The sequence below is a fragment of the Terrapene carolina genome, unplaced genomic scaffold (genome assembly GCF_002925995.2).
Source record: "Terrapene carolina triunguis isolate 2854851 unplaced genomic scaffold, T_m_triunguis-2.0 Scaffold17, whole genome shotgun sequence".
In the NCBI taxonomy this organism is placed as follows: domain Eukaryota; kingdom Metazoa; phylum Chordata; order Testudines; family Emydidae; genus Terrapene; species Terrapene triunguis.
Window position 1 is genome coordinate 1,905,506 of NW_020664368.1, and position 72,089 is coordinate 1,977,594.

The 72,089-nt window shown below is 42.6% G+C and overlaps 1 long non-coding RNA gene across 1 annotated transcript; it reads right to left on the reverse strand.

Moving 5' to 3' along the window:
- Positions 1 to 26,330: 26,330 nt before the first annotated feature.
- LOC112111210 lies at positions 26,331 to 54,296 on the reverse strand. Its single transcript, XR_002908467.2, has 3 exons — positions 54,200 to 54,296; positions 40,059 to 40,202; positions 26,331 to 26,691 (listed from the first exon to the last, which is right to left on the reverse strand). It is a non-coding gene; the product is annotated as an uncharacterized LOC112111210 (long non-coding RNA).
- Between the last annotated feature and the right edge of the window lie 17,793 nt (positions 54,297 to 72,089).

Genomic DNA, 72,089 nt, shown 5'->3' on the forward strand with positions numbered 1-72,089 from the left:
AGTTTAGGGTGGGGTTCAGAGCAGGTTGCTGTTAGATCAGAATAGAGCTGTTACAGTAAACAGTGATGGAAATAAGATTTAAACTTTTCCCCACCATGGACTTATGGTCATCAACAAAAGTAAATCAGATACTTTAGTCTGTAAGTGGCAATCTTGATATGCATTCAACTTCCAGTCTAGCATAGAGTCCCATCTCATTACTCTCCCCCCTCCATCTAGCCTACAATCACCAGCTTTATTCCTGGGGGAAGGCTGATTTGCACCCTTCCCCCACACTGCAAAGTTATTTCACTCCTTGACCCTATAGCAGCTCTTTCAGGGAGAGAAGGAATGAGATACTAGCCCCATGCACTGTTACGGGCTTCTTGCCTCCTTCCCTTCTGGAGTGGGTGGCTTTAATCTGTCCTCATTGAAGCATTGTTGTGTTGGGCTGGGTGATAGACCTCTTTGGGCTCAACCTATTATTTTTCTAGTTTACATACCCAAGATGGAGTTTGAAGCTGCACTGTGGCCTAATACACCTGGGGTGGGTTGTACAGAAGGATTTCCTAATGCTTCATGTAATATCTATAGCCAACTACTCCCCCTTATTGAAATTTCTTTTGGCTGTCTTCTTCCCCACTTAACATGTAGTCAGATTAAGTGACCTCAGTGATGAATAATGAAAGCCTAAGGGCTTGTCTATCCTTGAAAGTTTTGCAGCTTCAGATGTACCCAGATGTATGTGAAGCAGCAGCTCCCTCATGTGGATACAGTTAAATAAGTATAAAAGTTCGTAGTTTAGTCCTCAGCCTGAACTACAATAATCTCATCTGCTATAAATTACCTTTATAACAGCGTGGATTTCTATAATTATAGTGGTAGTAAATCACACCCCAAAGTGCCAATTACTACAGTGTACCTTAAGTGTACATTCAGTCTAAACTTTGCTTACAAAAATGAGGAGTCCGGTGGCACCTTAAAGACTAAGATTTATTTGGGCATGAGCTTTTGTGGGTAAAAAACCTGCTTCAGCTGTATCTGAAGAAGTGGGTTTTTTACCCACAAAAGCTTATGCCCAAATAAATCTGTTAGTCTTTAAGGTGCCACCGGACTCCTCATTTTTGTGAATACAGACTAACACAGCTACCCCCTCTGCTTACAAACATTTTTGGTCCTGTTCTAAAATGTAGGAGAGCAAGTGTGATGCTTTGGTGGAGGATTCATTAGACAACGTGAGCCCTTGATTGAAGGGGTTTTTCTCCCAAGTCTTTGTCAAAAGTTTGAATAAAAGAGATTGGGCAGCTGAACTGAAATCCTATTTCCTTGCACTTGTTTGTGTGTGTTAAAAAAATGCATTATCAGCCATGCAGTCATAGCCACACCCTCCCCAACTTAAGTTTTATTCTTGGTTATAGGCCTAGGAATGGTTCCATCATCCAGCTTTGGTTACTAAAAAATTAATGCAAAAAATGGATGTCAGTTCCCACCAAGTGCTGATGCCTGGCTCAGTGGTACAGCTGATCACTTGCAGCAAGCAAACCCTGGCATGCTGCAGAAGGTGAATGCCCAGAAAATTCAAAGCAATTTGGACTGACTTATTAGAGGTCTTTGATTCAGGTAGACCCTGAATCTATGTCCCTTCCCCTCCCTTTATCTTAACCCTCTTTACATCATGATATATAATGAATGTGATATTTAGGGGGGAAATTACTCTTAAAAAGGGCTGTAGCAAGAGAAACTGCTGCGTATGTGGTGTCAGCATCATGTCTTTCTGGTATTCCTCAGTGCTATTATGGGGGGGAGGGCATGGATCAGTGTTCACATTGCACTCTGTCAATGCCTGGCCTGGGCCAGGGAAACTAATGACCCAACCACCAGACCGAATTCTGTGATGAATCCTAGTCACATGCCACCTGATACATGTTGTGCATAGACTAAGAGTTCTATTATTTTCTCCCTTTCAGTGAATAGCTTGCATTTCTCTAAGCAGCCTAACTGCTTTCCACCACAGCTGTCTCTCTTTGTCTTAACTCAATGCTAACTACCAATTGATAGTATTGTTGCACTCATCTCCCAGCCCTACAAATTATGCTCAGTGGTTTGCAGTTCCTTTAGCATGTAGTGCTTCAGTCAGTTAAAATCCAAGTGCCAATTACTCAGCTTACTAAAATCCAAATGCCACAGCACCTGCTAGCTTCATCCCATGCAATCCTATTTTGTAAAAGAAAGCAAGATTTGGCTTGTAATAAACTGCTGCAGGGCAGTTGTTCCATTATGTTCCACTGCAACTTGAGACCATTGCTCCTTGTTCTGTCATTTGGTACCACTGAGAACAGTGTAGATCCATCCATCCTCTTTCAGGTAGTTGAAAGCAGCTATCAAATCCCCCCCCTCATTCTTCTCTTCTGCAGACTAAATAATCCCAGTTCCCTCAGCCTCTCCTCATAAGGCATGTGCTCCAGCCACCTAATCATTTTTGTTGCCCTCCGCTGGACTCTTTCCAATTTTTCCACATCCTTCTTGTAGTGTGGGGCCCAAAACTGGATACAGTACTCCAGATGAGGCCTCACCAATGTCAAATAGAGGGGAATGATTACGTCCCTCGATCTGTTGGCAATGCTCCTACTTATACAGCCCAAAATGCCGTTAGCCTTCTTGGCAACAAGAGCACACTGTTGACTCATATCTAGCTTCTCGTCCACTGTAACCCCTAGGTCCTTTTCTACAGAACTGCTGCCTAGCCACTCGGTCCCTAGTCTGTAGCAGTGAATGGGATTCTTCCATCCTAAGTGCAGGATTCTGCACTTGTCCTTGTTGAACCTCATCAGATTTCTTTTGACCCAATCCTCTAATTTGTCTAGGTCCCTCTCTATACTATCCCTACCCTCCAGCGTATCTACCACTCCTCCCAGTTTAGTGTCATCTGCAAACTTGCTGAGAGTGCAGTCCACGCCATCCTCCAGATCAGTAATGAAGATATTGAACAAAACTGGCCCCAAGACCGACCTTTGGGGCACTCTGCTTGATACCGGCTGCCAACTAGATATGGAGCCATTGATCACTACCTGTTGAGCTCGATGATCTAGCCAGCTTTCTGCTTTTCGCTAGTCTGCTTTTGCCCCTTTGAAAAAAACAGTTGTTACATACGTTTCAGTTCGTTCCTGTTATCTGGACTCTGTAACATCTAACTAAACTGAAGTGTGTAACTGTAGCTATTCCCAGTGCTATGAATTTTAGGTCTTGTTACTTTATTCCTCCATACAAACTAGAAAAATCTAGGTGTTTAATACTTCTAAATAGTTACAAACCTTTTTTTTCTGTACTCACCCTGGTACTACAGGTGTGGAAGGTAGAGGCCTAGGACAATCAGTCTTGGAATATAGAAATGACCATCCCATCTATGCACTTGGCTAAAGCCAAAGGCTGCTGGATTAGCCAAGAGCACTAACAAGGACCTGCAAAGGAAGAAATAAAAAAGGTTGGGCTGAGGGGTTTGGATTCTTTAGGACACAGAAAGTAGTCCTGGAAGTTTAGACTGTGGCCAGCTGATGCCCCAGGAAGATTAGGGTGGGGCAAGTGCTGAGGAAGTGAGGAAAACGCAAGAAAAGTTTTTTTTTTTTTTTTATAAAGTTCAGGGAGGTGAGTCACCTTTCACAGAGCCTGTTCTACTCTAGCTCTGCTTTTATATTTATTTTTTGATCTATGGCTTCCTATAGCAGACCCTTTAAAAATATAAACCATGCCAGCGGCAATATAAACAAGGAGTCCAGTGTCATCTTAAAGACTAACAGATTTATTTGGGCATAAGCTTTCATGGGTAAAAACCCGCTTCTTCAGATGGTGCCACCGGACTCCTTGTTGTTTTTGTGGATACAGACTAACACGGCTACCCCGATACTTGACAGTTGCACTATAGTGACCCTTTGTTTTCCCATATTGCCACTGAGCACCTTTACAAAATGTAATTCAGCATCTCGGTGACCTAGTAACGCTATAGGCTCCACCTCTTCCACTACTGCTCATCACTTTGAGCAAACACAATAAACCTTCAGAACTCCATTGCGTTGTCACCATCCCTTAGTGCAGGGGTCCCCAACACAGTGCCCGTGGGTTCCATGGCGCCCGCCGGGGCGTCTAAGTGCACCCGCATACTAGCCGGCAGACGAGCATCCACCGAAATGCCGACAAGCAGCGTTATCCAGAGGCATCGCCACTGAAATGCCGATGATTTTCAGCGGCGACGCCTCTGGATGACGCTGCTTGTTGGTGGCATTTCGGCAGCGACAACTATTGACATTGCCGCTTGTCGGCAGCATTTCGGCGGATGCTCGTCTGCCTCCACGGTCCTCTGTGGCTCGTCGTCTGGCACCTGCCAGACAAAAAAGGTTGGGGACCACTGCCTTAGTGCTTTGGCGACATGGGAACACTTGGGAAAGTTAGGGCAAATCAGCTAAATGAAGTCAATGCATGTTCAAGCACATTAAACCCTTGTGTGGATGCTCTCATTCAGGAGTGAAGTGAGCTTAGCTGTAGAGTCACAAGGTGGGTGAGGTAATATCTTTTACTGGACCAATTTCTGTTGGAGAGAGAGACCAGCTTTTGAGCTCTTGTTCAGGTCTGGGAAACTGTCAGAGCTAAATCCAAGGTGGCAGATTATTTAGCATAAGTAGTTAGGACATATTTCATGAGCCCATTCAAAGTTAAGTGGCCTGTTAACACCTGTCCAGTCATTCGGGGGCGGGGGAACGGCGGGGGGGGGGGGGGGGTGGGGGGGGGGGGGGGGGGTTGTTGTTAGTGGGTTTGGGATTTTTGTAATAAACCATAAATCCAAGGTCTCTCTTCAGTCCCTGATTTTTAGTGTGTACCAAAGTTCTGAACTTAAGCTCCCAGGTCCATCAGTTGAACATGTGCATAGGTTTCCTTTGAGGCTGAGGTCTGGTAGGTCAGATATCAAGTGGTCGCTTTGTGAAAAGTGTTTGCCCACAGGTGATAGGATTTTTTTGGAAGGGGGTCTGTGATTTTTTCTGGGTGAATTCCCTTGAAAGTATAGTGAGTGTCTGGTTTCATGTGCATAGTTGTTACTAGGGCATTTAATGCAGTGGCTGAGGTACATCCCATCTTGTGATAGTTCTCTGCAACAATGCTCTGAGGGTACTTGACTCCTGAATGAGAGCATCCACACCTGGCTTTAACACACTTGAATGTGCATTGGACTTCAGTTGATTAGTCTTAACTGTCCTGGGGCCTGGGCTATACTGAAAAATTATATCAGCATAGCTGCAGCTGCATCAGTCAGGGAGTGTGAAACAGCCACACCCCTCATTAACATAACTGCATCTCCGCTGGGAGCTATGTCAAGGGGAGAGGACTTCTGTTGACATAGCTAAGGTTGTTTGGGGAGGGGGTGTTCCTATGCTAATGGGAAAAAACCCTCCTGTCAGTGTACACTGAGGCTATGTCTACATTACAGATTTTAAGAGGTCCTGTGAGATGTGCCTGGAATCTACAAACTAGGGTTCTTAATCCTACACTAGCCACCAAATAAATTAGCATCCATGATACCTTACAATAGGATATGTGCATTTAAGCCCTTCATTCTACCCATGATGTAAATGTCTCAATAGAAGAAGAAGAAAAAAATCCCTGCAGGTCTGGGTAAAAAATCTTGCTAAATTAGTCCTAATTATTTAATTTTCACTGGATTTTCAATTTGACAATCCCACTGACTGGCAGCTATCCTGATGCTTCTGTAGCTCCCATCACTGATAGTGGAGTCAGATGCCTCTATTTAGAGTGTTCCGTGAGTAAAAAACAAAAAGCTTAAGTGACACAAGAAACGCTCAGAAAAAAGTGATCGAAGCCCAAAAAATCTTGTGTGGGATTTGTCAAAAGCGCTCAGCATTGGCCTGACTACTCCTATTGAAGTACCATTGACTTTACTGGGCAGAGAGTGAGGTGGATGCTAAAGAGCTTTGCAAACTCCTACCCTATATGAACAGTGCGAGCACCAAGTTATTGTTGATAAAGCACTATAAACGTGACTAATGCCTTACATATAGAAGCCAGCCTGTGCCACGTACCATTCAAGCTAATGGCCCAATCCTGCTAATCCTTAAGCATGTGAATAATTTTACTCATGAGTAGTCTGAGCCTCTGATCATTGGCAACTTTCCCAGTGTTCCCCTTCTGGTGCTCTGACCAAGGCAAGGTTTAATTCAAGACTTCAATCTCTTTGGCCTTGTCTACACTACAAAAGCAGCCATGTTAAGAATCTCACTAGGATTACATGAGTAAAGTTACTCCTGTAATAAGTATTTGCTGGATGAGGCCCTAAATTAAGATGGTTCTTGAAGAGTAATGATCACAAACATGGGAAGTGAAAAAAGATGGGTAACAGCAATACAAGGGTAGTTCTTTGAAGTTTAGCGTATAGGCTGCCAAGAGCTGTGGTGTAAAATGGTAGGAGCTCTTCATCTAGCAAGTAACAAATTATCAGGTTCATAGATCTCCATTGTGCCAAGAGAAGTTGAGCCTAATTTCAACTGGTGTTATAAAGGGTGATTTTTTTTAAAATCATTACTTTAATATCCAGTATTAGTTGAGTATTGACTGGCAAGTATCTATAATGCTACTAGAACCCTGGCGTTTCATTGAACAGCAGACAGCACAGATTGGGTTGCAGCTTCTAACGCAGCGTTATTGCATCAGCACACTTGGAAATACCACTTCTGACATCAGTTCCAAGTGATCCTGAGTAAGCAGTTGCGCACACTGAGGAAAGAGATGAGTAACCTCTTCACGCCCTCCTCCTTGTACTCAAAGCCAATAACTGACTCAGCACATTGTGTGAGCACAGAGACTTGCAAACTAAGAGAAAAGAGAGACCTGACTCCAGTCAGAGGGCAACTATTTTTTTCTTTTCAAGTCTAAGTTCATCATCCCCCTGCCTGCCCTCACATCAAGACCCTGCAAATTCTCTGGCATTGTATCATGGACAGGTCCCATGGACCCAAAAGCTGAACATAACAAAGGAACATGGGTGGGGGTGGGGGTTACGTCCAGAAAGAATATTTAATGAATTAGGCTGCCAGCAAAGAACTTCTTTCATTTATGATTTAGCTCCCTGACACCTTTGTGATACAGTAACTATTCAAGAAGAACAGGAGTATTTGTGGCACCTTAGAGACTAACAAATTTATTAGAGCATAAGCTTTCGTGGGCTACAGTAACTATTCAAGAGTAGTCATAATTGACTGCTTCCACACCTCCTTAATTACTGGCAATTTACCAGAATGTTACTGTTTATATATTGTATTTCTAAGATTTTACAATACACTATAATAATAATATAAGATAAAGGGGAAGAATGCTATAAATAGGCTGAAACAGGGAGGGGAAATTACAAACGTTTATTTTTGAGCGTAGCATAAAACACTCTGGCATTCTATTCTCCCCGTAAGGGGGGTTATTAACATACCTGTTAAATTACTTACATATGGCAGAAGAAGGGAGTATTAAAAAAATTCACCATTTATTACTAGTCTTTAAAGATTTGTGTACAAAGACTTAGGGTCAGACTCTGAAGGGTATTTAGGTGCTTGACTCCCTTTGAAATCAATGGGATCCAGGTGCATAAATACCTTTTAAAATCTGGGCTTTATTTATCAGGAGAGTGACCCCAATTCAGTCGTCAGTGGCTGGCAGCTAACATATGTACACCAGTGATGCCTCCTGTGGCTGATTTATGCCAGTGTAAACATGTTAAACCAGTTTAAGTGCATCTATTAGGGATTTGCACCAATTTAACTAAACTGATTTTTAAACGGATGTAATTAAACTGGTAGGAAAGTACTTTGGAAGTAAAGGCAAGGCCTTGTCTATATTCTCCTCTATACTTGCATGTCTTCTGCCTAGTAGGTGATGAGACAAGAACAACTGTCCTCCAGTGTCTAATTTCCTGTGGAATTTGGCTTCTCCCCTCCCCAGTGCTATGCCTCAACAGACAACTATCACTCGAGAGACAAGGTGGGTGAGGTCAGATCTTTTATTGGATCAACTTCTGTTGGTGGTAAAAATACAAACTTTTGAGCTACACAGAGCTCTTCTTCAGGTGACTCCGTAGCGTGAAAGATTGTCTCTTGCCAACAGAAGTTGGTCCAGTAAAAGATATTACTCCCCCCCCCCCCATGTCTCTGAGACTTTGTCTACACTAGCACTTTCAATCGGTCAAACTTTTGTCGGTCAGGGGTATGAAAAAAAACCCACCCCGACCAACAAAAGCGCCCGTGTTGACAGCACTATGTCGGTGGGAGACACTCTTCTGCCAACATAGCTACCGCTGCTTGTTAGGGGTGTCTTAATTATACTGGCCAAAGAGCAGTCTCCTGATGGCAGAGAACGGCTACCCGGGAGACCTTGCAGTGGCACAGCTGCAGTGGTACAGCTATGCCGCTGTCAGGTCTGTAGTGTAGACATAGCCTAATATCCTGGGATCAGCATGGCTACAACAACACTGCAAACAACTATCATTGGAGTCATTTTGTTCCACTCATTCCTTATTTACATAAATCTATTCTGCCCCCACCCAATAGTCTGGAAATAGTATCAACCAATATGGGAAACATGCAGGAATTCTTTATTTCAGCAGTTCCCATTCTGGTCCATAGGCCATTGAGGGCAGGAATGTCAGATACTGCTGGTTCTTCCTCCATTTCCAGCAGCTTCTAGGGCCGGCTAGGTTCTTCGTTGCAAGATATGGCTTGGAGAAGCATCTGGAAACATGGAGGGGATACCAGCCTTATAATCTGTGCTATTGCCACTAGTAGATAACAGGAAGGGAGGTGATAGGAGCTTCACACAGGGACTGCAGCTGTCAGCCACCAGCTGGAGAATAATACCAGGTAAAAGGGAATGTGGCTGCCCCCTGAACATTCCATCCACGTGCTGATTAGGGGACAGGCTGCTGTCATAGCTTGGGAGGAAGCCATCTGATAACTCACACGCTTCCACTTTTAACGTTACAGCAAAAACCCAGCCACGCAGTGACAACTCCCAGCAGCCACCACCGATTCCCAGTCTGAAGCTCAGTGGAACTGGATTAAAATGGCTGCAGGGAGTTCTAATGCACACCTCTGGTTGCGGGAATAGCAGCTAGAATGGCAGAGGCATCGCCAAAGGGCCAGATAGGACTCAGGGTAATGTTGGGTTCTGCCCAGGGAAGCTTGGGCCTTGTACAGTTTTCCTGCCATCTAAGGGAACGAGTTTATTGGCAAACATAGACTTTTGGACTATTGGGAAAGCCTTTTGTTTGTTTTTAAACTAAGAGAGCGTTTTTGCCTTCCACTCCTGTTTGTAAGATAACCCCACTAGCTTAGGCACAGTTTCCTTCTCACCCTGTACTGAGGACTCTCTTTCCCATAATGCCGTATTTTTACCCGGCCCACCCCACATCACAAACGGCTTCATTTTACTCCGTTTCTTCTCCCAAGAGATGGCTGGGGAAATGTCACCTCCCTCCAGCGGTGGGATACAATCCTGCAATCACATCAGTTGTGCTTATCACATCTCTCACATCCCATTCTGCACCTTCGATAGAGCCAACATGTGTGTCACACAGATTTCTGATCAGGCCCTTTGTGAGGCTTTCAAACAGTGGAAGACATTGGATAGGGAAACCCTGCAAATAAGATGACAAGAACCCAGCCTGTCATCCAATTCACAGGTTAAGGTGGAGTCACTTAACTTTTACAATGCTGAAAGGGAGCATTGTCCTCTTACTACACACTTACGAACATCAGAATGGCCATACTGAGTCAGACTAAAGGTCCCTCTAGCCCAGTATCCTGTCTTCCGACAATGGCCAGTGCCAGGTGCTTCAGAGGTGGTGAACAGAACAGGTAGTCACCAAGTGATCCATCCTGTCGTCCATTCCCAGTTTCTGGTAAACAGTCTGGTAAAACACTCAGAGCACGGGGTTGCAGAACTTGGGCTCTGAAGAGGAGTATGCTTGTTCTTAATACCTCCTCAATCCCTCTTCTCTCCACAAGGATGGGTGTGCTCCTGCCTGATCTATGCTGCCTGGCTGCCTCCTTTTGGCCACTAGCCTTCACGGCCTAGGTACAGATATGCATTGGGCTGCCTGCCTCTTCCTGAAGGGTCCAGTTCAAATTCCTCACTTTCACCCTGTTATCTTCCTGGCCTAACTGGGAAGACATAAGCTGACAGTAGGTGATGTCAGGCATACAGGTCAGAGGCAAAAGTACTGGTTCCACTCCAGACTCCACCTGGCCCTATCTCATCAGCCAAGCCCTTCCCTTTTTCCTGCTCATCAAATAACCCCCGCCGCCCCTCCTTCACTCCATACACACACCCAAATACCTGGCAATTATCCAGTTTTCCTAAGAATTAAAATAGCCAGAATGTCATTTCATGATTGAGGTGTGTTAATATTTCTACCGTTCAGCTGCTTTGGGGATGATGGTTACATTACCACAAAAAGTCCCCTAAATATGGCAGGCAGAACCCCAAGTTAACAGCTGCAGTGTGACCACCACAATACTGATATAGCATGGCAGTTTTATATCTAGGTTATTTTTCTAATTGCCTCGGATGACTAATAAGGAGGCCATGCCTGGAGGCAGTGGAGTATTGTGTTAACTTACACAAGAGGATGACAGGATGTCCAGATGATTCAAAATACAAGTTATCTCATACCCATTAGCTTGTAGCCATTTAGCCTTTCACTGGGATCCTGTCAAATCTCACAGGCTAAGCTGGTTGACCCAGGTCAATGCTTGAGTGTGACTCTTCTAAGGCATTGTCTACCTAGGGGAAATTAACCAGCATCACTATTCCTATGTGGATGCTATTCAAGAATAGGAGAGATTTTATGCCAGAATAATTACTTCCCTTCCAACGCAGAATTACACCAAATTTCTTCTGGAATAGAGAATGCAGAGTGTCCACATGGGGAGCTATTGCAACATAGTTAGTCTGGAATAGCTCTGCTGGTTAATTTTCCTGATGTCGACAAGTCCTAAGGAACGCTTACATGCAGCAAGTAAGGCTGGTAAGTCACTTCCTTCTGAGTCAGTACAGCGCCAATGACTCTGCCTAGTGCTAGGGTTTGTCAGATGAGACATACAATCAAGTTCTTGACCACGTGAAAGATCATGCATGAGACGAGTGAAGTGTTAACACTGTTGGACAAATCCCCGTGTGGGTAATAACAGAGTCTACCTATGTTAGAGGAAGAAGAATTGCCATGGCGTTAAAGTAGGGGAACTGACAATAAAGAGATCTGGACTCTATTCTCTCTTCAGCTGTTGGCTTGGTGTGTCACCTTGTACAGTTCATATACCATTCCTGTGTTTCAGTTTCCCCAGCCGTATGATGTGGATAACACCTATTCTCATGTGCTGCTTTGCCATATACCTGACAGAAGAGGTGACAGGGGAGATATAGGGCCATATTGTTGCATCGGGGGAGCCAACTGGCAATTGTGGCACTGGAAACATGCCAGCTGGCTGGCTGGAGTACAATTCCCAACAATAGAGACAACTGCATAAGTGACCTGTAAAAGAAACCAGTGATTACTCTATCCCTCCCCCCTTCAATCTGTCCCTCCCACACACCGTTTTTCATTTAGTTTGTTTGTTTTCGGTTCTTTATAATGTATAATAAGTCTTCATTCCTCCCACTTCCCCTTCCTCCCTCCCCACCGCCCTTTCCCCCCAAATAATTTTTTTGGATACTCCCCCTCTCTGTAAGAAATATCATATATTGACTTCCCTTTTGCTGGAAGACACTTTGGAGAATTAGTGGCCTTGTGAGAACCCCTGATGGAGAGGGGAGAAGAGATTTTTAGTCAGGTGTAGGGTGACTGGATGTTCCGATTTTATAGGGACAGTCCTGATATTTGGGGCTTTTTTTTTTTTTAATGTGGGCTCCTATTACCCCCCACCCCATCCCGATTTTTCACACTTGCTATCTGGTCACCCTAGTCAGGTGGTTTAAACTCTTTAATTTAAATGGGCTTTTAAAAAAATATTAAACTGACAGCTTTCATTAGGAAAGATTTAAACAACTCACTTCCTCAAAGGAAAGCCTGAGGAAGCTCTGCCTCCAATTCTCCCCTCTTCCAAAGCAAGGCTTGATCTTCATAATAGTTCCAAGATAACAAACAAGCAGAAAAGAAACTAACAAATCAAAAACCATCCAGAACATTTACATTATGAAGAAACCAAAAGGTCACACACTTAAAAAAAAAAATCTTTGCAGGTCACCTTTAATATCATGGTTAGATTATCATTAAGAACCTGTGCTGGTGGATTCCAGTCTGAAGAAAAAGGAGTACACCCCAGTTCAGCACATATGTGGACAAATAAAATTTAAGGGGGAAGACGAAAGAGAGACCTCTAACCACTTCCAGCAGTTCATCGATGAATGAATGTGGTCTGCTTTCTTGGTGGAGGTTTTGATTTGTATACCTAGAATTTGCAATAATGTCCCACATTTCAGGGACAGAGGGTATTTATTTATAGTTATTGGAGTTCGGCATAGGTGGCTTTTTTTTTTTTTGGAGCAGATTGGGAAGGGTTAGTCAGAAGCTGGTAATGGGAACTCATAACAGCCACAGACAATTAAGGAAGCAGATCAATTGTCAAATCTGATGAGAATGTTCATCAAGTGATGCAGAAGGTGGGTGGGGCTGTACAGTCCACTCCTGGTACACAACTGCTGCTGGAGGCTGAAAGAGTTGTATGTGGGGCACTGGGACCAGTAAATGTTATTACTGTGGCCTTATACAGTACATTTCAAACAGGCCTCAAAGTGCTTTACAAATCTGCCTAAACACTAGTATCCCAGTTTTACAGAAAGGACAAATGAGGCATCAATGTTAAGGGTCTTGGCTAAGGTTATACAGCAATCCAGTGGCAAAGCCAGGAACAGAACCTCAAAGTCTCATCTCCTAGTCTGTGCTCAATCTACCAAATTACAGCTCAGTTTTGAGTAGAAAGCAGGGGCTGCTAGGACATGTAGCTCCCCTGGAGTAGCTGGAAATTGGGGCTGGATTAGGGAGAGGCAAGCAGGCCTACTCCTGATGCTTTGATGTTGCACTTCACATGGTACAGTTTTACTGCATATATTTAATATATTTGAAAGCGAGCATTAAGTACAAACTAGCTATTGACCCAGTTGCTAGACTCAATGGAGAATGGTTCATTCGGGGCAGTTACACTCCGGTGGAATAGTGTGCAGCATTTTCACTTAGCACTGATTACTTTGCATTACTTCTGTTGTAGCAGCGCCACACAGCCCCAGTCATTGGTCAGGATCCCATTGTACTAGGTGGTGTGCAAAACCAGATGCATTTGTCCTAGGCTTTCCTCCTCAAACAAAGTAGCACTATTAAGTCAGATGTAAAAAGCCTCTTCCATGGGATGCTCCTGATCTGGACTTGGGACAACCAAGATAAATAGCTCCCAACGTTTTACACAAAACATACTACACTCTAAAAAAAAGAACAGGAGTACGTGTGGCACCTTAAAGACTAACAAATTTATTAGAGCATAAGCTTTCGTGGGCTACAGCCCACTTCTTCGGATGCATATAGAGTGAAACATATATTGAGGAGATATATATACACACATACAGAGAGCATGAACAGGTGGGAGTTGTCTTACCAACTCTGAGAGGCCAATTAAGTAAGAGAAAAAAACTTTTGAAGTGATAATCAAGATAGCTCAGTACAGACAGTTTGATCAAAAACTGTCTGTACTGAGCTAGATTATCACTTCAAAAAAAAATTTTTTCCCTCTTACTTAATTGGCCTCTCAGAGTTGGCAAGACAACTCCCACCTGTTCATGCTCTCTGTATGTGTGTATATATATATATTTCCTCAATATATGTTTCACTCTATATGCATCCGAAGAAGTGGGCTGTAGCCCACGAAAGCTTATGCTCTAATAAATTTGTTAGTCTCTACGGTGCCACAAGTACTCCTGTTCTTTTTGCGGATACAGACTAACACGGCTGCTACTCTGAAACCTGTCATACTACACTCTGTGACAGGACACTAGGTTATACTTCTCGAAGCACAGTACAATACATTGTCACTGTCTAGAGGTTTGCAGGTTGGGAATAATGCCAATAGATACAACGTATCAATGGACTGTATCACCATAGAACATTTACAGACAACAATCTCGGAGAAACATTTAGCTACTTAAAGGTTACTAGAAAACTTTATGGAAAGTCATTGCTGTTTACAATGGCAAGCTGCTTTCCAGGCTTACAACAGTTGGGATGTGACCCTATAATGCTTCTTTCTCCCCGAAAATTCCTATCAACTTTAATAGGAATTTGCCCAAGTAAATGTCGTGTTATCAAAGCCTTAAACACTAGTTCAAACAAGGCATAAGGGCCTTCAGATGTTATTTAAAAAACAGGATCATAGCATTAAAGGTAGGATAAAAGCAGAAAAACCTGAGGTGTCTGTAAAAGGTCTCTCCCTCTGACCTGGGACAGGCCAATCCACACATGCTGGGTTGTCTGTCACATACTGAAGCAGCAGGAATACAAATGAAACTGTAAAAATTTCAAACATGAATCTAGGTAGGCACCTTCTCTCTCCTGAGCTACCCAGGAGCCGCTGACGTCTCACCTGTTACTCCCACAGTACTTAGAAGACAGGACAATTTTGTCTAGAAATTTAACTAGTCCACATGCTGGATTTTTGCCAGGCCAGGATGCACTGATAGCGCTCCCACAGGCCACAGACTGGAGACATTTCTGTGAAAACTCTTGTCCCTGCGAGGTCCAGCCACTGAGACCTTCCACAACTTCTCTTAAAACGGGAAATCCTACTATCACTTTTAACATGATTTTTATTGAAAGCTCAATGGGAAAATGCTCATTCAATCTTAAACTGAAAAATCACCTGGTGGATTCCAGAGTGGTAGAGGGGAGAGGGAAAGGTCTGCCCAGGTCTAGGGGCACAATCATTTTGACTAAATAGTTGCTATATTTTTCCTCCAGGCTGTTGGAGTGTGTGATGGCAGCTGAGCTGTCTGACTGGGTTAAGAAAGGTTTTTCCTGTAGGGAACATTGCTCTTCTCACCCCTCACTTCTAAGACATTGCTGCATATTTTTGGAATTAAGCAAATTTCCAGTGATTCCTCCAGGTTATTAGGTGTCTTACACACAGAAATGTGTGAAACGGGGGGAGGGATAGCTCAGTGGTTTGAGCATTGGCCTGCTAAACCCAGGGTTCAATCCTTGAGGGGGCCATTTAGGGATCTGGGGCAAAAATCTGTCTGGGGATTGGTCTTGCTTTGAGCAGGGCGTTGGACTAGATGACCTCCTGAGGTCCCTTCCAACCCTGATATTCTATGATTCTATGTCTGCCTCACCATTGAGCAAACTATCAGAGAGCATCTCTCTCTCTCCTCAGCCTACAGCATTAATTAGATACTTTAAAATTCTCTGTATAATGCAGCCATTGGTTCCTTTGATCATGCTAACAAAACAGCAGAGCCCTTTCAATGTGAGAACTTACTAGGCAGGTAAACAGACCTTGGTCAAGCCCCCTCTTTACTCAAATTAGGCCAATAATATCAGTAGGTCATTTCATTACCTGTTCCACCACAATTGTGTGGGGATCATTGTTTCATCATTTTCAAAAGCAAATGTAAAGCTACTAAGCTCTTCCACTCCTGGGAGTTCCCATTTTCTCTATTCTGACTGATTTTCAAGATAGCCCTGACATACACATTCCATTCATTTTATTGACTAGTTTAGATAAATGGTGCCCAGCAGCAATTTGGCACAGATTGAAGTGTTTTAAAGAACCTTCCATTGTTTCAGTTGCCACTTTAACTCAACCCTTTGTCCTTTCTTATTCTTTTTCTCTTTAAGGTCATTTAGGCCTCATCTCTGCTTCAGAATCAAAACACTGTGAATATGGTTGTCTGCAGTTGGTTTAGCTGAACTGGTACTGAGCGAAGGCTAGCTACAAGAGCACTTGTGTTCAGCATTCTTTCCGATGACTGTGCTCAAACCTTGCTCATAACACAGGGTATCAGGAGCAGCTCCAGGCACTAGTGCAGCAAGCGCGTGCCTGGGGTGGCAAGCCACGGGGGGCAGCCTGCCAGTCGCTGTGAGGGCGGCAGTCAGGCGGCCTTTGGCGGCATGCCTGCGGAAGGTCCGCCGGTCCCGCGGTTTTGGTGGTAATTCGGCAGCGGATACGCCGAAGCCACAGGACTGGCAGATCACCCGCAGAAACGCCGCCGAATCCGTGTGTCCACGGACTGCCTGCACGCATGCCGCTGAAGGCCGCCTGCCTGCCGTGCTTGGGGTGGCAAAAAACATAGAGCCGCCCCTGCAGGGTATATGTGGTTAGCTGAAACGATGCTGAATATCGTTTTTTCTTGTCTACACTTGCAACTCAGTGATGCTCAGTGTTAAGCTTATCACTGACAACTGCTCTGCAATGGTTTAATATTGTAGTGTAAACTAGGCCTTAGTGCTCTGCATTTCTTCTTCCTTTACCTCTTCCCCAGAGAGGTACCAGGACTTCTTCTTATCCCAGATTCTGGTCTACGTTAGGACTGTAGCTACTGTCACCCACTGCCAGTCTCCCCATTTCTACCCTAGAAAGAGGGCTCCATGGATTCATGGCTTGCTCATGGCAGGTTGGCCACTACCCTCTGCACTCAGGGAGAGAAGTGGACAAGGGGGAGTATCTGAGATTATGCACAATAAGCTTGAAAAATGTTGGTGGGAGAAGCAACTGGGAGGATGGAGGATAAACAAGCCAACGTGAGAAGGTTAGAGCTGAAAGGTAGAAAAGTCTGAAAACTCATAACAAATTTCGCAGAAATTTAAAGATCAAAAGGCAGAGAAGCTCTGGGGAAATGTTCCCACTGCTGTTTGTACCACAGGGCAGGCTACCCTTGAGAGGTGCGCCATGCTGACCACAGCTCTGAACTGTCTCTGGAAACTGCAGAGAAAGGACCCTCATGGGGGTGAGCCTGCAGAACTGCTCTCAACCATGAATAATAATCAAATAAAATGATTTGCTGGGAGTCAATCTGATGACTAACCAAATGCCATCTTAGTGATGGTGACATCTGAACGTGGGTAGGCAGAACTGACACATACAGGAGGTATGTTCAGTCAAAGCCAATTTAAAGCAGCTGGTGAAGACAATACAGAAGTGACTCAAAATAGGGTAGGCTTTGAGGAGCACTCGCTGGGATTTTAACAGCTAGTTAGCACTGTTCCCACTCCAAATGATGACGCTCACTTCGGTGTCAAAAGAATCAGTAACACCGTTCCAATAGACACACGTGACTTTCTGCCAGCACACTTAATATTCACATGCTGCTCCCTTTGAGGTGCAGCAAAGAAAACTAACATCTCTCATTTGTAAGACAACTTCCCAGAATTGACAGTGTCTAGCATCATCTACTCCAACCTGTTTTTCTGAGTTTATATTTTAGAACATACACTTACATATGCACATTCCAAGGTAGACTGCCCAGGGCCCTTCGGACATCCAAAGTGTGCAGGCTACGGTGACTCGGGTCCGTGTGTGGTTTAGGAAAGAACACTGGTAAACAAATGTCCTGGCCCATATGGAATTGCGAGACTATTTTAGGGAGGAATTTTGGGTGTGGCCTGAATTGCACTTTGTCCCTATAGAAAACTGTATAAGGAGGCTCCGAGGTTAGGGCTCATAACTCGGACACCCTCCTTGCCGATGTAATGGCCACCAGGAATGCCACTTTCCAGGAGAGGTGCAGGAAGGAGCAGGAGGCCAGGGGCTCGAACGGGGGCCCCATAAGCTTGGAAAGGACCAGATTAAGGTCCGGCGGGCGCGAGTATGGGAACACTCTCCAGTCCCTTGAGGAACCGCACCAGCCTGGGGTTAGAGAACACAGAGCATCCGGATTCCCCCGGGTGGAATGCTGAAATAGCAGCTAGATGCACCCTGATTAAGGAAGGAGCGAGACCCTGATGCCTGAGGTGCAGGAGGTATTCTAGGGCGACTGGAATAGTGGCCTGGAGTGGCTGTATCTGCTTAGGCTCACACCAGCAGGAAAATCTTTTCCACTCAGCGAGGTAGGCTGCCCTAGTGGAAGGTTTCCTACTGCTAAGGAGAATTTGTCGTACCGGAAGAGAGCACTGGCTCTCCATAGCGTTTAGCCAGAGAGCTTCCACGTCATGAGGTGCAGAGACTGCAGATCTGGGTGGAGCAGGGGCCCTCTGTCCTTCGTGATGAGGTCCTGGTGTAGGGGCAGGGCAATTGGAGTGGCCACTGACAGCTCTAGCAGGGTTGTAAACCAGTGCTGCCGAGGCCAGGCTGGGGCGATCAAAATTATCATCGCCTGGTCCCTGCGAACTTTGAGGAGGACTCTGTGGATGAGCGGGAGCGGAGGGAAGGCATACTTCAGACTCCCGCTCCAAGGGATCACGAAAGTGTCTGCGACCGAGCCCAGACTCTGGTTCTGGAACGAGCAAAACTGCAGACATTGGCTGTTGTCCTTGGTGGCAAAGATCCATTTGGTGAAATCCCCACTTCTGGAAGACTGACTGCAAGATGTCTGGTCTTATTGACCACTCGTGCATGCGGTATGACCTGCTGAGGCTGTTCGCTAGCTTGTTCAGTCCTCCCGGGAGATATGACGCTACGAGATGGATGGAGCGGGCTATACAAAAGTCCCACAGAAGAAGGGCCTCTCGGCAGAGGGGAGAGGAGCAGGCTCCGCCCTGCTTGTTTATATAAAACATAGCGGTGGTGTTGTCTGTCAGAACTGTCATGCTGTGACCTTCCAGAGTAGCGTGAAAGCTTTGGCAGGCTAGAAGAACTGCCCTGAGCTCCTTCACATTGATGGGGAGCGACATCTCGGCCTTGGACCACAAGCCCTGCATCCTTAGGTCCCCTAAGTGAGCTCCCCAGCCGAGGTCTGATGTGTCTGTCACCAGTGTCAGAGCAGGCTGCAGTGCGGCGAAGGGGATACCCTCGCATACCACCGGCCGATTGAGCCACCAGCGCAGGGAGTCCAACACCTGGGCCGGAACCGTCACGACAAGGTCTTGGGGATCTCTGCCCGGGCGATACAATCAGGCAAGCCACGCTTGTAAAGTCCTGAGCCGGAGTCGAGTGTATTTTACTACATGGGTGCACGCTGCCATGTGCCCTAGGAGTTGGAGGCAGCATCTGGCCATGGTAGTGGGGAACCTTAGCATCAAGTCTGTGAGCTGCTGGATGGCCAGGAACCTGGATTCCAGAAGGCTCGCTTGCGCCTGCACCGAGTCCAGCACTGCCCCGATGAACTCCAGTCTTTGGGTTGGTATCAGGGAAGACTTGGGCAAGTTGACTAGAAGGCCCAGCTTGCAGAATGCATCTAGGGCCACCGTCACATGGGAGCAGACCTCCTCTTCAGACCGACCCGCGAGGAGCCAATCGTCTAGGTACGGGTATACCCGTATTCTCCTCTTTCGCAGGAAGGCTGCCACTACTGACATGCACTTTGTGAAGATGTGGGGGGCTACCGCCAGGCCGAACGGGAGGACTGTGAACTGGTAATGGTGCTGGTTTATAGCGAATCGTAGGAACTGCCGGTGAGTGGGGTGAACAGCGATGTGAAAGTAGGCATCTTTCATATCGAGGGCAGCGTACCAATCCCCCGGATGCAGGGATGGGATAATAGTGCCTAGGGAGACCATACGGAAGCGGACCTTGACTAAGAACTTGTTGAGCCCGCGAAGGTCTAAAATGGGCCGAAGGCCCCCCTTTGCCTTTGGGATGAGAAAGTAGCGGGAATAAAACCCCTTTCCCCTTAGTTCCCGAGAGACTTCCTCCACCGCCCCCGCTTCTAGGAGCAACTGTACCTCCTGCATAAGGAGTTGCTCGTGAGAAGGGTCCCTGAAGAGGGATGGGGAAGGGGGTGGGTAGGAGGGAAGGAAGAGAACTGCAGAGTGTAACCCACTTGTACCATGTGTAAGATCCAACGGTCCAACGTTATACGGGACCACGCCTGGTAGAAGTGGGACAAGCGGTCCGAGAAACGTGGGGAAGGATCCAGGAGCTGGGTTGGTACACTGTCCTTGAGCGCACCTTCAAAACCCCTGCTTGCTGCCAGGCTGGGGCTTGCCCTGGCCTTGACTAGGCGTGTTATTCCACCTGCGCCTGTTGTCTCTGCCCCTCCTGCGGTAAGGCTCCTGCCTAGGGCGGGGCTGGTACTGCCGTTGTTGTGACGGTTGGGGCTTGAATGGCTTCCTCTGAGTAGCCGGGGTGTGCATACCTAATGGCTTGAGGGTTGCCCGAGAGTCTTTAAGGCTATGCAGCCTGGCATCCGTCTGGTCAGAAAAGAGGCCAGACCCTTCGAAGGGGAGGTCCTGGATGGTGTTCTGGACCTCTGGTGGAAGGCCCGAAGCCTGAAGCCACGCCGAACGCCCCATCACCACACCTGAGGTGATTGTTCTGGCTGCTGCGCCTGCCGAGTCCAGAGAGGCTTGTAAAGAGGTCTTGGCGACTGCTTTTCCCTCTTCTACAAGGGCCGTGAACTCAGGCTGAGAGCCCTGGGGCAATGAGTCTTTAAATTTGGAAACTGCTGCCCAGGAATTAAAATTGTGCGTCTTTAGGATTGCCTGCTGGTTTGCAATCCGTAATTGGAGACCCACAGAGGAGTAGACCTTCCTGCCAAAGAGGTCCAAACGTTTAGCCTCCTTGGCCTTGGGGGCCAGGGCTTGCTGGCCATGACGCTCCCGTTCATTCATGGCTGAGATATCCAGTGAACAGGGGGTTGGATGAGAAAAAAGGAAGTTGTATCCCTTGGAAGGGGAAAAGTACTTCCTCTCCACCCCCCTTGCCGTCGGTGCGCTGGAGGCTGGCGTTTGCCAGACCGTCTTGTAGTTAGACTGGATGGTCTTTATGAGTGGGAGCGCAATTCTGGAGGGACCTTCAGAGCTTAGTATGTCCACCATAGGATCCTCCTGCTCCACCATTTCCTCCGCCTGTAGGCCCACATTTTGGGCGACCCTGCGGAGCAGCTCCTGATGTGCCCTCTGGTCGATTGGGGGAGGCCCAGACACCGCCGTGCCCACCACAACCTCCTCCGTTTGTTCTTCCTGCCCTTCATCATAGGCCGGGGGCACGTCCGAGTCCTGCCTGGTTGGTTGTCCCTGGGACGGCCCCGGGCTTAGTGCTGCTTCCGCTCACCGGTGTTCCGGAGAAGCATCTGACGGCCTGGATACCGTAGCATCCTTGGGTGCGGAGGGGTGTCTGCGTGGGGACTAGGACTGGTGCACCAAATAGCCGGACCTCGAAGTTTTGGAGGAGGTCCCTTGCTGCTGCTGCTGATAGGCCCAGGGTGTCCAAAAGGGCCATTGTCCCGGCGGTCCCCATTAGGGATGCCACGCGATCTGGGGCGCTGCTCTGCAGGTGTAACTGGAGCAGCCTGAGTCGACCTCGGATTCCGAGGAGGCCGATCTTGAAGGCCAAGGTGGTGCCGTGGCACAGTGCTGTTGGGGGGCTGGAGAGTGGCTTCTCCCCGACCAGGACTGGGATCAGTACCGATGCTCTCGGGACCGGGATCGCTGCCTTCTATCCGGGGCCAGGGAGTGCGGCCTTATGTCCCCTTGGTGCCGGCGCCAGGGAGTGGTGTGCTGGTGCCGTGCGCTGGCTCGGTTCCGGTGCCATCGAGTCCTGCTGAGTCAAAGGTAGCTGGGAGTCCACTGAGGCTGAGCTCGACCGGGAGCGGTGCCAGGGAGGTGACCTTGAGTGGCGCACCATTGCCGCCTTGCCTCTGGATGGCACCCTTGGTGATGGCGCCGGAAGCTGCTCCTTGCCAGGGTGGGGGCTTGCCGCCAACAGCTCAATGAGGTCTTTTGCTGCCTCAAAGGTGTGTGGCGTGGAGGGCTGTTCTAGGATGTCCTCCAGCCCTTCTTCTGTGCTCGACCCACTTAGCCCGGGGCTCAACGGGCCCTGCAGCGCCGGAGCCACTGGTGCCGGTGTATGTCCTGGGGCCACACTGCCCTTTTGAGTGTTCAGTCCCTTGGGAGGCGCCGCCTTCTTATAGGGGAGCACCCTCTATCGCCTTTCGGCTGCCCCTTTGACCGTACTGGAGAAGTCGAGCGGTGCTGGGGCTTGTCCTGTTGTTTTGGTGCCGCATGCTTGCGGTGCCCCACCGGCGCCGGATCACGGACTGATGCCGGGGCACTCCGCACCGAGGACGCCGGCCCCGAAGCCAGTTGGTCCGAGGCCGCAGGTTGTAGCGTGGCCTCCATGAGCAACTGCTTGAGGCAAAAGTCTCTCTCTTTCTTAGTTCTTGGCTTAAAGGCCTTACAGATCTTGCAGTGCTCAGTCTGGTGCACCCCAAACAACGGAGACGAGTCGTGGGGATCACTGATCGGCATAGGCTTGCAGCACGTGGCACAAACCTTAAACCCTTGGGCCTGCAGCATGCCCCGCAGCCCAGGGCTGGTGCTGGAAACAACTTCCAGACACCTAAAACAAAGGAAGCTTAACTATCTACTATTAAGAAATGCTAACTACAGATAACTATTAACTACAGATAACTATTACAACTGTGCTAAGGGATCACTCGCAAGTGAGAGAAGAGTTGTTCCAACGCTGCCACGGACGGTAAGCAGGAACTGAAGGGGGGTCAGGTCGGCAGGGGTATATATGCACCGGCGTGGAGGCACTGTCCCGGCGGGCTCCCCCGCCGTCCCGACTGGAGCCACTAAGGGAAAAAGTTTCCGACGTGCGTGCATGTGGCGCGCATACACCTAATGTGGAATGGACGTGAACAAGCACTTGAAGAACTGCACCAATGTGATTTGCTCTGGCTTGAAGCTGCTGCTCTGAGTTTACCCTCAGGATTTATACCAGTGCAGCTGAATTGGTGCAACATCCCTAACGCTGATGACTGGCTCTTTGCGTCCAATTTGTCTGTCATCTTTAGGGTAAGCTCCTTGGGACAGAGACTGGGTTGTCTTATTTTAAAGTACCAAGCACACTGCTGACACGTGACAAATAATGTTGGGATTGGAATTAGGGCTATGGATTTCAACATTTATTTTCTGAAATATTCAGAGGTTGTTTTTAGCAACTAAATGCAAAAAGTGCAGTTTCAGACATTTTCCAGTTGATGTTTATTTTACTTCACGTGCACATGATCCTTAGTCTATTACACCACCTAAAACATAAGTCATGGCATGAACTACAGGGTGAGTTCCCAATTTTTCAGTGTGTGAATCATATCTTAAAAATGATCTCATGGACCATCTCCCTTCTCATTCACAATTGCACGGGCCACTGAATAGGGCCACCATATTCCCTCTATTCAGGAGTACGTAATATCTCTGTGGCAGCTAAAGAACTTGCCAGCACAAAGTGACATTGGGAAACCGATAAACCTAAAAATCCATCTGTTTATTTAATGAAATTTAGCAGGCAGATACAAGGAGAACCAGCACCATGTGACCGGCCAGTTCTCCAGGGATGATCAAGCACGTGTTTTGCGAACCACAGTTCAGGAACCTCTGCACTAGAGAAGAATGCAGTCTTATTGTAGGCATCACCATCACGCAGGAAAAGGCAGTCAGGAACAATCAGCATATTCAACGTTGCTGAAACTCTCCGGTTAAATGAATAAATAAGTAGTCAGGGAGACCAGGGCATCAGACCAGACTGCCTAAAGCCAGGCTATTCCCATCAGACTGCTTGGGCAAGTGGCTCTCCTCTCCCCCTTCTGTTGGTGGAGCTCCCTGGAGAAAAAGCTAGTAAAAACTAGAAACCTAACACTATTTTTGCTCAGAATAGTAGGCACATGAAGGGATTATTCATCCCATCCCTAATTCAGACAAACTTGAGGTCCTTAGCACCGTGTGTTACACTATACGGAAGAACCCTGAAACCAGGGAGAGGGAGGGAAGGGGATGAATTAGCTGTTCAAAGTCTTTTCAGTCTCTAGGTCAATGCCTGAAGATCACCTGCAAGTTTCAGCCTGTGAACAACACAGTGGCCCGGCTCGTGGGTGGATCAACTGGCAAGGATATGGATATTAATTTATTTCTGGCAGCATTAGCATCTTCATGTTACCCATTCTGAACAGGTTTCTATAGTATATATTTATCTCATATATGCTTTTAAATTCTGTAAACAGTGCCTAGTTCCTATAGCAACAGGCACTCTACATATCACTAAAAACTGAATTTCTTTAATTCTACCGACCTTTCGTAGTACTGTGACTGATCAGTTCATCTCACTAGAACTACAATATTTTGCAAAACCATTGAGCAGCTGAAGACATTTTATGAAACAGTAAATTAACATGCATCAAAATCAAAAATACGTTCTTGTTTGGCGAATCACACAGGACTGCCATCAAGAGCATTTTACGCCTATGGCTGGACTTAATTTCTATATCAATATTGGCAAGTTACAAATAGAAGAACAAGATTGTAGGCTTTTTGCAATAGAGACATGTATTTCTGTTCTGTTTGTACAGCTCCTAGCAAATGGCATTCTTTTGATGACAGTCCAAGGCACTACAGTACAACAAACAAATAATAACTAGGAATGTGACTTTAGAAATCAGGATATTTCCAAAAATAACAGTAAGGAGAACTGAGTTCAATCACATGAAGACAATCAATAGAAAGTACTTAAGTTGGAAAAATTAATCAGGCTTTTTCTTTCTTAAGCAACTGGTAAGTAAGCAGGGTAAACTGTATACAGTTCTCTTCTCTCCATTCACCCCAAATAAATATTTTTTTTTACCTCAACTGGATATACCACTGTGAAACATTGCCTCTGAGCTACGATCCTTCCTTTGGCTCCTACTCCAGTTCCTTTGCCTTCACCTTGACCGTCAAAGCCTTTAGTGGCCTAGGACACTGCTACATCAGTGTCATCATTTGTATCCATGGGCTCATCCACACTCATCCGTGGCTAATGCAGCGCAGAAAATCCAGAAAAAAGTACCGCAGAGCTGGAGATAAAGCATTCTTGGCTGAAGGAGCTCAGCTGTGGAGCAAAATTCCAGTGAGGATCAGAACAATACAGAATCTCATCACCCTCAGGCAATTCTGAAAGACTCTCCTCTCTGATAAAGCATTTCTTCCTTAATCAACATGATAATGACAATAAAAACATCTGTTCCACCTTGTGTTTAGCTGTGACATTCTGAAACAGAGCTCTGTGTAAGCTTGAAAGCTTGTCTCTCTCACCAACAGAAGTTCTTCCAATAAAAAATATTACTTCATCCACCTTGTCTCTCTAATAAAAACATTGGCATTTACTCTTAACAATTAAAAAAAATGTTTTTTTAAAGTAGATCTTTCCAATTTCATTGATATCTGTATACAAGTGAGACACAGATTTTAGTGATGTAGGAAAATGTGATGAGGGAAAAAATATCCAAGGCATAGATTAAGTTAAATTGACCCTGTTTAAAAACAAAACGCCTTTAACCCCCTCCCCCTCACCCAATCTGAAACTACTGCTATAACTGAGTTAATTCATATGCATCCACAATTATTCCTGAAATTTTGGGATGCCAAAATATAACAATTCTTTAAAAAAAATAAATAAAAGGAGACTACTTTACACTTACAACAGTACATGTCAGCTGAATGCTTTACAAACGTGGGCATTTAGCTCCATTTTAAAAATGGGGAAAGCGAGGCACAGAATGGTTAAGTGACTTTCTCAATGTTGCAGGGAGATCCAGTGGCAAACTCAGGGATAGAAACTATGTCTAAAAATGGCCTTTCATATCTATATAATTCAATTGATCCGAGCTCTAATATTCACTCAATAATATACATAATTTTATTTGCTACAAATTAAATGCTCTCTTTATTGATATGCTTACACACAAAACATGATCACATTTTAAAAAAACAAACATACTAAAGATCTATTCGTTCCTCACTGTACTTATGGGGCCAGAGTAGTTTTTCCTCAGTGATGTGCTGTAGTGGTTTCCCCTCTCCCCCATTAACCAGTTTAGCAGACAGCTTTTTTTAAACTGAGCTTTATTTGTTCTCAGGAAGACTTAGGATCACCATGAGTGTCATGACTGAAGACTGATCCTGAAAAGCACACAGTGCCCTTAAACTCCCAATCAGTATTAACTATGGATGATCAGCACTCTCAGGATCAGGCCCCTAAGGAACACAGTAGAATAGGACATAAAAAAACTCAGTACTGCTGGGATGCAAAACACAAAGTTACAGGTCCCTCTAAAGTATGTTTTACTTTAAAGTTATCAATATTTAACAAAACTCAAAACTACTTAAAAAATAAAGCCAAAACTCAAAAGGTTTCTAATAAAGATAAATCTAATACAAGTTTATTCTGTAATTTTTTTTGTCAAAAACAAGACAAATGTATAGAAACGTCCAAGAAATTTGTTTTTAAAAATGAAGCCAGGCAAATTACAAAGTATTACTCTTTTTAAGATCTCTTGGTACTGAATTGTGCTCAGTACAGTCTGTTTAACTGCAGTGTTCCCTCAGCACAGTCCCATTATTCTATAGCCTCTGAGTTTGCTTCATTAACAGTTGCATTAATCACTCTTCTCTTCTCCTTGATAATGTCTGTATTCTGGCTTCAGCTCCCATGTGTTTTTGTGGGTCCCCTTAACATTGTAGATGCCTATTTCTCTTAAAATTTCTTTCAAGTATATCTGAAAAGAAACAAAAACATTTACATTACAAAGACAGGCAATTACTGTAGTTCTAATTGAAAACAACGCACATGATCTGCCAACCCACATTTACACTGTTAATAAAAATGATAATGAAATAATCTGACAATTACCAATAACAATTTCTTTATAAGGTTTAATAGTATAATGGAACTAACTTCTGACACTCTGTGCGATTAGTTGTGCAATAATTGCATTTTGAATGAATGTCTGACAGGTTTTAAATCCCTTGACTACAATACATATTAAAACAGAAGTAGATTTAATAGTCAAGAATGCATCCTTGGAACTGGAGAAGGAACAACTGAGTCACAACTATGACAGTTCTTCGGTTGGCCTCATTGTTTAGTTTAGAAGTGCAGCACCTTTAGCGAGCTGAACTCAGGGTCAGAGGTTGGGGCAGCAGGTGCTTGGAGTGTCACAGACGCAGTATTCTTAACATCCCAGGAAGGAGGATTATAGAATATCTATAGAGCACATGTAAATGCAAAGCATTAATACCCAGAGGTCGGGAGGCAAGAAGGATCCCACAGCATACTGATTTGTTGGGAGATTAGAAAAATCAAAAGGCTGCAAGATGCCGAAGATACCATATGCTTTACAAATTTGGTGAACACCAAAATTCAGTGTGAACCATTTTATTTATCTTTCTATTGGACAATACTACAACGCTACAAAGGAGTCCGAGTGACGAAGTGCCTTCAACTTCAAAGGCCCAGAAATATGGCAGGAGGTCACGTGTTCTGATGGTGAGCTTTTGAGAGTAGGAGTTTCAGGAGGTGACTGTACGTTGTCCCAATCACCTCTATTGATACATTAGGGGAGTAAATACCTGAGAGGGTGAAGAGCTATTTCAGCTAAAGGACACTGTTGGCACAAGAACAAATGAGTATAAAACTGGCTGCGAACAGATTTAGGCTGGAAATTAGAAGGTTCCTAACCATCAAACAGATGAAGCTCTGGAACAGCCTCCCAATACAAGTTGTGGAAAACACTTTAATTAGTTTGAGAGAGCAGGACAAATTTATGCGTGCAACTGCATGACCGTGTTGCTTCTGATGGCAAGGGGCCGGGCTTAGCAGCCCTGGAGCTCATTTGTGGTTTATATCTTATGCTCCTAAAAGCTCATGTTTTAGCCAGCCACCTGTGGGGGTCAGGAAGGGATTCCTTCCTCCCCGCCACACATGTATTCTGGGATGTTTTTGTTCTTAATCTTCTTTCTCTGAAGCAGCAGAGATGGCTACAGCTGGAGATGGGCCATTGGATGGGGAGGGCCAGGGCCTTAAGGTGGCTTCAAACATCCTCTCTCAGATGCTTGGCTGGCTGGTTCTTGCTCACATGGCCATGGTCTAAGTGATCACCATAGGTGGGATTGGGAAGGAATTTCCCCCCAGGTCAGACTGGCAGTGACCTTGGAGATTTTCCACCTTCCTCTGCAGTGTGTCAGTGCAGCTCACTTCCCAGGATTATCTGGGTATATCTCATTTCCCTGCCACGGCAGGGGCCTCAGGCACAGGTGCACCTTGGTCCCTCCTATTCCCTGCCTGTGGCACATAATAGTCTAGTCTATTTTGGGCTGTTATACTTTGGTCTAATTTCAGTTGTTGGGTTTAGTGTTGGTGGCCTGTGATATAGAGGCGATCAGACTTGATGATCTGGTGGTCCCTTCCTGCCCTTAAACCCTATGACTATGACTCAGCCTATTGGCAGTACTGCTCGTTTACTGGATCCTCAGCTGCTTCTGGATGTGCAGATGATACCAGTGACCAACAGTGCTTTTTTCCCCATCTGCTTTTAGCCAGAGGTTGCAACCTTTTCTTTCAGATTGCTACAGTGATCCAAACTTTTGTCACCTCAAGTTTGTACTTAGTGCCAGTATTCCACAGGATTTGTTAAATATCAACATTCAATACCTCAGAAAGCATCTTAGCCAATTGTTTTAAAACTCTTGGGTGAAAATTATATGGTCCGGCAGATTTTAAAATGTTTAACTTTAGTAGTTATTTAACATCCTACCTAATTACTGTCAGAATAGTTGTGATAAAAAAAAAGTCATCCCTTTAAGATGTGAGTATATCATCTTGCTTTCCTCCAAATAAAGAACATGTATGTATTGAAAAATGCCTTCCCTTCATCATTACTTACAATTTTACCAGACCCACCTACTAACAGACTTGTACGATTGTTAGGATTTCATTTGTTCCAGATATATATTTTTTTTAATTGTGGTTATTGGTCCATAATAATCTACCCACGACTTTATGAAAATATTTACCATTTAAATTATTGCAGTGCCCGGAGTCCCCAGTCAGGATCATGGCCCTGTTATTCTGGCACTGTATAAACAGAAGTAGATATTGGTCCCTGCCCCAAAGAGCTTACAAGCTGCCTAAAGCTAATCATCTTTTTGACTGTGAAATAGTTAACAATTATTACATCTAAAGATCAACTACAAAGAAAAAAATTGGGGTTGTGGTCTCTGTTGCTTCTTTATAATGTATATTGGAAAGTTTTGCTGTTTTTTCATTTTTTTTTTTTTTTTTTTTAAATAAAGGATTAGATATTCAGGTACTGCCTATCCTGGAATACTATAGCAACCACAGTTTGAGAATCACTACATAAAATTTATATCCTGACATAGGTATAGTGTGAGCACTTTCAAACTCATTCTACAAAATGTATTGATCTGTGTTTGTTAGAACTTTTACAGCTTTTACATCTCTAGTGACACTAAATGATAACATCTGCCTAATCCTTCTCTTACAGCTGAGCCCATGGAAAGCAGACATTTGTTGATACACCAGCCTACCCTCTCATCCTTGAGTAATTTTATCTCCATCCCATGTTTTACTTGGAGCAGAGACTGAGATGAACATATGCAAGAAAGATTTGGCCAATTTTATTTTTTGGCTTTAAGAACCTTAAAAAAATGTGCTCTCTATCTTTTACAGATTCTGATCATTAGTATTCTCCCACATCAAAATTTTACTAAGCAAAGCATAGTCTATCACCAGTTCTGTAACAATGTTATTCTAATTAGATTTATGTAGGAAAATCGTTCTTAAAATCCATTCTGAGGATATTTAAAAATAATTTCCCCTTTATTATGTAATGATTATAAATAAACCCGGATTAATAATTGACCACACATACAAACAAGCTACTTTTTCATTATCCTTTTTAGGTCTTCAATTAAAATGATCATTGGTACAAATGGCAAACAAAGAACACAGCGTTCATTTTGTACCGCATGGATGACTCTTCAGTGTCTGAGTTTTAAGTGTCATAGAGCACTAACCCCAGCAGGTGGCAGCAATGGATTAAAGGAAACTGAGATGCACATTACTGAGTACAGATGAGCTTCCCTTCAAACAACATACAGCTGCCTTCATACACCTCTACCCCAATATAATGCAACCCGATATAACATGAATTTGGATATAACGCAGTAAAGCAGCGCTCCAGGGGGGCGGGGCTGCACACTCCGGCGGATCAAAGCAAGTTCGATTTAATGCGGTTTCACCTATAATGCGGTAAGATTTTTTTGGCTTCAGAGGACAGCATTATATCGAGGTAGAGGTGTATTACAAACTTGACAGACTTTTCAGCTGCCTGAGTGAGTATTCATATATGATTCTAGGCCATGCAGATCAATTATGTGAGCTTTTTGTTAAAATGATACTGGTAGCATGCAGTATATTTTCAAAAACGTGCATGCCGTATGTACAATTAACAGGATCTGCATGCAAGTGGAATTGCATTGAAGTGAAGCACGCACATGTGGAATTAGGCATGCATTCATTTTCAACTCTTGTGCACTCGTGCATGGGTAACTTTGCACTTCATAGCATGGCTTGAGAGTGCTTGGGACTAAGACAGGGGGGCAAACTATGGCCCGTGGGCCGGATCCGGCCCCTCAGGGCTTTGGATCCAGCCCGCGGGATTGTCCCTGGTGGCGAAGTGGCCCCCGGGAGTGTGCGTGGGAGGGGGGTGGGGGGAGGTAGAGGGCTCCACATACGTTGCTCTTGCCTCCAGAAACTGTCCCCCACAGCTCCCATTGGCCAGGAATGGGGAACCGCAGCCAATGGGAGCTTACCTGGAGGCGCGGCAAGGGCAGCGCACGCAGAGCCCGCAGTCCATACCCCTGCTCTGAGCCCCTTCCTGCACTCCGCATCCCTCCCGCGTCCCAACCCCCTTCCCTGAGCCCCCTCATATGCCCTGCACCCCTCCTCTGCCCCAATCCCTTGTCCTGAGCCCCTTCCTGCATACCGCACCCCCTTCCACACCCTGCACTTCCTCCTACACCCCAACCCCGTGCCCCAGCCCTGCATACAATTTCCCCACCCAGATGTGGCCCTCGGCCCAAAAAGTTTGCCCACCCCTGGACTAAGATCTATTTATGGAATCAAGGCCAAATTCTGCCCTTGAATACGTGCACAGCTACCACTGAAGTCCATGGAAATTAAGCACAACAAAAGCTATATACCCACCTAACCACATTAAGCAGTTATTGGATTGATTTGATTAATTTATGGCTTAGAAGAGAGGTTACACAACTGCAAAATGCTTCTGTGGAACAGAAAGCATAGCATGAGGAATACAATACTTATAAGCATTTCTCAACAGACTTCATAGAACTAGGCACTTTGTTTTATTTACCTTGTATGCAGGTGGATTCTGGAGTGGTAGATAAAATCCCTGCATCCCCAAACCCTTTGAAAACAACAAAGCATTCTCCATATCCGTACACATACCCTTCTCCCTGCCAGCGCCAAAGACTGGAGAGCAGGGATTGGGAACTTTGGGGATTAGTAGAAATGAGATTTCTTTGCCAATCCTAGAGTCTCTCTCTTTAGTGTAACTCAAAATTATATCAGAAAGTAACAAAGGAAGTCTCTCTTGTGGGAACAGTAAAAACAAGTTCACAAGAATAATGCAAAATAGGACTGACACTGAGGTCATTAGCTTGTTTTTGTTTCACTTCCGTGCTTGAGAAACTTCCCCTTGTTTTCAGTGAGTCCTGTGTTAGAATAAAGAGAATAAAGTAACTGGTAGGGGAACCTCTCCCTTTTGCCACAATTGGGGGGAGAGGGCAGGAAGTTTGGGAACAGAGGGTAAAAGGTAAACACTTCATAGGAGCGCTGATTCTAAGGTTTCTTTTGATTAGAATAAAAAGGTGTATTTTAAGAATGTTTTAGGTAGCAATGTTCTAACTAACACATTCTAAAAACCACCCTTTTTCCTCGTCAAGAGAAACTAATGGGGAGTAGAGCTGCAATATTATCTCCCTTGATCAAAAACTCACAGACCGCAACTACCCGTAATGTAAACCAACACTACATTTAAAAGAAAAGCACTTGGATTTTCCTTCAATCTCCATCAAATTTGCACTCTAGCACAAATCCTTAACAGAGACGTCAAATGCTTTCCTATCATTTATATACTATCAGATCAACACATCTGACTGTCACACATTGCATGCTTTTGGGAAGTCATTTTGCCGTAACATTGCTGAGGTTACTGTTAGGGTTAAGGCTCGATGAGGTTGGGCTACATATTGATGTTAGATATCAGCTGGAGATGGGAGCTGAAGCCTTCAGGAGTGTCGGAGTGTGTTACAGGCACTATGAAGACGAAAAGGAATAAACAAGTCTTTCCCCTTAGCTTATTTCAAGGCTTTTAAGGTTCTGGGCGGATGGGGTGTGTCCTGTCACAGGCTTAGCTATCACAAAATAGTTTTTGTTAGCTAAATTCCTAGTTTTTCCTCACAGCTTTGGTGTACCTCAGTGGAAAAGCTCACCAGAGTCAGGGATAAGAAATGGTGCCCCTCTCTACAACTCAGAGAGAAAAAATGTTCAGGCTGTTCGTATGTTGACCCTCTGGAAGAGGGAGAGAGACTGTGATATGCCTCAGTGTATTCCTTGGGTCGATATAACATTTTATGCCCATTAAAGTTACTGAAAGCAAGTACACCAAGAACAACCCTTTATGTTTAACAGTGACTACATGAACAGTCAGCAGCTCTTCCCTCACTGTCTTCTAGGTTGGGATTCATTGTTGTTATCAATGATAAATAGCAAGGACATTTAAAACAGCACCAAAGAGATGAGATTTGAATCCCTAGTGTCCTTTCCCATTTCAGAGTAATTTCCCCATGGCTATGGGGTCTCTTTGGAGAAGTGGAGGGAGAATGTGCAAACCTCTTTATTTTTAGCCTCAGTCAGTAGTTTCTGGCATTCACACTGTGGCAGATTTGTCATCAAATTAAAATGTGATGGGTTCAGCTTGGCACATATTTTATGTTATGGCTAAGAAGTTATAAAATATTTTGTAGACAAACACTATCAATGTATAACTGATATTTAGGAATCAGCACATGAGGAACAACAATGTTGCCAGAGGACTGGTCTCAGAGTTTTTTAGATTTAATGCAAAAGGGGTGCAAAGAAAAGGCAATCCCATAGGGGGAAAACTGCCAAAAGACACTATTTTTTAAACTCTTATTCTCAGTGTATCAATTCACTTTTCACCAAACCACCATGAAAAAGTCAGACAGTGCTCAAAGTTTATATTCTATCTTTTGGGTTTTGCCACTTCAAAGAGATTTTTACAAAATAAAGGGTTTAAAGCTTCTGTTAAAACTGAACTCCGTAACACAACCTTAACTAAGGTGCTGTCACCACTCCATCATAATGGATCTACTATACAAAAACTGCTGCTGTTACCTAGAAAATGTAAGTTCTTGGAACAACTCTTCCAACAGCAAAATACTGAGCAGAGAAGTAGTTTAGTTAAAATTACAAATAAACCCCATCCCCCATTGGCTCAGGTCCTTCTTCTCAGTCCGAATCCAGAAGGTCATTACAAGCAACTGTTCCCCCATCTCTAAAGGCCTCTCCTGCAGAGTCAGACAAAACTCAAGACTCCACATTATTATTAATGGTTGGAGAGGGTGAAATGACATGGGCTGAAGTGTCAAGATTAGGCATGTTATAACTTGATCCCCCTTCTCTCCTTTACACCTAACCTAACTCCATCTCCCAGCTTTCACAATGCCTAGTGGAAATTAGCATCCAGATGGCACAATGAAGTCATTAAAGAGAATTCATCTACTCACTAATATCCTGCATTGGCTTATTATAGCCTAAGCATCCTTTGGATTACTCAGTGCTATTGGATGCTCAAATAGTCATGGCAACTAAGCCACCCACTTTCATCTGTGAGTGGTCTGGAGACTGCACTGGGTTGTGCTATTGCACTTGCTCCTGGCCAAGTGATCCATGCCTTTGGTGACCGTCAAGCTGATTAGTGGAACTCATCTCTTGGAATGAAACCATGTGCCCTGAAAAAGCTCCAACTGGAAGAAAATGCTCCCATTTTCTGTCTGCTTACCAACACCGATCATCATGAGTACATCACTCCATTCTCTACCATCTGCACTTGGCTCCCCTTTGATTACACAGTCCAATTCAAGGTCTCTGTTCTGATATTCAAAACCCTCCTTGGCTTTGGTTCTGGCTGCCTAAGGGTATGTCTACACAGAAGAAGAAAAGAAAAAAAAAAAACTGATCCACAGCATTGAGTCTCAGAGCCTGGGTCAACTGACTCAAGCTCATGAGTCTCACACTGCAGAGCTTAAAAGAGCAGCGTAGACATTTGGGCTTGGGCGGAAACCTGGGCTCTGAAACCTGATGAAAGGGCAGGAGCCTGAACCTCTACTCTGATATTTGTAGCCCTGCAGCATGGGCCTGAGTCAGTGGGCCCAGGCTCAGAGACTTGCTGCCATGGAGGGTTTTTTTTTGTTTTTTTTACTGTGTAGCCTACCCTAAAAGATCACCTCTCCCTCTGTGACCAATACCTCCCAAAACAGCTACATTCCACTGGAACAATTACACTGTTAGATTAGACTGAATGCCTAAGTATTAACACACAAATGAGCATAATAAATATACCAGTCTGCATCTAGAATTCCCATATCACTACAAGTAAGTTTTATGCTGGTTTTTTTTTTTGCAGTCTGAAGCAAAATTGTAAGTGATCAGGGATTCAAGGCAACTTCCATAAATATTCTTCCTTTATGAAGAGAATGCCTTGAAAATGCTGAAGCTGAAATTAACAACAAAAGCAAGAGTCTCCTTGGGCAGATACAGAACCATTATAAAGGACGTCAATTAATTAACTTGCCGTGTTTCACTGAATACACAGCACTCATTACAAAATTACTTGGCAACAAACAATAAGTAGATAACATTACTGAATCATACCGCTGAGTCTGAAAAAGTAGTCAACTACATCATTCAACCAAAGATAACCTTCATTCCACACCCCTAATTGATGTTAAAACTCTATTTTTAGAATCTGGTTGTGGATTCACGGACTTTTGTGGAAGGGGATGCTAGATTATTTTCTGCCCATGTATGTACATATGTAGAGAAGGCAAAAGTGTTCAGATGATCTTAGATGCATGAATTGTGTAGCTTCAATTCATTTCTCAACTTCAGGCCCAGGATTTAGTTCCTGAGCCTTTGCTTGATGGCTCTGTCCACTTTTAAATCTACAGGGACAGAAGTGAGTGGTTTCTTTTTAGAGAGACTTCTTTTTGAGTATAAGTGCACCTGCAAATGCTCCTGATATCTGGATGGCCTCATCTGCCATTTGTCTCAAATGTTCTTAAGGCCAACTGATTATCAGTTTCACGTTGATTTTTTGCTGTCACACAGTAAGTTTTTTCTCAGTGCCCCACATTACACCCATTTTTTGTCCCCCTTCTTTGCTTTTCCCATCCTTCTTTATCCCTTTACACTTGCCCTTTGCTTCAGATCTTGCTCCCTAATATAAAAGAAACTTTTTTTGAAGTGAAGAAAGTGATAATGAAATTAAACCTTCTCTAAACCCATTGAAACTAGTAGGAGTTGTAGCAGTCTCTTTCCCTGATACGTGCATATAAGTGCCTCTGGTCAGAACATAATTAAAATTCTCCAAGAAACTTGTTGCCCATCTATTACAGATGATTATAAAACACTCAAGCATAATCAATATTATGTGCAAGAGTTAATTAATGCAATATGAAGGAAAACAAGCATAGAAAAAAGTCAGGAAATTCCAAAATTTTAAAGTTTTTTTTAAACACAATGTTAACTTGGCTACATTGCACATTGTGTATATTTGAAAACTCTCCCAAAATAAAATACAGCACAGTTGTGCAACTTCACCAAGTTAAAGCCTCCAAATATAATATTATCTCAAACTTGTGGCACATTAAATTGAGAAAATTAAGAGCAATTGAAAAGTATGGGAGGGAGAATGCTACTATCAGTGAATGCTACCGCTGTCAGCAAAATTTGAAAAAGGGCAACAGAAACAAACAGGAACTCTATTAAAAAGCCAAACTGGAAAACTCTAGTCTACAGCAATACAGAGTATTTGATAAACCAATCCCCATTGACAGAAAAATAAACAGTAATGAGAAGAATATGATTTTAGAGCCACTTTTGAACTTCCCACTGCTCAGGTTAGAAGGAAGATTACATAGGCTGCATTGGTAAGGAAGTCTGATGTCCTGGCACAGTATCTTCCAGTGGTCTGGCTGAAAAAACTCAAAATAAACTGAATCACCAGCTACTGCTCATTGTTTTCTGTTCTTCAGCAATATCCATTATTTTAATGTTACCCCATGACATTTATTACATGCACTAAGAGCTATGGGATCAGACATTACTGTACCAATATTGCTCAAATATTTTATTGCTGCAATAAAAAAGGAGCCCACCTAGTAAACCATTCACACACAAAGTCTTTCAATTTTTTGGTTGGGAAAAATGTCTCCAAAATTTCAAAGACTGAAGTTACAGCATAAGAAGCTCTTACTGCTACTGCATTTTTTAAGGTCTGAGAAGCCTCAATGCAGTTTTTTAAATGGAGAGTGAAATGTTAGTGTGGCATTATAGTGAAAACATACTTGGGAAGCTGCAAAGTGCATCAACATCTAAGCTCTGAAAAATGTTTTTCAAAACTAATGAGGAATGCAAAAACACTTGAGAACAAGTGGTCTAAGCTTAAGTGTTAGAAATAATTATAAATAGTCCTCACTATTAGCCATTTATAAAAAAATACAGTTCAAATTAGACACAGTAGTCCTATTCTTTAGTCAATATTTTATTGTTTACACACCAGACAAATTCTGTTCTTTGTTATTTATTCAGTTTAAGTCTGGAACAACTCCAACAACTTCAATGGAGCTCTATATTTAGATCAGGGTAAAGGAGAGTAGATTTGGCTATTATCATAGTGTAATTTGTGTGTGTTTATATTGTTTTGAAGTAAAAATATAAAATGTATTCGAATTCACAAGAGACCTGCTCTGTGTTTATAGGACTTCAGAATAAATATAATGTCGGATCCAACATATACCAATGTACTCTTCAAAAGTGTCAGAAGGATGCTATTTAAAATCACACATAAAATACTGGCATTTATTTGCTATTTGATTAACTAAGTTTTTGACTGTTTTGCTCAGTGAATTTTAAACATTAACACCCAGTGAAGTAAGCATCAATAGATTAATTCTAACATAGCTGAAAAAAGAATTGGCAAAACCTTTTAGTCAATTCTGAAAATAACCACAGCATTTAGAAACCTAGAGGAAAAATTACATACCAAGAAAGTCTTAAAAGCTATTTTAGAAAATCAAGCAGCGAACACTTAGGCAGAGTTTAATTAACAGCCAACCTCTTTACAATAAATAAGAAGAGAAAATACCTATTCAACCTGTTGGCGTGTGCGCGCGCGTGCAAAGCAGAGCTGCTATGGCAACAATGAAGCCACAGTGGGTAATAGGAACAGATACTATATTTTTGGAAAAAATGTTTCACACTAGAGATTAATGTCTATGGGCACCGAGAAAATTGGCACATTGGAATGAAAATAGGCTGAAGGGCAGGAAACAAATAGCTGATAGCTGCTAATGGAATTGTTTCCATTTAGAAAATGCTTACTAGAGATGTACTTAAAGGAAACACAGTTAGAAACTTAGCATGATAATTTTGTGTGGGGGGTAGGTGGCATATTGAAAGAACATTTCTAAGTTATCACTACACTGGATATCATGTGAACAAAGAAGAAGGCAGCCAAGCACAAGCTGTACTATCACCACTAATATTTGGGTGTAGGGGAATCAGCAAACAAAGATGGCAAACATCCATCAAAAAAGTAAAAAGGAAGAGGCAACTATATAGCACGTTCTTCTGAACAGACACTGCAGAACATACTGAGAGGGAAAGGGTTTAACAGCTGTAAAATCTTGGTAGTCTTCCGATAAACTTGCAGGTTCCACTCAAGGGAACAGGAAAATGTGATACTGGGTTGGAACAGAATATAATTTTAGGTAGATTGTATCATTAAGAGTTCCATGGTTAAAAGCAATAGAGCTCACGGAGATTAGAGTAATTAATTAATGTAGATCCACCACACTATGAGCAGAATATAATTTCTTTCATGGGAATAAAACAAAAGTGACAGATATTATTTAAATTGGTGTAGAGCCCAGATTGTGCTATGTGCTTTTCAAATATAGAAGATGACAAAGTCCCTGCTTCCAGTAAGAACAGCCTGAAAAGATGAGGACAAAAGGTGTGACTAAGGGGTACAACATATAAGCAAAGCAATCAGGATGATGATAGGTCACACATTACTGGTACATTTTAATCTTTTTTTTTTTAAATTGAGAACACACGATTCCCTTCCCCATTCCCTCCACACAACTCAGCCCTCATCTTCCTCCAACACCAACTCTCAGGTTGTGTCCCTACACCCTCCCCCTCCCAACAGATGAAGAGTTTACTCGTACAATAAATAAATGAAAGAGAAATGGATGAATTAATCAGCTTGTTTCTTCTTTGTGTTGCAGAATAAGTGAGCCTTCATGTACCTGAATAAGAGAATCATGGCTTTGTGGCTCTGCTCAAGGAGGTCATTCCATCATGGGGGGAGGAATAGCTCAGTGGTTTGAGCATTGGCCTGCTAAACCCAGGGTTGTGAGTTCAATCCTTGAGGGGGCCATTTAGGGATCTAGGGCAAAAATGTGTCTGGGGATTGGTCCTACTTTGAGCAGGGGGTTGGACTAGATGATCTCCTGAGGTCCCTTCCAACCCTGATATTAACATTTAACTGGTTACATTTTTTAAATAACTATTTGCTCACATATCTCCACATTTGATACTTATTGAGTGAGCAAAACTGACGTGTATTCACTGTATTATAATAAGGAATATAGGGATCTAAAAGTTTTATGTTATAATTTGGGCCACTATTTCTGTTGTGTATATAACACGGAGTGCTGGAAGGAGCTCAGGAACATAGCTAGAGCTGCTGCAGTTCCTACTACTGGTCTCCAGGGATTGCTATTGTGTTCAGCAGGCTACTTACAGTTCTGGGGCAGGGCTGGGGGGTGCACAAGGGAGAGAACCAGGGAGTTAAGACAGGCTGAACAGCAGCTCTGCACTTCACGATGCTTTGCTAAGGGTATCCATAAAGACAGAAATCCCAGGGAACTGGAGAAAGAGGCAAAATCCTGTGGGTGCAACTGCTTTTCCACTTCCCCTGCCAGAACTAGCAGGGCATAAAAGGCAGCCTCTCCCTTGCAGAGGGCTGCTGGCACTTGCCAGAAGGCGCAGTTGGGATCTGCCAGGATGGGAAAGGGAAGCAGAAAATAAATCCAAGGGCTGGAGTCTGTTGGGGGATATAGAACAGAGTGAGGTCGTGGAATGTCATTTCATCAAGGGAAAGAAGGGACAGGGCTACTCCCCCAAGGCCCATTTTTGAGTATGTCTTTGTGTGTTTCTTTTCATGTTTTATTTTCATCCTAAACAGTCACACACACAAATGAGGTAGGAAAAAAGCCAGAACTTCCCCATCTCCCCCCAAAAGTGGAATTTTAAAAGTTTAAATGTTGGCAATAATGAGAATATTTAATATTAAATGTATTTGGGGCCTGAAATTACGATACATGACTTTTTTCTACCTATTTACATAGATACATATTCTGATTTCTAGCATTAAAACACAGAAGCCAAACATAGAAGAGATCTATTATTTTACCCATCTCTTTGCCAAGGGAGGATTTAGTCTCTACAATATTTCGTATCTCTTTAGTTCTGAATAAATGTATCTTAAAATTTTGTGCCAACTTACCTCTCTTTACTATAAACACACAATAAATACATTTAAAAGGTATATTTTTAAGACTATGTATTGTAAGTATAAAATGCACATTCCTAATATAGCAATATATTTTGTAGTGGTCATTACTGAAAAATAGGTTACGAAGGCTGTTATAAACACCTACATACCACAGGTTGTTTGGTTATGTCCACCAAGTCCTTAATGTTGTAATACTGGTGTTTTTCAAAGGCAGAAAAAAGCATGTCCAACACTTGCTGCTTATCAGCCCGAGCTCGTTTTCCATCTTCTTTTTTCTTTTTTTCATACTCAATCTGTTAATTAAAATATCTTTTTTAAAAAAAGATGTACATGCAACACATTCTCTGGGTATTTCTCTGAACAGAGTACTACAGTATTTAATAAGAATAAAACATTTTGCAGCTACATCCTGCTTTTCCTCTCCAAAAAATCAACGTGTGGAATGATCAATCAATCCTTAGTACCTCTATAACATAGATAAATAATAACCCCACTTCACAAATAAAGGAACAGACAGAGAGAGATTAAGTGACTTGTCCAAAACTAGAGAGAGTTCACATCCCAGGGTCAGAACAGGGATATGAATTCAAAAGTTCGCAGTGTACATCTCTTGACACAGTCAACTTATTTTCATTTTCTGATGCATTTTGGTGATTTATTACACTATAAATTATTCTGAAAGCCTATGTTTCTTAAATTTGAGAAATCTTCAAAATAGCAGCAAGTCTGCAACATTTGCAAACTGCACCAGTCAATAAAGTGGGTTATAAAATACCATCTTGATTGCCAAGACCTACAGCAGAACAGCTGGACTCCACAGAAACTATAGAATGTGGACAAAAATCCAGGCAGTCTACTTTTTTGTTTTTGTTTTAGTTTTAAATAGTACACTGAGACATTTGTATCCAAAGCACTCCACTGAAAATCCAACAGGCAATGAGCTAGGACCTCCTGCAAATACTGAAGAGATATTATGGCTTTCCAACATCTTATAATCCTCTTAAACTACATGGTGAATTTAATTTCATTCTGTCTAGTACTACCATAGCACTGTCCCACACAAATAGATTTTTGCGTCAGAAGAAAGCAAGCACGATAAGATTAGACACAGTCCAGCTACAAACTCATCTGCAAAAAAATTATAGATATCTTCAAATTAGGTAATGACAGAACCAAGTGTGGATCCTTTAACTATAAAGCAAACAGAATTAGGGACCCATTCATTTGATGGAAACTTGTTACATAGATAAAGAACGTGGAGTTACAGAAGTTTTGTTGTAACAAGTTTACTCCTTTAACCTGTGTCTTGGGTATCATGAGCAGAATATTTGGAGTTAGTGCTTCCCCTTCCCTCCGAATTTTGCAAGCAGCTTCCTCACCAACGCAATCAACCAGCTCTGTGCTGCACACATTTCTGTGGTGATGCAGGAACCAGAATGGAACTGAATAAGATTTGCAGGTTACACTTGTACCATAGAGAAACACTACTGTACCTTTATCTTTAAAAATCAGTTTAATTTACTATGGGACTACAAATAATATAAAGCTCCTGTTGGAAATTGCTGTCTCTCAGCTTGGTTTCTGCCAGAATCCTTCCCTTTGGCTGTTTCATGCTCAAGTACAGGAATCTATTGTACTGTGGGACTCTTTAAAAACAGCATTGAATAAAAACCTCCTCTATTGAAATCTAACATGTCCTTCTGGCCATACTTTCTGCAAAAGATTAGTTTAATATGCTTATACACTTAGAAATTCAGGAAGTGGGCTCAAGGATGAATGAGTATTGGTCCCTCTGGGCAACAAGAATCTTCTTCATTAATTCAAAACAAAACAAAAACGTTGAATGAACAGTTTTGCTTAGGACAAGGTCAGTCTTTAGGTAGATGGTCTCTTACTTACATAAACACTAGTGATCAGTGACACTAGAGCTGAAAAATGTGTTAGTCATTGGTCACTTTTGCCTTTTACCTTATTTACTGCAATGTAAATAAAAATTTAGATGACTGACCCTTCCCTGTCCATTGTGGGGAAAAAAGGCCATTAATCACCTCTCAAAGCTGCTGTGAAAGTTTACCAGGCCAGTCATTAATATTGGTATTACTGTAGTGCCCAGAGGGACCTCCTAATCCTGTCAATAACTTGTAATTATTTCCTAGCATATAGCTGATAAATACACTGTTAGGCAAGAACAGGAAAATGAATGGGACTTCTTTTATAAGAGAGTGATAACTTTGTGTTGAGGGACTCAAGGACCGGCACTGTCCTCTATTGGGAGAGGGGGTTTTCCAGCAAAAGTAGCCACAGCAGAATCAACTTTGTGAAAGGCAGCTCACTTCTTGCTTTCTCGAACAGCACCTTGCTAATCTTGGAGGAATCAACTAAGAGGCTGAAATGAAAATTGGTATCATCAATTAACTTCTGACAGCAGGATGCAGTGGGATAGCAGCACTAAATTATAACTCAACATGTATGAAAAGCACCTCTAGCTCTTTGGAGGGATGCAATTCAGTGATGTTTCATCATAAGATAGGAAAGTCCTTCAAGAGCAAAATGCTTCAACTGATAAGGAACTGTCTCTTGAAGGGAGTCCTCAGGGAAGTCAGGTCCATGTGGCATTTGGCAAATGGGGACAAATGCAGAGTAGTAGTAGAGGCCCAGGCCATTAGCCTATAAATATATCTGAAGTGAGTTTTTACATGACACACAGGGACGTAGCCAGGGTTGCAGCCGAGGAGGAGTGGCGGCAAAAAAAGGCGCTAGTCCTTCGGTGGCATTTCGGCGGCCCTGCGCATGCGCCGAAATGCCGCCGAAATATGGAGCGGTGCATGCGCAGGGCCACCCCGCTTCCCCATCCAGAGCGCTGTCCGGGCCAGCCCGCAGCCCCGTTCCGCCGGCCGGCCGGAGCGCCGGGAGCCGGCCAGCCCGCGGCCCCGTTCTGCCGGCCAGCCGGAGCGCCAGGAACCGGCCAGCCCGCGGCCCTGTTCTGCCGGCCGGCCGGAGCGCCAGGAACCGGCCAGCCCGCGGCCCTGTTCCGCCGGCCGGCCGGAGCGCCAGGAACCGGCCAGCCCGCGGCCCTGTTCCGCCGGCCGGCCAAAGCACCACTTTTGGGGAATGTGGGGTCAGGGGAAGCGGCCGCTTCCTCTGAACCCCGCTAGCTACGCTACTGATGATACACCCATAATATATAAGATATCATAAGAAGAGACACAGGGACTGGGAACAACATAAATTTAACAGGTGGACCCAAAGAGGTTTTAAGTGTAAGCACTTTCTGAACCTAAAGCTTGGCAGGAGCAGGGGAGGGATTATCTGGTCATGCTATGGCTGCCACAAAGGCCTCTGATATTAGAAAGGCCAGGTCCAGTAGGAAGGAGAAAGGAAGAGGATAGCTCCAATTGTGGCTCCTTTAAGATCCTGGGATCCTACATAATAGAAATAAGAGACAGACTTGTTGAAAGTCTCTGGGTAAGGATAAAAGGGGTAAAAAACAAGGGTGATGTCATGGTAGGGGGTCTACTACAGACCACCTAACCAGGAAGAAGAGGTGGATGAGGCTTTTTTTAAACAACTAACAAAATCATCCAAAGCACAGGACTTGGTGGTGATGGGGGACTTCAACTACCCAGATATCTGTTGGAAAAATAACACAGCAGGGCACAGATTATCCAACACATTCTTGGAATGTATCGGAGACAATTTTTTATTTCAGAAAGTTGAGAAAGCTACTGGGGGGAGGCTGTTCTAGATTTGATTTTGACAAATAGGGAGGAACAGGTTGAGAATTTGAAAGTGGAAAGCAACTTGGGTGAAAGTGATCATGAAATCATAGAGTTCATGATTCTAAGGAATGGTAGGAGGGAGAACAGCACAATAAAGACAATGGATTTCAAGAAGGCAGACTTTAGCAAACTCCGGGACTTGGTAAGTAAAATCCCATGGGAAGCAAGTGGAAGGGGGAAAAACAATTGAAGACAGTTGGCAGTTTTTCAAAGAGACATTATTAAGGGCACAAGAGCACACTATCCCACTGCACAGGCAAGATAGGAAATATGGCAAGAGACCACCCTGGCTTAACCAGGAGATCTTCAATGATCTAAAACTCAAAAAAGAGTCCTACAAAAAGTGGAAACTCGGTCAAATTACAAAGGATGAATATAAACAAACACCACAAGTATGTAGGAACAAAATTAGAAAGGCCAAGGCACAAAATGAGATCAAACTAGCTAGGGACATAAAGGGTAACAAGAAAACATTCTACAAATACATTAGAAGCAAGAGGAAGACCAAGGACAGAGTAGGCCCGTTACTCAATGGGGGGAAAGACAATAATAGAAAATGTGGAAATGGCAAAGGTGCTTAATGACTTCTTTGTTTCGGTTTTCACCAAGAAGGTTGGTGGCGATTGGACGTCTAACATAGTGAATACAAGTGAAAATGAGGTAGAATCAGAGTCTAAAATAGGGAAAGAACAAGTCAAAAATTACTTAGACAAGTTAGATGTCTTCAAATCACCAGGGCCTGATGAAATGCATCCTGGAATACTCAAGGAGCTGAAGGAGCTGACTGAGGCGATATCTGAGCCATTAGCAATTATCTTTGAAAAGTCATGGAAGACTGGAGACATTCCAGAAGACTGGAAAAGGGCAAATATAGTGCCCATCTATAAAAAGGGAAATAAGGACAACCTGGGAATTACAGACCAGTCAGCTTAACTTCTGCATCCGGAAAGATAATGGAGCAAATAATTAAGCAATCAATTTGCAAATATCTAGAAGATAATAAGGTGATAAATAACAGTCAGCATGGATTTGTCAAGAACAAAATGTGTCAAACCAACCTGAGAGCTTTCTTTGACAGGGTAACAAGTCTTGTGGAAGGGGGAAAGCGGTAGATGTGGAATATCTTGACTTTAGTAAGGCTTTTGATACTGTTTCGCATGACCTTCTCATAAACAAACTAGGGAAATACAACCTAGATGGAGCTACCATAAGGTGGGTGCATAACTGGTTGGAAAATCATTCCCAGAGAGTAGTTATCAGTGGTTCACAGTCATGCTGGAAGGGCATAACGAGTGGGGTCCTGCAGTGATCAGTTCTGGGTCCGGTTCTGTTCAATATCTTCATCAATGATTTAGATCAGGGATCGGCAACCTTTGGCCCGCCGCCCGCCAGGGTAAGCATCCTGGCAGGCCGGGCCGGTTTGTTTACCTGCCGGCGTCCACAGGTTCGGCCGATCGCGGCTCCCACTGGCCGCGGTTTGCTGTCCCAGGCCAATGGGGGCTGCGGGATGTGCTGGCTACCGCTTCCCGCCGCCCCCATTGGCCTGAAGTGGGAGACCGCGGCCAGTGGGACCCGCGATCGGCCGAACCTGCAGACGCGGCAGGTAAACAAATCGGCCTGGCCAGCCAGGGTGCTTACCCAGGTGGGCCGCGTGCCAAAGGTTGCCGATCCCTGATTTAGATAACGGCATAGAGAGTACACTTATAAAGTTTGCGGACGATACCAAGCTGGGAAGAGTTGCAAGTGCTTTGGAGGATAGGATTAAAATTGAAAATGAACTGGACGAACTGGAGAAATGGTCTGAAGTAAATAGGATGAAATTCAATAAGGACAAATGCAAAGTACTCCACTTCGGAAGGAACAATCAGTTACACACGTACAAAATGGGAAATAACTGCTTAGGAAGGAGTACTACGGAAAGGGATCTGGGGGTCATAGTGGATCCACAAGCTAAGTATGAGTCAACAGTGTAACGCTGTTGCAAAAAAAGCAAACATCATTCTGGGATGTATTAGCAGGAGTACTGTAAGCAAGACATGAGAACTAATTCTTCCGCTCTACTCTGTGCTGATTAGGTCTCAACTAGAGTATTGTGTCCAGTTCTGGGCGCCATATTTCAGGGAAGATGTGGAGAAATTGGAAAAAGTCCAGAGAAGAGCAACAAAAATGATTAAAAGTCTAGAAAACATGATCTATGAGGTTTGTTTAGTCTGGAGAAGAGAAGACAGAGGGGACATGATAACAGTTTTCAAGTACATAAAAGGTTGTTACAAGGAGGAGGGAGAAAAATTGGTCTTCTTAACCTCTGAGGATAGGATAAGAAGCAATGGGCTTAAATTGCATCAAGGCAGGTTTAGGTTGGACATTAGGAAAATCTTCCTGTCAGGGTGGTTAAGCACTGGAATAAATCGCCTAGGGAGGTTGTAGAATCTCCATCATTGGGGATTTTTAACAGCAGGTTGGACAAAGACCTGTCAGGGATGGTCTAGATAATACTTAGTCCTGCCTTGCATGCAGGGGACTGGACTAGATGACCTCTCGAGGTCCCTTCCAGTTCTATGATTCTATGATAATCTGATGTCTCTTCAGTGGCAAAAGTCCATTATCCTTTGCCTGCTCTTGAGTCTGGTGACTTCAATAACTCAAAAACATAATTGTTGAGAATTTGGGCATGAAAGGTGGACAGAGCCTGTCATTGCAGGTTGCATGATTTTTCCAGAAGAGTACCACTGACTTATTTCCTCTAATCCTTTTAGGAATTTTCTGTTCCTATCAATCACTCAAGAACCAAACCAAACGACACCCTGAGGTGGAAGGTCAAACTAAAGTGAGAGAAAAAAACAGTCTAAGGGATTTTTTGAAGCAAAAATATGAGCTAAATCCTCCTGCTGTTCATTCTGTGGAAGGCAGAACATAATTGGAAAAGCTAATGGCAATCTCAAGACAACCTATGAAGATGCTCAACAATTCTGCAGCATCCTTGTACCTGTACAAGTGAGATTTAGAGAAAACTTGTTTAGAGACTGATTATCTTCACTTGGAGAAACAACCTGTTAAAATTTAATGCAGTCAAGCAAAAATGCTTACTCTGTAAAATGGACACTTTCTACACAGAGGAGGAAAGCAAGTGATCTTGCACCACATTATTATGAGGAGATCCTCAAAACAATCCCCACTGCTGTTAGCCTTTTATGGGACTATTTTATCAAAGGTTCTCAAATACTGCAATATCTAATTTTCCCCCCCAGGAAAATGTTATGGAACAGTATGCATTTTGTTTTTTAACTGAGCTGAAATACTACTAGTTTATTATCTGCTAAATGACAATGGACAACATTTCTGTTTCTCTGCTATCTTGCAATTTTATAGGCTAATTAATTTCTTCCCATTGGGAGCTTTCATTTTGCATTCTCTTGATTATCTAAGCCACAGAGGAGTGCTCTCTATAAAAATGCAGCTTGAGTACTCTAGAATTCATAAGTCATTAATCTATACAACAATTCACATACAAAAGTGATTATCACTCCTTACTTCTTAGCAAAGATTACATAGCTGAGCACTCTAGGAGTGAGGTCTTGTATTGTTAAAACATCATTATTTTGTTGGAAACATTCAGTTATTTTCAATCGGTATCTCAGTCATGTTAATTAGCGATGCTCACAATTAGCTTAAAACTTCAGCAACAGCTCCCACTGCAGTGTAGGAGCACCAAAAGCAGTGTGAATACTGCTATTTATTTTTTTTAATGGTATTGCTGTAGCATTCTCTCCACAGTTGTGAGGACTGACATGACAGTTCATATAAAGTTACAATGCCTCACTTTAACTTTATCCATCTTTTGTAACAAGATACGTCGTGCAAGAGAACCAAAACAGTTTGTGTGTGTAACTTGATATACATATACACTGTATAAACTAAATTAATATTTTCTTAAATTTAAAAAGCTAAAATATTAAAATATATTTGGATATCATAGGGGTGTAGTTTTGGGATGGGTTGGTAAGCACTGAAGTTGCTGTTTTATCCCCTGCAATTCTTTACACAAGATCAATTTTTCTTTGTTTACCTTCACAGTGTGTCGCTAATCTTACTGGAAGGTTGCCAAGATTCCCTATTTGAAGGCGTCATTAATACAGACACGTATTATATTTCTTCAGCAGATGGTTAATACAAAGACGATGAAAAAGACGTGATAGGTGAAAGTAAAAAGTTTTCTCCAAAAAAAAATTTGAAAGAAGCTTTAAAAAGGTTCTGTATTATTTTCAAAACTCCTTTTTTTAAAATAAAGAACTATTCTGTAGTCAGTGAAACACCCCTACAATTATCATTTCAGCCTGCAAAGACACTACTCTAGCGAACAAATAAACGCAATTAATTTAACAATGAAATTCACAGTCTAACTCAAAATGGCTTTCTTGGTCTGCCCAGTATTCTGAAGTACAACCAAATGTGCATTTGCTGAAGAGATTTCACGCTGCGTGTTGAAGTAAGGTCTTGTCTACACTCTAAGCTTTTTCTGAAAATTGTTCTACTCTTTCAGCAACAGTAGGAGCATCAGTGTAAGACATGGTACTTGCAACTTCTGGTGTTTCAATCATGTAGTCTAGCCATGCTGTGAGCAGGGTTACATAGCATGGTGGTAAAAATCTATGAGATCAGCCTATATTTAGTACTCTCACTGTTAGCACAGTGGAGTTATACCAATACTATACCACAGGTGGGAGAGTTTCAGACATCCTCAATGTAAATGCAGCCAAAATGAATCAGGTTGAGTCAACCTGGAGGAGTTCTGTGGACATGCATAAGCAGAGAAACGGAAGTGGTAGGCTTTGTGCAGAGAGACTGGGAAAGCAAGGTCCATGCCAACAATGGACAGAAAAGAGGTCTCCAAGGGAGACAGCAGCAGTAAATAGGAGCAGTCACAGGGAAAGAGAGGCTAATGACAGGCAGGGCTTGCAGCTGATTTGAAAGAGGAGAGAGAAGCTACTAAAGGAAAGGAACTGACAGGTGAGGGAAGAGAGTGGTAAACAGTGATGGATGCTGGAAATGGGGAGTGATGGCAGTACAAGGGGAAGCAACCGTCTTAGACAGATGGTGAAGGGCTTTGGGGGCTCAAGTCTTTCAGCCTGACTGGAAGTTCTTCAGTATCTGAAGGCCAAGGGATGTCTACGTATGTGGGACAGGTGTCTGGGACTGGTAATAATATGGATGAATACCCTTTAAAGAAACAACACTGTTTCCTGTTAATGTTCTCTACATACAATTTAATTCCCTACCACTATATTTTGTATTGTAAAGTGCTGTTTTCCCACTTTTGTTTATAAGCGCTTGAAATTAATGTGGTCTGCTAGTCTGCAGAACCACCTAAATGGAGCACAAATCCCTAAAATATTGTCTGAAGCTTACATAAATAGTGAGTACTTCAGAAAATTTCTCAACAAGGAAGTGGTGATATTTATTAAACCAACATCAAGATGTTTACAGCTAGATGGTGACTAGCCCTGTATGGGTGCATATTTAGAGGGGAAAAGGGATAAGACATTTTCCCGAGGGGATAAGAGCGAATTGGGCTCTTGTTGCGGGAAGAGCATGCAGCACCTTTTGAAAGAATGTATCTAGGACCGCCACGGCCCATGCTACAACATCAGAGACAATGCCTCTGAAATGCCCTTTCTATGTTTTTAATATAGTGCCCATCATCATAGTTTCTAAGGGATGAACAAAATTAAGCCCCAAACCAAGAGCTTTTCATTCTGTTTCTATGAGGGAAACAAATGTCTCGGGACCCCATCACTGCAGGCAATAAGTTACATGCTACAATCTCACTCTTAGGGCTCAGGCCTCGCAAAATAATATTGATCTTAAAGTCAGTCAGATTTCAGGCTTGACTTATTGACCAATATTGCTGCAAAAGCATCTGACAAACAATACAAGTCTTACTGCTAACAAGGCCACGGTGAGCTCCATACACAGCAATATCTGCAAGATTCAATTTAAGACTTCAAGAGACTTGGGAAATTGAAAATAAATACTATCTGACCATGATTTGATAATACGATCCTCCATATATTAGGTGTTTATCACTCTTGTTGTGGTACAAATGGTTGAAGATGATTAGGTAAAGTTAATTATTTTGCACTGCACATTAAAGTAATAACTTTTTTAAAAATTAACTCAGAGGTGAAGTCTTATTGACTGCATTATCACCCAACAGATATTCTGTTTATTTGCATTGTTAAAACAAACAAACTGAAAGTGATGTAGACACAGTTAGTGGAGCCTAGAGAGCTTTGTTAGCGTATGATAAAAGACGGTAAAGCAACAGAAGTTTCATAGCCGTGAGAACATTGTTAGAACACCACAGGCATGCATTTATAAATATATAAGGAGAAATTCCCTTCCCCAAAGAACTAAAACTGTAAGTTACAATTACCAGTTACAATAACATTACAATTACAATATTCTAGTGAGAAGGCAGGGTTTAATTTCATTTTGGGAGAGAAAGAATCTCTCCCCTTCCATTCTCATACTGATGGATGAGGGATGTCATTAAAAAAAATATGAAGAAAAGAGATTGCAGATATCACTCCCCCCGCACACCTCCAGTTCTTCTTCCGACCCTTCCCTTTTGTACCTCCCATCATGGGGCGGGAGAGGGCGAAGAGGTGGAGTTATACTCATGTCCCACTTACTATGCACCTTCCCGTCAGTAGCTCCACCCCTTTCATTTGTTCTGTTCCTTTCATTTTTGCCCTTCCTGGGAGTCTCCCTCTTCCATGGTAGATGATTGCCCTTCTTCCCCCTTCCCACATTACTTCATATTTTTCCTTTTCTTTCCTGTCCCCTGGTAACTGCTGCCCTTATTAGAGCAGTATGGTATAACTGAGAATATGGGATGAGTTTAACAAAATAATTTCAGACTGAAAAAGCCAGGAAAAATTTAACTGAGAGATCTTAAAAGATTGTGGAATGATCTTTAAAGAGAAATGGGAGAAGACTCACCATTTGGGACATCTAAATCTAGATTCAACGGACTGGAGAAGTAGAAAACAGTCCTGCACTGGCATTTGGTGGGGAATGAAGGAGGGATGATATGATGCAAGTGATCTATTTTAATAGGCTTTTTCCATCAGAAGTTCTACAACTAACCATACTGGATACGTACCGTATGTCTTCTGGATGTTTATATCAACATGACCAACTGTGCAAAATGCTAACAATGTTACAATTTGGGTACTCCAATATTACAACCACATTCTCATTAGGGGTACGTCTACACAGCAACTAGACATGGGCAAGCCAAGTCGGGCTCATGGGGCTTGGGCTACAGTGCTGTTTCATTGCTGGGTAGACATCTGGACTTGGGCTGGAGCCTGGGCTCTAGGACCCTGTGAGGTGGGAGGGTTCCAGAGCTCAGGCTCCAGCCTATGGGCGGTGGGTAGGGGAGGCTGCGGAGGCTCTGCCTCCCCAAACAGCCAGGCATGGCCCCACCCACACTGCAACCCCAGGGCCCCACTTCCCAGGGTTGCGGCAGTGCCGCGTGCTCTCCCTCCTGGCACGCTGGGGAGGCTGCAGCGGCGCTGCTGTGCGCTATCCCTCCTGGCGCTCCGAGGCTGGGGGAGGCTGCGGGCACTAGCCAGCATGGGACAGGGACCGGCAGCCACGGTGGGGAGGATCTGGGTTCCGGGGGCATGGAAGGGGCTGGACCTCGGGTGGAAGGGGTGGGAGTCTGGGGGCTAGCCGCCCCCAGACAGTGGTTCACACGGCGCCCATGCTCCAGCCCGGGCCCAGAAGTCTACATAGCAATGAAACAGCACCTCAGCCCAAGCCCCAGGAGCCCAAGTCAGCTGGCACGGGCCAGCCATGGGTTTCTCTTTGCCGTGTAGACGTACCCTAGGAGATCTAGTAACAGGCTGGGGGGACAACTGTGTTACAAGACTGTTGAAAGTTGTAGTATCAATAGCATCATGACTGTAGTCTATAACTAGACTAAAACTTTAGGGCTTGTCTACACACAAAAGTTATACTGTTTTAACTACAGAGGTAGAGTCAAAGTAGTATAGCCCCCTAATATGGTGCGATGTTCTCTGATTAAAATAGGACCATATAGATCATTGCTGCAACCACTGTTATATATTTGCAACAAATCTTGTACGAAATGTGGCATGTAAGATGTCTATGGAAAGGTTATGATTTGCTGAATATAATTATACTATTTGTATACATGTATCATTTTTGTATTTCAAGTTATGAGTACTGGTGCTATACCTGTATTTCAAATGTTTGCTTCTGGAATAACGCCCACAAGGTAGTTAGCCAGCGCATCTTGGAGGGACTATTCAAACTGAGTGGCCCATCAAAAGGATACTTAACTCACAATGGACCATGGGAGATGACCATCTAAACTGAATGGACTTTCCTGTGAACGTTCCATCTGAAGTATAGGTAATGGCTTCCTGCTATGACTAAGCGAAATCAGGCATGGACATGTGACTTACCCATGTGACTCCAAACTCCCATCTTTTACCTGTAATTTTCCATTAGCTGTGCTGAGGGCTTTGTTTGAAACAATTGGTTTCCTTCCACATGGCAGAAACTATAAAAGGCCTTGGAAATCCCTTCAACTTTGCCTCTTTCTTGGTCCAGCCTCTTTCATGCTCAAACCTCTGGACTATGGACTTATACTATTGGGAGCATTCTAACCAAGGGACTGAGGTTCTTCCAATGATTTGGAAGCAACCAGAGACTTAACAAGCCAGCAGTTTATTCCATTGCTGCTACAAGCCTGAACCAGATCTTTGCAATTATTGTATGTATTTGATTCCTTTAACCAATTTTAACTTTCACCTTTCTTTCTTTTTATAAATAAACCTTTAGATTTTAGATACTAAAGGTTTGGCATCAGTGTGATTTTTGGGTAAGATCTGAGTTGTATATTGACCTGGGTGTGTGGCTGGTCCTTGGGATCAGAAGAACCTTTTATTTGATGAGACTGGTTGTAAAGAACCACTCATCTTTAAATCCAGTGTTTTGGGGGGTGATACGAGGACTGGAATATTTAAGGAAACCGATTACCTGATTTCTTGTTAGCCAGTGTGGTGAGACAGAAGTTTACTGTTGTTGCTTATTTCAGTATTGGAAGAGGAATAAATTATACCAGGATAAGGCACATGCATGCTGGTATAACTGCATCTACACTAAAAAGTTTACCAGTATAACTATTTTGGTAAAAAGTCACATTCCTAACTGGAATACTGGTATGAAATCTGTGCGTAGATCAGTCCTTAGACTATAGCTACTACAAAAGCAGTGTGCTCTGAGAAAGGAATGATTCTTTTGTGACCTCTTAGAATAGGTTGTCTACACTATGGGGACTACAGTGGCATAGCTACAGCATCATAGCTATGCTGCACTAATCCCGTAGTGTAGACGCAGCCTATAGTGACAGAAGGGGGTTTTCCATCATTGTAGGTAGTTCACCTCCCTGAGTGGCAGTAGATAGGTTGATAGAAGTATTATTCCGTTGACCTAGCTGCATCTATACCAGGGGTTAGGTTGGCATAGCTATGCCACAAATGGAAGTGAGTTTTTCCTACCCAGAGAGATGTGGCTACATCAATCTAAATTTTAAGTGTAGACCAGGTCTTAAATTGGATTGTATTCTAAAATAATGGTTGTGTACCATACATGTTGTCATTTGTTTTATGTAAATAAAATCTTAACCAGAAGTACAAAAGAGCAAATGACTCATACGTGACTAATTCTTAGTGTGATTTAATTTTAACAATGTTCCTCGCATACAACATCTAAGTTGCTTATTATAGATGCATACATACAAATTACACAAAAAGGATCTTTTAAGAAGGAGGGCATTATAGCTTGTATTCATACCAGATGACACTGACCTGCAAAATGGATGTAATATTATTAGAGTAATTGAAACAGAAAATATGTACTATGAAGGAATAATGATGCAAAGATTTACCAATTGTTTCCCGTCATTCAGGAAACTCGCTGCAAAGGCTTAGAAGTTAAAGATACTTCCTTAGCCTTTTACATCTGCAGAATACATTATTGTTATTATGCATGACCCAAAAGTGGAATGTACAATCTCATGGTACAGTGTCTCTGCCCTTAAGGCCATGAAATTGAATTTCAGACATGACTAAAGATGAGAGGTAATAAAAACAGCAGAAAGAGGTTGTGGAAGGAAAAACAGGAAGGAGAGTTCTGCTATGCCTCTGCCATGCAACAAAGAGGAATTAGAATCAGCAGTTCTTAGCCACTGGATTGGCGCTGAACTCCAGAGAGAAGGAAGTTATCCAGGAAACAAAACATATGCAGAATCTTTATACCATAGAAAAAAGGGATTTTCAAAGGCGAAGACTTTTGATATGAAAAAAGGCCACAGAAAGCCTGGACCTACAGGGGAGTCATTACATAGAGCAACTATATTCCTTAGAGACTTGTAGTGATTAAGATTAGCAGGGAAAAAGGTTAAAGTAACTTACATTATACTGATGATTAGCCACAGGTTTATAATTGGTTGTTACAGCTTTGTCCAATTGCTGTGATAGTCTTACAGGTTTAGAAGATTCTTCTATCTGCAGCCTTCAATAGAGAAAGAGTATAATTATTAAAAACTTCACAATACACACACCACTACTGAATTTATTCTAAGAATCAACAAGTATGGACCAACTCTAATCAAAGGTGAATTGCAAAGAAAAGTAGTATTTGTACACTCTTCCCCCTTTTAATATTTATAATTATTAATTTTTTTCAATACAGCAAATATACCATAACACCGAAATTAATCATAAATCTTTTTCTTTTTTAAATCAGGTCTTGTCTATCCTATTTTTGCTCAAGAACCCTATGGACTATTAGGAAATTTTGGAAGTAAGCCATCAGAAGATATTGAAAGCAATTGAGTGGGGATGCTCAGATTTATTAACACATAATTTAACTCAAAAGCATGATAAACTCTTGAGAGAAAAAGTTTTCTTTGTTAAAGATTCAAATCCACACCTATAGTTCATTCAATGGAAGGCTGTGGAAAACACTCACTTCAGCTATGCAGTCCTCCAAGGAGCCTTCCACCAAAACTAGGAAAGAATAGACTTAATGTCCCTAGTATTTTAAAGATAAATATAAAAACATGCAGAAGAGACTTTTCAGACCTTCATCTTGCATGATAAAGAAGCAATAAAGAGCACAATTTTTTTTGCAAGTCACTTGTAAAAGCATGAATGCAGGGATAAAGTTATCCAAATTTGGAACAACATATGTTCAGTCAACATGCTAAGATATACAACAAAAGTGACCATAAAGCTCTCTCTTAATCCAAAGTTACTGTACATCAATTTTTGAATATCTAGTCTAAGGTTCAGATTTACACAATTTTTGCTAATTCCATCACACTAAAAGGACAAAGGAATTTTTGTGCTAGGTCAGACCCAGCCCTCCATCTCGTTCAGTATCATTGGCACAAACAACTGCTTCAAAGGAAGGTGCAAGAAACCCTGCACTAGAAAGTTATAGGATAACTTGCCCCCAGAGAAAGTTTAAATTAATGTCTGCTTGACGTCACCACTTAAATAAAACGAAACCTTCCAACCCGTGAAGTATTTTTCCCCTAAAGGCACACTTTACAGATACAAATATCAATTTTTAATCATACATGATCCAAGTATTGTATAATAGTAAGAGAACAATGAAGTCTGTCTGGGACTGAAGAAAAAACATTGACACTAAGGCAACACAAAATACAACACCTGATAAACCACCAGATAATATAAAAAATTATGTGATTAAAAACGTCAAAGTTCTCTGATCTCTTTAGTTCTTGTTCCTATCCATGCACTTGTATCTTTTCAAACTATATTTTACATTTGAAAACCAATGTGTCAGATATACAAGATTAAATCCAACATAGACTTTTCCAGTTTACATTGACAATGGCAGAATCTCCTCTTTTTGTCTCTAACATAAAAATTAATTATATTGACAGAAACAATCTGTTTATTTTAGAGAATTTCAGAAAGAAAATAAGTTAAGAATCTACTATATACAGCAGCTGGAGGTTCAATAATCATCCTTCAAATTTAGCAGTCATATTTTCTTCTAGAGATATATATTCCACTTCCTTTGGGATTTTTGTAAAGATGTTATTGTTTAATAGTTTCAGGGTGTCTTAAAAATACATCTGCCTTGTACTCTAAACCCGAGTAAAGTATGCCAACATTCCTAATTAAAGCCAACCCTGAACAAAATATAGTTTAAACACCTTCACTACATAAGCGTTAGCCAATTTTTCTTCTAACTGTCTGGGAGTAGTTTCCCCCAGGGTTTAATTTAATTCTTGCCCATTGCTCCCAGCTCCAGTTCTTTCAAATGAAAGCAGCATTTTTCTATTTTAAAAGTTTCTTTTGTCTTCCGGTCTAATCAGTTACTGTTACACGTTATTGATTTGGTTACCAAAGCACTCTCAAGAGAATAGACTGATTTTTGGAGGAGGGTAAAACAGTGAAAGTAAATTTGTGTGTCTTCTCCCTAACCCCAATGGACATCATGACCCAAATTCTGCCCTGTTCTCAGTTTCATGTAACCCTTAAGTGAGTGAGGTTAAACACGGTGTAATTCAGGGCAGAATTTGGCCCACTGTGTTTACCTCTTTTCTTTACACCTCAGTCTTTTCCTCTCATTTGGCTATATAGGTCTTTGAGTCTTCCCCCTCCCTGATTTTTTCCCTTGCTTCACTTGTCTCCTCCAAGGCCCCTCTTTTAGGCAACGCTCCTAGAAAAGGAGGACAAGAGACAGTTCCTGACAAAACCTCTCAGTGCTGTTCCTTGTCTTTGCCAAAAGCGGTTTCTAGAGATAAAGTAGGCAAAGTGTGCTAGATTCGCATTTCTCAGGAAATCATAGAATCATAGAACTGGAATGGACCTCGAGAGGTCATCAAGTCCAGTCCCCTGCACTCAAGGCAGGGCTATTATTTAGACCATCCCTGACAGGTGTTGGTCCAACCTGCTCTTAAAAAACCCCAATGATGGAGATTCCACAACCTCCCTAGGCAATTTATTCCAGAGCTTAACCACTCTGTTAGGAAGATTTTCCTAATGTCCAACCTAAACCTGCCTTGCTGCAATTTAAGCCCATTGCTTCTTGTCCTATCCTCAGAGGTTAAGAAGAACAATTTTTCTCCTTCCTCCTTGTAAAAACCTTTTATGTACTTGAAAACTTATGTCTCCTCTCAGTCTTCTCTTCTCCAGACTAAACAAACCCAATTTTTTCATTCCTACCTCATGTTTTCTAGACCTTTAATTATTTTTGTTGCCCTTCTCTGGACTTTCTCCAGTTTGTCCAAAACTTTCCTGAAATATGGTGCCCAGAACCGGACACAATACTCCAGTTGAGGCCTAATCAGCGCGGAATAGAGCGGAAGAATTACTTCTCATGTTTTGCTTACAATACTCCTGCTAATCCATCCCAGAATGATGTTCGCTTTTTTTGCAACAGTGTTACACTGTTGTCTCATTTTTAGCTTGTGATCCACTATGACCCCCAGATCCTTTTCCGCAGTACTCCTTCCTAGGCAGTCATTTCCCATTTTGTATGTGTGCAACTGACTGTTCCTTCCTAAGTGGAGTACTTAGCATTTGTCCTTATTGAATTTCATCCTATTTACGTCAGACCATTTCTCCAGTTTGTCCAGATCATTTTGAATTTTCATTCTATCCTCCAAAGCACTTGCAATCCCTCCCACCTTGGTATTATCCACAAACTTTATAAATGTACTCTATGCCATTATCTAAATCATTGATGAAGATATTGAACAGAACTGGACCCAGAACCGATCCCTGCAGGACCCCACTCGTTATGCCCTTCCAGCATGACTGTGAACCACTGATAACTACTCTCTGGGAACGGTTTTCCAATCAGTTATGCACCCACCTTATGGTAGCTCCATCTAGGTTGTATTTCCTTAGTTTGTTTATGAGAAGGTCATGCGAGACAGTATCAAAAGCCTTACTAAAGTCAAGATATACCACATCTACCACTTCCCCCCCCATTCACAAGGCTTGTTACCCTGTCAAAGAAAGCTCTCAGGTTGGTTTGACACGTTTTGTTCTTGACAAATCCATGCTGACTGTTATTTATCACCTTATCTTCTAAGTCTTTGCAAATTGATTGCTTAATTATTTGCTCCATTATCTTTCCGGGTACAGAAGTTAAGCTGACTGGTCTGTAATTCCCAGGTTGTCCTTATTTCCCTTTTTATAGATGGGCACTATATTTGCCCTTTTCCAGTCTTCTGGAATGTCTCCAGTCTTCCATGACTTTTCAAAGATGATTGCTAATGGCTCAGATATCACCTCAGTCAGCTCCTTGAGTATTCCAGGATGCATTTCATCAGGCCCTGGTGATTTGAAGACATCTAACTTGTCTAAGTAATTTTTGACTTGTTCTTTCCTTATTTTAGACTCTGATCCTACCTCATTTTCACTGTGATCATACCTCATTCACTATGTTAGACGTCCAATCACCACCAACCTTCTTGGTGAAAACCGAAACAAAGAAGTCATTAAGCACCTCTGCCATTTCCACATTTTCTGTTATTGTCTTTCCCCTCTCGTTGAGTAATGGGCCTACTCTGTGCTATGTGACTGTAGCTTAGGCTTGAATTCAGATGCTCTGCCTTTAGTCCAGTAGAACAATCTCCTCAAGGCCATTTCAGTGTCTTTACTTTTCTCTCTCATTATTTTAAATTTCTCTCTTGTTCCCATCATCACTTCACACAACCACACAGCACCCTTGCAATAGTAGGGCACTGTGCCTGTGCTGCTGACCATAACACATCCCCAGTAGCACTGCACAATGTGTACTACGTGCAAATGCTGAGATACGGTCTCCTCTTTAGAATTGTCCACATGAGCAATTTAATAACACTTAGTAAATACTCATCTAATTCTTTAAGTTTCTAAAGCACTGTACTGATGTTAGATAATGATCATAGAAGATTAGGATTGGAAGAAATCTTAGAAGGTCATCTAGTCCAACCCCCTGCTCAAAGCAGGACCAAACCCAACTAAATCATCCCAGCCAGGGCTTTGTCAAGCTGGGCTTTAAAAACCTCTAAGGATGGAGATTCCACCGCCTCCCTAGGTAACCCATTCCAGTGCTTCACCACCCTCCTAGTGAAATAGTTTTCTTAATATCCAACCTTGACCTCCCCTACTGCAACTTGAGACCATTGCTCCTTGTTCTGTCATCTGCCACCACTGAGAACAGCCTAGCTCCATCCTCTTTGGAACCCCCCTTCAGGTAGTTGAAGGCTGCTATCAAATCCCCGCTCACTCTTCTCTTCTGCAGACTAAATAAGCCCAGTTCCCTCAGCCTCTCCTCATAAGCCATGTGCCCCATCCCCCTAATCATTTTTGTTGCCTTCCGCTGGACTCTCTCCAATTTGTCCACATCCTTTCTGTAGTCGCGGGTCCAAAACTGGACAATATTCCAGATGTGGCCTCACCAGTGCCAAATAGAGGAGAATAATCACTTCCCTCGATCTGCTGGCAATGCTCCTACAAATGCAGCCCAATATGCCGTTAGCCTTCTTGGCAACAAGGGCACACCATTGACTCATATCCAGCTTCTTCTCCACTGTAATCCCCAGGTCCTTTTCTGCAGAACTGCCACTTAGCCAGTCGGTCCCCAGCCTGTAGCAGTGCATGGGATTCTTCCATCCTAAGTGCATGACTCTGCACTTGTCCTTGTTGAACCTCAGATTTCTTTTGGCCCAATCCTCTAATTTGTCTAGGTCACTCTGGACCCTATCTCTCCCTCCAGCTTAGTGTCATCTGCAAATTTGCTGAGGGTGCAAATTAATCCCATCATCCAGATCATTAATAAAGATGTTGAACAAAACCAGCCCCAGGATAGACCCCTGGGGCACTCCACTTGATACCGGCTGCCAACTAGACATCGAGCTGTTGATCACTACCTGATGATCTAGCCAGCTTTCTATCCACCTTATAGTCCATTCATCCAATCCATACTTTTTTAACTTGCTGGCAAGAATACTGTGGGAGCCCGTATCAAAAGTTTTGCTAAAGTCAAGATATATCAGGTCCACTGCTTTCCCCATATCCACAGAGCCAGTTTTCTCAGCATAGAAGGCAATCAGGTTGGTCAGGCATGACTTGGCGTTGGTGAATCCATGTTGACTGTTCCTGATCACCTTCCTCTCCTTCAAGTTCTTCAAAATGGATTCCTTGAGGACCTGCTCCATGATTTTTCCAGGGATTGAGGTGAGGCTGTAGATCCCCGGATTCTCCTTCTTCCCTTTTTTAAGGATGGGCACTATATTTGCCTTTTTCCAATCGTCTGAGTTTTCAAAGATAATGTCCAACGGCTCTTCACATCAGCAAACTCCCTGAGCACCCATGGACTTGCGCATGTCCAGCTTGGGCATGCCTAACAACAATGCAGGGAAGTTTCCCCATATGGAAACAGAGGCAAAGAAGTTAAATAACTTGCCCAGGACTGGATACTGAGTCTGTGGCAAAGTCAGGACTAGAACTCATGGGTTCCTTGCTTCTAACCCTGTGTTCAAGTCCACTAGATCACACTGCTATTGTGGTAATAGGCCAAATGTAAACCAATGCCTTTCCATGCTGCACATTCCTTCCTACCAACAATTCTCCATTCCAATACATTTATCAGGTAAATATATTTGTCCATAGTTATATTAAAATCAATCGGAATACCTCCACCTTCTTCTAGGGTTACCGGGAACTAAAGGCACTTAGCATTTTGCAGGATCAAGCCCTGCATGCTGATATGTGATTTCAATACTGAAATACTCACTATGGATTCTCAACACCTCCAGCTCCTGCACTGAGTAGAAAACAGCCATGGAATATTAAATCTTCTGCACAGATGAATATAACCTTCATAAAAGAACACTACTTTCAAAATAAAACTGAAAGTATGGGTTTGAACACCTCATAATACACTGGAAATAGCCTTACGGTTGTTATGCCAAAAATGTTGCTGCTTAATAAGTCCGAAATTTTGACCATAGCGAATGCAATCAAGAGATCCCCAAGCACAGTACCTGATATGGATTGGAGACCATTTAAGGCCAAAGAAGAGCACTTCCATGTTTCAGCATTTTAATTAAAATTACATTAAAATGCACAAACTCTTACTATCCATTTCAGTGCAGATTCTAAAAATTAACCTATTTTGCATACAAGCAAGATAGTAATTTCTTACATTTACATTTTTTAAAAAGAGTTGCCATGCAGTCTAGTATTTTTATGTTAACACTAGAGCAGTGGTATTTTCCAGAATATGTACGTTTGCTGCCTTCAAAGAGTGACAGGCCTTGTGGGATCTTTGTTTTGACTAAATATATGTCTGTAATTGTTACATTTTGAGTGCCACATTTCAATACTAAGCAAAAGAAAAGTAGTCATGAATGTAATGTGAAGCCCCCGCCCCCAACACAGAGTATTTGTAAGGAGAGGTTGAGAAAATTCTTGCCTTTATGGAGAATGAGAGAGAATTCTACCAAATAGAACTTGCAAGCCAAGTCAACCTGTTTGAGCAGATGTTGGCAAGCTTCACTTCCAAGATGTACCAGCTTTCATTGGCAGCAATTCTCCAGTTGAAATCACTGTATCTGGCACCCACCAAGGTCTAAGAAATATCCATGTGGTAGTTCAATGTTTCTTCTGCTCTCTACACTAAAGGTTCCCTAAGTGTGATCCATGAACCACTGGTGGTCCACAGAAAGCTAGCTAATAACATAGGGGCTAACTTTTCTTCCTGTTTCCAGCTGCTGAACTGCAGTACAGAAAGCTAAAAATATATCAATTTCCAAAAATCACTCTTTAATGTAAGCAATTGCTGCACTTGCCACAAAGATGTTCTGCATCTGTAAGTGGGAGCAATGGTGAGCCATGAGATAATCTTTTCACTATGTGTCCACACTATGAAAATGATAGACAACATGCTCCTTCCACCTCTTGCCCCACTGGACCATCTTTCCCATTTTTTGTTTTCTTATGTCTTCACACTCTCCTGAAGAATTATGGCATCCAAACATCTCCAGATGTTTTGAATCACTGGGTGTCCATGTTGGATAAAATTCACAATATTTTTCTCTGGTACTCTGATGCCAGCTGCTCTGTCACTTTGCTCAGAAGCCCCAGAATGTGCAATTATAAACAGCTGAGAAGCATGATAGATACAAACACACTAATATTGTTCCAGTCGTTGACCGAGTTTTGAAGTGTTCTCCGACTTGTTTTTGAATGTTATAATTCTTGATGTCTGATTTGTGTCCATTTATTCTTTTGTGTAGAGACTGTCTGGTTTGGCCAATGTACATGGCAGAGGGGCATTGCTGGCACATGATGGCATATATCACATTGGTAGATGTGCAGGTGAACGAGCCTCTGATAGTGTGGCTGATGTGATTAGGTCCTAATATGGTGTCCCCTGAATAGATATGTGGACAGAGTTGGCAACGGGCTTTGTTGCAAAGATAGGTTCCTGGATTAGTGTTTTTGTTGTGTGGTTGCTGGTGAGTATTTGCTTCAGGTTGGGGGGCTGTCTGTAAGCGAGGACTGGCCTGTCTCCTAAGATCTGTGAGAGTGAGGGATCGTCCTTCGGGATAGGTTGTAGATCCTTGATGATGCGCTGGAGAGGTTTTAGTTGGGGGATGAAGGTGACGGCTAGTGGCGTTCTGTTACTTTCTTTGTTGGGCCTGTCCTATAGTAGGTGACTTCTGGGTACTCTTCTGGCTCTGTCACTCTGTTTCTTCACTACAGCAGGTGGGTATTGTAGTTGTAAGAACGCTTGTAGGTTGTAAGAGATCTTGTAGGTGTTTGTCTCTGTCTGAGGGGTTGGAGCAAATGCGGTTGTATCTTAGAGCGTGGCTGTAGACAATGGATCATGTGGCGTGGTCTGGATGAAAGCTGGAGGCATGTAGGTAAGTATAGCGGTCAGTAGATTTCTGGTATCAGGTGGTGTTTATGTGACCATTGCTTATTAGCACTGTAGTGCCCAGGAAGTGGATCTCTTGTGTGGACTGGTCCAGGCTGAGATTGATGGTGGGATGGAATCATGGTGGAATTCCTCAAGGGCTTCTTTTCCATGGGTCCAGATGAGGAAGATATCATCAATGTAGCGCAAGTAGAGTAGGGGCGTTAGTGGACGAGAGCTGAGGAAGCGTTGTTCTAAGTCAGCCATAAAAACATTGGCATACTGTGGGGCCATACCACACAACATTCAAAAACCAGTCGGAGACCACTTCAACCTCCCTGGTCACTCAATTACAGACCTAAAAGTCACAATTATTCAACAAAAAAAACTTCAAAAACAGACTCCAACGAGAAACTACAGAACTGGAATTAATTTGCAAAATGGACACCATTAAATTAGGCTTTAATAAAGACTGGGAGTGGCTAAGTTATTACACAAACTAAAAACTATTTCTCCAGGCTAATTTTCCCCCTACTGTTACTCACATCTTTTTGTCAACTGTTTGAAATGGACCATCCTGATTATCACTACAAAAGTTTTTTTTCTCCTGCTGATAATAGCCCACCTTAATCAATTAGTCTCATTAGAGTTGGTATGGCAACCCCCATTTTTTCCATCTTCTCGCTCTCTATATATCTATATCTATCTTCTTACTGTATTTTCCACTGCATGTATCTGATGAAGTGGGCTCTAGCCCACAAAAGCTTATGCTCAAATAAATGTGTTAGTCTCTAAGGTGCCACAAGTACTCCTCGTTCTTTTTGCTAATACAGACTAACATGGCTACCACTCTGAAACCATTCTCAATTAAGTTACTTTAAGGTCAAACTTTGATCCTTTGTGACAGTTGACCTGGAGACCCAACATTTGAAGGCCTAATGGGGTGTGGAAGAAGGGCTGAAGTGCTCCCAAGAATAAAATCTTGGACATTTCTTATATAAACCTTTCATAATTTAAAATAACTCAACATGGTTCTCTTCTAATATTAAATAATTCACAAATAAATTACCTCTAAGATACATACGCCTCTGCACAATTTCACAGCAACTGCAACAATTAGGATATATCATGTAATAACAAAGTTAATGATTCTCTCTTTTCCCCTTCTATACACTCCACTACTTCCTCAAACCAAGGTTTTACTTATTTTGTACTGACCAATATAAATCACCTTCAATTCTGATTCCCACTGTGACTCCTCTTTGCTGTTAACTGCTTTTTCACTGACCAGTAGAGTCTGAAGTGTTTCTTTCCCTTTTGTTACCAGCACATGCGCACCATTACTTTAGTTTCTTAATACCACCTCACTGTTTGTGTCTCAGACACAGAATTGCTTGACCCAAATAGTTTTAATTTTCTCAATCTTTTCCAAACTTAAATGACTCTTACTGCTTTAGTATGGCTTTCTTAACAAGTATTACCAGGCCCCAGAAGTAAGTGATTTCAAGTGTGCTGGTTTAGGCCCCACTTCAGAAAAGCAGTTAAGACTGTGCTCAGAGTTGTATGCTGTCCTGAAGAAGGAGGTTTTCTGAAGTCAGGGCCTTAGCCTGGAACTGTTTCTCTGCCTTGTGATTCACTCATCTTTGCTCCTCTGCCTTCTATTCTCCTCGTTGGTCCTATTCTTTCTTTAACTGGTGGTCTTAAAGAATCACAATACTGATACCAGGGTTTTCTCTTTGGTGTTAATTTCTCTCTCCAGTTAGTCTTTCTTCCTTTTTCTCTTTCTTTCTTGTTATTGTATCTTTTTGTATGTTTTGGCTAGAAACATACAGGTGATAGACAAGAGAGTGAGCCCATCAGATCCAAGTACATTAATTGGCATTGTGATACACCAGATTGAATCAGGGATTGGGACTCTCCAACTTTAAATTTTTACTTCATAAACTATCTTTCATGTAATGTTAAAGTTGAGAAGTTGCCACAATGGAAAGGCATCAAATCCTAAAAGTTAATAATGAATTATTATCATTTGTATTATTGTAGTGCCTAGGCGCCTCAGTCGTGGACTAAAACCCCATTGTGCTAGCAGCTGTACAAACACTGAACAAAAAGACAATCCCTCCCTAAAAGCTTACAGTCTAAGATGAGACAACCGATGAACATAGACTAACACAGGAGTGCAAGGAAATAATGAGACGACCTTGGTTAGCACAATAGGCAATGGTCTCAGCACCCTCGCAGCCTAACTGTAGTGAAGTTGTTTTGTAGGCATCATGGCAAGAAGAGAGTTTTAAGGAGGGATTTGAAGGATAATGAATTCGTTTTGTGGATGTTTACAGGGAGCTATACCCAAACATGAGGGGCAGCATGGGAGAAAGCACAAAGGTGCCTGTTTGAAAATTTAACACAGTAGTTCTCAAACTTTTGTACTGGTGACCCCTTTCGCATAGCAAGCCTCTGAGTGCGACCCCCCTTATAAAGTAAAAACACATTTTAAAATATTTAACACCATTATAAATGCTGAAGGAAAAGCGGGGTTTGGGGTGGAGGCTGACAGCTTGCGACCCCCCCATGTAGTAACCTCACGACCCCCTGAGGGGTCCCGCCCCCCAGTTTGAGAACCTCCGATTTAACAAGTGATGGAAGCTGGCACCATGGGCCGACTTGGAGGCAGAAGTCCCGTCCCTCCCCTTAACATAGTTGTATCATGGAATTCCCCTCACCCCCCCACTCCCTTAACATAGTTGTATCATGGAAGAAAGTACATAACAGGACAATTTTCCAAAAATCAAAGTTGTTGCAATAGCAGATCGAGATTTGATGAAGCAGAAATAAATCACAACTTAATTCATCTGTCTTCGGTAAGGAACTAGACACTCAAACACTCATGATCCTAAAACATAGGCCAACAGCTCTCTGAAAGATGAAATAAGCTTGGTAGAATATTAACAACACTGTTAGTTAAATTCAAGAAAAATGGTCCCTCTAATCAGGAGGGTTTAGAGAACTGGTACACAAACATTTTCACCTCGATTGTAGGCCTCTGGTTCTAATGCAACTTAGTCATTTTCACAGGATAGCTGTTCAATGACTACTGCATGTGAAATTAATTGGTCTGAGTCCAGTTCTGGTCCCACCCACCTCTCTCTTGGTTGCTGGGAGCTGCATAAAGAGCCCTGCTGTTTCTTACATATGCTCCCGCTTTATGAAAGGGGTGCATAACTTTCCTGACAACCTGCTCTTTGCTGGTGGTGGGAGAACAGTGCCATTATTTCATCTACAATGGAAATTCGTTAATTGTAGCCTCATTCCACAGGTGAACTCTTTAGTCTCTTTCACATATTGGAGTATCACCCTAATACCCATGCTAACACAAGACAAGAACAGAGGAGTGGGAGTAGGCATTGGATGGAGCTAGCTGGGAGGAGATGGGGGAAGAAGAGCCGTCACTTGATTATTTGACTCTCCAAGACCAAACGGATGACTGAATTTTTCATGCTCTAAACAGGGAGTGGGATTTCAAACTAATTTTTAATGCTGAAACCCCAGCATTTCAAGAAACATACTGTGACTACATGATGTTAATTACACCTACTAATGTGGGTGGTATCTTGTGTATATTCTGTAGGCTGGCATCTTGTGTATATTCAAGATTGAGTGATGAATCAGTGGAGTCTATGGCGTTTTCATGTCTGTTATTGAGACAACAAGCATCCCATGGCATGACTGATTATTCCAATTCTATAGATTTTTGCTTTACATACCACATGAAGTGAAATGAGTGACAGTTGAACACTATGCAACATTCTCTTTTCAATGCTTTGTTTTGTTCCGTTTGATAAAATGTGGGTAATTCAGTAGAGCTCCTAAATCCCTAGTTTTATGTCCGAGTTTATTAGTGTTCCAGAACTTATGCTTAAATTCCAGGTAATGATTGAATGCCATCAGTATAAATAAATGGCTTTCAGCATCCCAGAATAAAGTGACAAAACCCCAGGATGGTATTACCTTGCCCCAATCGTATCCACTGCATTCACTTTACCTATTAGTGCCCCCAATTCAGCAAGGAATTTTAGCACATGCCTAACTTTAAACATGTAAATAGCCCTATTGAAGTTGATGAGAGTGCCCAAGAGCTTAAACTGCGGATAAAAACAAAACAAAATAAATCTAAACATTTTCAATATGAAAGTAAAGGCTCAATCATGCAAGGTGCTTAGTGTAACGCCGACAGGCCCCGATCATTGGTAGGTGGGATTGAACCAGGGACCTCTGGAGCTTAGTGCATGAGCCTTTACTGCATGAGCTAAAAGCCAACTGGCTGTTCGCTAAGGCTGTGGAGCAGACTCATTTTATCTCTCGCAAAGTGGTCTTGGTGCCACTAGATGGGACAGAACACCACACCCTGGAGGTGTGTGGGTTACACTTAGCACTTGCATTCCGATCCAGCAAAGCACTCAAGCACATCCTACTGATGTCAATGGGACTAGTCATTCATGTACTTAAACACATGTAAGTGCTTTGCTGGATTGGGGCCCTTAGAGCCCAGCAACTTGCAGGCTCAAGCCCTAAATCACCTTTTATCTCAATAGGAATTTACTTGAATAGTTGCTTTGAGATCATAAACCTACTAGTTCTCATATGATCCAAAGACTTCCAGGAAAGACAAGGTAGACAAGACCTGACTTCCTAAAGTAAAAACAAACCAAAATAAATCTTTTAAATAATTCATGCATCAAGCTCATAACTTCTGTTTGAGCTATAGCATAGAAAGATATATAGCTCTAATTTAAAGACTGGAAGTGATGGAAAATCCACTGCATACCGAGGTGCCTTTTTCAGGAAATCATAACAGCATAACAAAGCGCAAAAAAAAAAAAAAAAAAATCTCGTTTAAACTAGTACCAAGACTGCTTTACAATAAATACAAACATCTCATTGTTAGAACTTATTTGAACTCAGATTGTCGAAAAGGCAATTGAAATTTGTAGCTGTTAACATTAATAATTTCTACATTAAAATGAAAAAAACTCCATTGTCCTCAAATAATAAAATCCATCACTTTTATTATTTACCAAGAGTATTAACAGCAGAGACTGATCTGGAAAAACATCTAGGGAAGACCGTCTAAAATTTCTTGCCATTGGTGCAGATCCACCAGAAATGTGGAACATTTTGCTGGTGGTAGCAATGGTGAGAAATTTTAGGAGGAAGAATCCAGTGTAGAAAAGCTCTTAGTTCTTTCACTCCCCTTTGCTGCATCTGTTGCAAAGCCTGGGGTTTAAGGTAACAGTAAAGCAGGGTTAATTTACAAGCTCAGTTATTTTGCTTTGCAAAATCTTCTGACAGAGTTGTTCAGAGAGTAGTTAAAGATCAGCAGGAAAGGAAGAGTCAATCTGGTGTTTAAGATTCCCAAAATAAAAATTAGGCCAGCTACAGCATCTCTGCTAATTCTCCTTGACCTCTCAACCTAAATCTGTTTCACTCTCACCAGGTGACTCTGAAAGCAATACTCCCAGTCTCTCACAAAGCACCTCTGGGAGAGTCTCTGGCATTCCCTGCTCCATCTTGGTCTCTTCTTTAACTCCCATTACCACTGAGTTGCAACTCCCAGCACTCTCCTTTCTCTTTATATTCACAGAGCCACTTCAATATCCACATTTAACTACATACTCTGGGCCTTGAACAGCATTCATACCTAGAACTCCACTTCCAAAATACCTCACATGCCACCCTGATACTTTACAAGTGACTAGAGTCTAGGTCAATTATTGTTGCTCTTGCAGCTAAAATTCACAATAAGCAATTTCTCTTGTTAGTTTGCAGCAATCTGTGAACCACTTGGAACATTTCCTTGAAAATCCAGTTGGCTTGAGTGCTCAAGGTTTTCCTTTGCCTCTCTACTCCTTATGGAGTCTGCCTGCACCGAAGCTAAAACATGCTAAGAAGTAAACTGCTTGAGGGCTTCTATCTCCTCTCTGCAGAGCACACTATTCCTCCATCAAGCCAAACCAAGACAATACCTAGTTTTGTTTATATGTTCAGCCACTGTTCATCCCAGCCTATCATATTCGTTTGCCATTTTCATAACATTCTGCTGCTGGGTTTAGTTTCTACCTTAATTTCATTCTATGCTATCACATCCCATCTCACTGAGAAGAAGTTTTGTTCTCATTTTCTTAATAAAGGCTGCCTCACTTGCTAATGCTTAAGGCAACAGTCATAGCCATAGCATCACATCTTTAATGTTGGGTAAGAGCTCTAGTACAACATTCTGACAATACCCTCAGGTGCTGTATGCCATGACTCAACACTTAGCTTCGAGTCTTTACTATACCTTTAACTACCAGTTCTACTTACATCTATTAGAAAAACTCTTTACAATATGTTCTTCAGTTAAACATACAGTGCCACCGATTACCTAAAAAGGTATTGTCAAAAAGACAATCTACAAACTAGCCCATAACTAAGTATTAGTTATAATTAAATTAAGTTGTACATTTATATAAAATTTAATTGTAAGACTTTAAAAATAAAATTTTAAGACTGAAGGGAATGTGCTGCTTTTTGTTTGTAATAAAACTGCCAGGATAGGTTTCTAGCTCAACATGCTAACTTCTGCATGATCCCTGTGGGGTTTATTAAAGAATATGATATACATCTGAATTCTTCAACACTACCGTTTTCCCCTTAGAGAATTTTAGACACAGAGAGTGCCTCATTAGTAGATAAGATGAGACTCACTGCATGTTTTACCCAGGCTTTGTGAAACAATATCTATCCTGTTATTAAATAAAAAGAAAAGATTTGATTATGAATTCATCTGGCATGACAAATCCCAAAACTACTTAATGGCTTTACCAATGGCTGAAGCACAACCGTTGTCTTGTTTCCCAAATAAGAAGCTGTATAATTGGGTTTGTCCATAAGGTCTGTGTGAAAGCAGTCTCCATGAAAACATAATTTACTTGAGTAAGCCCTATACAGTAATAAGCTTCTAAGATGCTGCAAGACCTTTATATTTCAAAACCTTTCATGCGTAATTTTTTTCAAATTACAGCACCACCATTCACACTGCTACAGTTACAAGTTCTGTCAACCTTTTATTTATTTTTTTAAAACGTTGGTGTTATTTTTCAGGGATTACACTAGTTTGCCATAAAATATGTTCTGACCAAATCTGACATACAATAACACAAACAAGAACTATAATACACTGTGGAACTGGTTAGTTGGGCTGAAAATATATATTTAAAATCACAACAATTTTCAGTTCCATGTGCTCATATCACTATTACAGATATCCTCAAGGGTAAAACACTACTGAAATGTACTTGGTGGTATATATTTTAGAAATTCTAAAAGATTTAGGCCTTTGAAAAATTTGGTAGCACATTTTCTGGGATTGGAGAGCTTTTGTGCTATAATTTTTTTAAAAAATATGTTTTTATTTTTGTTTAAAGTAAGTAGTCGATGCTTCATATTGAATAGTACACATACTAGTTCAGCCAGCAGAAAACACAAAATTGTTGGAGCGGTAAATAATGCAGACAGGTCAGGTCAACAGCAGTCTGGATCACTTGGTATGCTGGGCTCCTTTGAGCAACAAGCATTTTAACAGAGCCAAATACAAGGCCCTACATTCAGAAGAAAAGGATGTAGGTCACGTTGACAGGGTGAAAGAGGCTATATTCTGGAAAGCAGACTCTGAAAGGAACTCAGGAATCTTACTGGATAACCAACTGAATTTGAGATTCCAGTGCAATGCTGTGGGTTACAAGGGCTAACAATCCTTGGGTCAATATTGGACAGGAGCAGCGAGGTGGTTATTACTGTACCTCTGTGCACAGCATTAATTAGATTGAAATATTGAAAGTGGTTCAAAAAAGCTACAATAATTATTTGCGGCATGGAAAATCTGTCTTACAGTGAGAGACTTAAGAAGCTTAATCTGCTTAGTTTATCCAAAGAATGTCTACGAGGTGGCTTGCTCTTGCAAAGATCTACACATGTAGAGGAGATTTCTGATGCACAGGGCTCTTTAATCTAGAAGACAAAGGCATAATGAGATCCAATAGCTAGAAACCGAAATTAGACAAATTCAAATTAGAAATAAGAGGCAAATTTTTAACAGTGAGGGTAATTAACCATTGGAGCAATTTACCGAGAGATGTAGTAGATTCTCTATCACTCAGGGCTGGTCTACACTGGGGGGGGATCGATCCAAGATACGCAACTTCAGCTACGCGAATAGCGTAGCTGAAGTCGAAGTATCTTGGATCGAATTACTTGGGGTCCACACGGCGCGGGATTGATGGCCGCAGCTCCCCCGTCGACTGCACTACCGCCGCTTGCTCTGGTGGAGTTCCGGAGGCGACGGTCAGCGCGTTCGGGGATCGATATATCGCGTCTTAACGTATATAACGCGGTAAAGCAGTGCTCTGGGGGGGGGGGGGGGGGGGGCTCCGGCGGGTCAAAGCAAGTTTGATATAACGCGGTTTCACCTATAACGCGGTAAGATTTTTTGGCTCCCGAGGACAGTGTTATATTGGGGTAGAGGTGTACTCTAGGTCAACCAGAAGTTGTTGGCTTGATGCAGGAACTACGGGGTGAAATTCTATGACCTGTGTTTATGCAGGTCAGACTAGATCAGCGGTTCTCAAACTGTGGGTCAGGACCCCAAAATGGGTCGTGACCCTGTTTTAATGGGGTAACCAGGGCTGGCATTAGACTTGCTGGGGCCCGGGGCCAAAGCCAGAAGGCTTCAGCCCCGGGTGGTGGGGTTCAGGTTACAGGCCCCCTGCCTGGGCCTGAAGCCCTTGGGCTTCGTCTGTGGCCTCCTCCCCCGCCCAGAGTTGTGGGGCTCGGGCAGGCTCAGGTTTGGGTCCCCCTTCCTGGAGTCATGTACTAATTTTTGTTGTCAGAAGGGGGTCGCAGGGCAATGAAGTTTGAGAACCTCTGGGCTAGATCATAATGGCCCTTTCTTACTTTAAAATCTGTGAATAACACTGCCTTTAAATAATTTATTTTTTATATTATATCCACCTGCCTCTACACATCAAAAATAAAAGGTTTAATTTCCCTTAAGTATCATGCTCTTCTGTTTGGTCCCTTTCCTTTTCCCAATTCTATCAACCCAAAATAAGTTTATTTTGTATTCATTGACGACTCTGTGCTTGAACAGAAAGGTAATGTTTTTCTAGAAAAACTGAAAAGAAATACTTTTGTCTCAGTCACAATATTTTACAGCTTTGGAAGAACTCCACTGGTGTGGAACTGTTGAGCTGGGCTCATCCTGTTAGGGTTAATATTTTTCAAGTTCTGTCCCCAAGTCTTGAGAAGATGAGGACACCTATGAGTGAGAATGGGTAGGCAAAATCTCTTAAAAGACATCTGAACAGATAC